The sequence below is a fragment of the Leptidea sinapis genome, chromosome 9 (genome assembly GCF_905404315.1).
Source record: "Leptidea sinapis chromosome 9, ilLepSina1.1, whole genome shotgun sequence".
NCBI classification, from domain to species: domain Eukaryota; kingdom Metazoa; phylum Arthropoda; class Insecta; order Lepidoptera; family Pieridae; genus Leptidea; species Leptidea sinapis.
In genome coordinates, this window is record NC_066273.1 from 5,859,280 (window position 1) to 5,931,368 (window position 72,089).

The following is a 72,089-nucleotide window of genomic DNA, read 5'->3' on the forward strand; positions in this document are numbered from 1 at the left end:
CTTTAATATCAGACAGTCCATCTTTAAGTCTCACATGTCACGGTAAGCTACGCATCACTTCGTTTTTTGTGATGCGTTTTAACTAAGATCATAATATTGTCAATGTTATGCATAGACGATTTTCAATGACGTTATATACATAAACACAATTCACGTCACACAAAAACAAATCCGAAATATGGCAAATAACATCATATTCAGCTTCGACTGGCATACCTATATATTTCTGCGTTCACTCCAGTTGTTTAAAATATTATTGGTCAATAGGCAGCAATGTAAACATTTTTTTCAGTTTAAGCTGTGTGTTTTGAATTTAAAACCCAATTTGGACAGTGACGTCAGTGGAGTAGCAGTTAAGTATTTTTTAAACCCTGACGAAAAAGAGGGTTGCTAATAAGTTTTTCGTTTGTCAGTCTGTCCCTATTTTCTGATCAAGTTCTGTTCAGTCAGGGGTTTTTACGTTTTTTATCAAAAATCACACTCATATTATAAAGGCGAAAGTTTTTATGTTTATTTATTAGTTTGTGTGCATATTTGTTACTCCTTAACGCTCTAACTAAATGGATTTGGATCTAATAAGTTAAGGTAACATATTTATCTACATAAAATATTTCAGTTAAGTGGTTTTTAAAATATTAAGTTTTCTGAAATTAATTTAATTTGCTAAAGTTTGTCTTTTAGACTTAGACATCTTTTCCTGGGTATCTTTTTAGCATATTATGTAGCGCACGCGGACATCAACATATCTTTGTATGACAGCTTTTGTCAAATTATAAATGTGGCTAGCTTGGACTTTTGTGATTTCAATAGTTTTAATGTTAAAAAAGTTTCATCATAACTTTTGAGCGTGAATTTTTAAACGCTTAAATCCTTTAGTGGTGATATATAATTAACCTCGCGGAAATGATTCAATCAAATGACACTCGACTTATTTGGTTTGTAAAATTCTTCACTACTCTCTCTTGCTACCAACTGGCACTAATTCTCTTTGATTATCTCGTGTATGGAAAAGCTGAAAAATATTAGCTTTTACAGATTTGCAATGTAAATAGTTAACAAAATATGACTAGGTAACGTTTGTGATATCATGTGAATAGCACTACTTTGTAATTCTTCACGTTCTACAAAGCTGTTCACATTCACCAGCAATAACTTTCTGTACACAAAATACAATATTGCTAATCATTGTTCACTGGGCCCTTATAAAAAGAGCGACTCTATCGGCAATGACTTTCCGTACATAAAATACAATATTGCTAATTATTATCCACTGGGCCTTTAAGTAAAAGAGCGACTCTATAGGTAATGACTTTCCGTACACAAAATACAATAAAAAAAGAGCGTCTCTATAGTTTTCGTTTCTGACTGTGTGCTGCTCGCGTCCTTTCATCTGTCACATTCTGACAGGAGAGAAAGGGATGTCAATACATGTCAATAATTGTACCATATTTAAGGAAAAAATATTTATTTTAGTAAATTATTTACGCTTTTTGCGAGCCCATCTTATATAAATAAAAAAAAAATTAGCCGATGATAAGTGACACCATATTTTTTTGCGTCGTTAACGTAAAAAAGGAGGAGGTTCTCAATTCGTCGGTATGTTTTTTTTTATGCTTGTTACCTCAAAACTTTCGACTGGTTGAACAGATTTTGATGATTATTTTTTTTATTTGAAAGCTGGTGCTTCCTGTGTCCCATTGTAATTTCGTCCAGATCTGACAATAGCATCTATGAGAAAGGATATACTTCAAAGATAGTTTGGTGAGAGTTTGGTTAGGTTCTGATGACAGGATCCATGACAAAGAAACGGAACTCTTCAATTCTTAGGAGCAAATTATAGATACTCGGCTGAAACTTTTTTTTATGCTATCCGGATATTTAAGTCATATACTAACACACAGTTATGGTCTAGTAATTGTCATAGTCGAATATGATGATAAATGCGACTTCTTAACGACGTAAGGGTGCGATTTGTGACAGAATTTCTAGTTGTCTGTAATCAAATTGTAAAGTACTTACGTTCATTGCTGCTGAAAAATTTAGTATATCTACACTTTTTTAGGCAAATTGTTAGTAAGTGTACTTCAAATTCAATAAGAAACATAAAAAAAAATTAACAAAAAAACAACCGACTTCAAAAACACTATTTCAAAACAATAGATATAATGTGCACTAAAAAGTATAAAAATAATAGATTTTTTTTATACAATCTATTTAATTAATATAATTCTAGTTACGATTATTGTAATTTTTGGAGTCAGTGTCATCCAAGATAGGTTTGTTACTACATACATAGTTAAAGGTGAGATGTGCTTGAGTCGTGAGGAGGCGAGAGGCGAGAGCGGGTTGCGGCGGAAGGACACTGATTCCAAAAATAACAATAATCGTAACTAGAATTAGATTAATTAATTAGATTGTATAAAAAATACTCAATTATTTTTATACTTTTTACTGCACATTATATCTATTGTTTTAATATAGTGTTTTTGAAGTCGATTGGTTTTTTGTTAAAAATTTTTTTTATAGCACACTTAGACTAGGCGAATGACACACAGTTGACGCACGCCTAAGGAGAAAAGTATGCTTACATTGTCTTTAAGCACACTTTTGCCGTTCCGCTTTCAGACTGCGAAAGATATGTCCGTAACTATAACGTCATTGATGATACAGATTCAACATTTATTTGCTTTTTTCATTACTTAATGTCATAATTTAACGTTAATTAAACCTCTTGTATAAGCAGACATGCTTTAGTTAATATAATCATCAATAGATCATTTATACGCCTAGATAGACTTTGACAGCTGTGAAAACGTCGAAAGAAGACTTTAAAACTAACCTCTATTTTGAGCAATTCAAGCACACAAACACAAAGTATTATATAAATCGTGAGTGTAAGGCGTAGCTTGTCACTCACAATAAACTAAAATTCCTGGCCTGTTTTTATCGGTTGTCTAAAACAAGAGACTCTAACTAGACGTATGAAATATCAAATACTATAATATTTTAAATACAAGAGGAGGACAGACGAGAGAACGGGTCACCTAATGTTAAGTGATCACCGCCGCCCACATTCTCCTGCAACAATAGATAACACTCAGGAAGGACAAGCCGGTCTATTAAGAAAGTTGACACGTATTTCTTAAGGTCCCATCCATATCGCATCGTCCTATAAACACCATGCAGGAAGCCCATTCCATAGCTTGTATATATAAGTAAATAACTTTCTTTATCATCATCATCAGGTCGTTATGGGAAAGATTCCATTTAAGCAAATTTCTGGTTAGTAAATCTATTATATCACAGTGAAAATATTTATATATTCTTAAGTTTTTAAGTGTCTGTGACTGGATATCATTCAAAATATAATCCATTCTTTAACTAACTCCGCATGACGTAATCATCCCAAATTGTATAAATTTTATTATTCTCATTATTGCCTTCATCTCTGTCTACCATTCCGCATTGAAAACCTATTGTAAGATTTATTGATTTGTTCACCTTGATTTTACATTGAACGGATATGTAGCTTAAATTTTGACAGACGTTTTTGCCCCTACAATCAGTTGATTCAAATCAAAAACTACATGCATTCATTAACTCTATACAGAAGTAATAAACATCAAGGGGGGCTAATTATGAATAAGTAACCTCAACATAATACGATTAAAAACACGAGTAATAAGAACTCAACGCAACATAATTTACCGATTTACATGCTCATTTGTGATTAGCTGGCGCGAAAGGGCAAATCCTGTATTAAGATAGGTAATGAGGTTAAATTTCATTCTCAATTTACATTGGTATTAAGTCCATCTTACATGCGTTGTAAATTATATTCTATCAATAAGATGTATGGTGTTTATTGGTGATAAGATGTCTAAAGTTGCTGACGAAAGTGCGGTAGAAAATTAAATACAAAAAGGTACGATATTTAACGATATTTATATCAATTTAAACTTTATCTGTATTAATGGTAAGGTTTATATTGAAGATGAAGAACATAATGAAACTAAGAAAGAAGTTAACGATGGATTGTGTGGTAAGTCGGCACCCTGCTGCCGCGGACTCCAACCGAGCCTATCGCGGGCAAGACATCGATTAGTGATTGACTGAATTCAATTGCTTGGTGAGACATGAGTCGATACGGTCGAATCGAGACGAGCCGATCGACATGAGTATTGTTCGATTTTTCGAAAATTTGCATTTTAAGAACGTCACGTCAGCGACAATGCTGACTCACCTGACAAATGAAACGGATCGATCGTGTCAGATATAGAATGCGTTGACCGTAAGCCTCGGTTTGTTATTGTTGTGAAATGATTACTGTCAACTGTAATATCGTTTCTGATCCTACCTCTGTCAGTCACCGTTTCAACTTAAACTTCTTGTAATTTCCTACTTCGTTATCTTTTATCTGGATCAATTGATTCAGTTTTGTTGGTTTGTCATACGGGAATAGCAAATATAGTGTACGTTATTTTAAATTCACAGTTTATGTAAGAGGAGCCTATGAATGCATAAATTATCTTCGTCTCTAGTTTGTTTTTTTCTGTTTATTACCAGACGATACTAATGTTTATCTCTGGTAATTGCAGCTCAATAGACCCACGTCTAGCTTGCAATATAGCTTGGAGTACGATATTCATTGGTGGTCAAAAATTTACACGATAATATCTACGGATATTAGATTATCTTTATTATTTATATTTGCGCAATTACATGTTCTTGCTATAAATTTTACGGTACTAACTTGATCATTGGTGGTTAGTTAATACTTTTTTAGAACACTGATAGAATTAATTAGCAATCTTAAATAAAGGCATAAAAGTTACTCAAAATTGATTACTATAGAATTCTTATTGATGTCTTTTCTAGTATGGGTACTTGACACTACTACCACTTCGAAAACAATAACGCTCTGAGAGAGGATAAGAGATGCAAGAAACTTTCCGAGCATTTTTTTATAATAATAGGCATATTAGCGAATTTTCAAGAAACTGATAATCATAATGTAAACCAGGTAGAAATAGAAACTTCTTATGCCTACTAATCGTAACTAGAATTAGATTAATTAATTAGATTGTATAAAAATACGCGATTATTTTTATACTTTTAAGTGCACCTTATATCTATTGTTTTGGACTGGTGTTTTTGTTTTTTTTTTGTTAAAAAAAAAAACTTTTTTTATTGTATATATAAAGGTAGTCTGTAGGCGCGGTGCATCTGCAGATAATTAATTTCATGGTTCAGGGGTGCTTGAGGCTTGAAAGCTTGTATTGGCATCCAAATGTTTGCATGCTTTTTCCAGCGCCAATCTTCACGATTTCGATATCTTCCGAGCTACGACTGGACCTGGTGATATAATCGGATACTGTGATAACGAGCTGTATCTTGTGTTGGAGGCAGCGATGATAAATTAAATGATTATTTGGTCACTGTCTTGGCGAAGCACCGTCTAAGTTGGCGAATTCAAGCGGCTTGTCGTCGTGACAAAATAGGTTTCTTCAAAATATATGTACCGAAATACAAATCCATGGCGAAAAGCATGAAACCAAAGACCTTCACAAGAAGATTCGTGAAATTACAAAAAAGTTCAGTTCTAAAACATGGACCATCGAAAACTCGGAGGGAAAGGTTGTGACTGAACTGGAAAATACTCTGAAAGTCTGGAAGAATTACTGCCAGTCGCTCTTCTTTGACCCTGATTCGCGCAGCTATATCTCCACTGAACCGGAAGATCAGGACTTGGAACCTCTTATTCTTAGAGAAGAAGTTAAAGCTGCAATCAACCATCTAAAAGGAGGGAAGGCAGTTGGAAATGACTGTATTCCAATAGAGACAATCAGATGTTGCGGAGATTTCGGAGTAGATATGTTTCACACCATATGTAACAAAATTTGGGTGAGCGGAATGTGGCCGAAGGAATGGACGCACTCTGTTTTCATACCATTACACAAAAAGGGGTCTACAACGAAATGCAATAACTATAGTCTTATAGCGCTCATACCACATGCCAGCAAAATTTTACTCCATATAGTAAACGAAAGACTGAAGGCTTATATTCTGAAGGAAATAGCACCAGAGCAGGCCGGTTTCGTAAAGGGCAAAGGTACACGAGAACAGATCCTAATTGTGAGACAAATAATAGAGAAAGCAAAGGAATTCAACAGACCGACTTTCATATGCTTCGTTGATTTCCAAAAGGCATTTGATTCTGTTAAATGGCCACAACTATGGAAGATCCTCATAGAGATGGGAGTGCCCAAGCACTTGGTGCAAATCATCAGAGCCCTTTATGAACATGGTTCCGCTTCAGTCAAGGTGGATAATGTCACGTCCGACCCACTTCATCCCTCTGCAGGAGTCAGGCAGGGCTGCATTTTGTCGCCTCTTCTGTTCAATATTTATACGGAGCACATTATGAGGATAGCTCTAGAAGATTGGACAGATGGCATACCAATTGGCGGCAAAAACATATCCAATCTCCGATATGCCGACGACACCACGTTAATAGCGACAAGTAAGGAAAACATTGCTGAATTATTACATCGTATCGAGCATACCAGCCTCCAGTATGGCCTTAAAATAAACCGGCAGAAAACAAAAATGATGATTGTCGATCGTAGTCAAAACAAAGCACCAGATATAGTCGAGATTGCTAATTGCGAGGTTGTACAGTCATACATATACTTAGGATCACTGGTCGCTAATACTGGTGGCTCGGAAGACGAAATTAGAAGGCGAATGGCTATTACCAGATCTGCAATGCAGAAGTTGACGAGGATATGGCGGGACAGGAATATCACCAAAGCTACTAAAGTTCAGTTAGTAAGATCTCTAGTGTTTCCCATACTACTATATGGTGCCGAAACATGGACAGTCAAAGAACGAGAGAGACAAAGGATTGACGCACTAGAAATGTGGTGTTGGAGACGAATGCTACGAGTATCTTGGACACAACGCCGCACAAACGTCTCGATACTTGAAGAGCTCAAGGTGAAAGAAAGGCTTTCATCTATAGTCAGAGCCCGTATCCTCAGATACTTCGGACATATCACGCGACGTGGAGAGCATGCCATAGAGAGACTTGTTGTTCAGGGAAGGGTCAACGGCAGTAGGTCAAGAGGACGCTCCCCTATGCGCTGGACAGACCAGATCAAAGCCTTAACCAATACTCCCCTCAACACATGTGCCAGAGAAGCAATAGCCAGGGATAACTGGCGTAGAATCAATCCGACGAAGAAGAAGAAGTCTTGGCGAATCGTTTGTATCGCAAGCCGTCTAGTGAGTCGTCTTTATTACCGCCGTATACTTCACTATTTTTTAAGATTTTTTGTAAGACGCAAAGTTTCCGAGATATTGCTAAAAAGTGTTTTTACAGCTTTTTCCAAGATGGCGGCCGGGAGACAAGGGTGGCGACCTCACAAACTTGAGGTTAAGCTTCTATTGACCCCCCACACATGTCCCAAAAATAAAACTGTGTCCTCTAAAAATGCAGTATTCGGTCCTTAAATTGTATTATTTCAATAGACTATTTATAATGACATAATATCCCAGCAGAACTGTCAAAAAGATTCTCTTATAATTATTTATACAGAAATTATATTCGAATTTGAAAATATTAAGGGTCACGGAATGAAATAAAAACTCTCAAGTTTTATCAAACACAGTGTGCAAAATTTGTTTAATATCGGTTCAGTAGGAGTCGTCGCGGGCAAACAATGTGACATGAAATATGTATATATAATGATAGAATATGATATAGCTTATTACTGATATAGGTATTGAAAAGAATAGATCAATTAAAATGAAAATGGACAGATCATATTATGATGTCACCTAGGTAAGTAGTGTGGAGCAAAAAACAGGCCTGGTTAATTACTTTAGTATGCGTGACAGGCTATGTCTTACACTCGTGATTTGTATGTTACTTTGTGTTAGTGTGCGTGCATTGCTCAAAATAGAGGTTTGTTGACAGTTGTCAACCTCAACTTTTTTTGACGTTTTCAAAGCTGTCACAAATGAATATAAATAAATGTATTTTTACAAATATCTGTTTTTTTTTTTAGTAAAAAACGAAAATTTCATATTTTAACCTTTAACATATTTACATACTAATTTAACTCGTATAGATATCTCTAGTTATGAAAACATTTGCACTTGAAATTGATTCCACTCTTAGCTCTTAGTGTAAGAACGGTTCAATGTCGCAAAATGAAGGCATCATGAAAAACATTTAAACATAATATAATAGACTGTTAAATAAAAACGTCTGATTTCTAAATTACTTTTAAGATCAAAACATTTACTGCTTTATACATTTATATTGGTTTCCACTTGGTATCAAAATTTGTATTACAAGCAAATTGATTGCAATAAAATCAGCATTTGTAATTATTATTTGAGTGATGTAGATAACTGTCAGATAAAATACTAATGACTTACCTTTACTGAATCATCACTGATAATGCTCAGTACTCATAAATTGCAAAAACAATCTGCATCTGATTTTATTGACTATTTTCCCAGTGGACTGTAGTGATTTTCCCTCAATCGATAAAAAGCTCATCGTTAAAATAATAAATATATTGATATAAAATAAAGATTCATAGAGATAATCATAATTATTTCCCGTATCGAGGGAGTAAATTATAGCCTTTATTTTATAAATTAATACGTATTTGAAACAGAATTTATAATAATATGATTTTAATAGATTCTTATTATATAGAGGTAAGTTGTACGAGCTGTATGATATAATAATTATAGGACAAAAGCATAATACCAATATATATGTATAATAAGAAAGAAAACGTATTCATAAAGTCATCACTCCGAGTAGTAAAAACAATTTACAATACCACGCTGATTTTATGGTACCTATCCCTCAACGGCATTGTAAATTCATCGACATGCAACTAATTCATGCTACAACACTATTTCAAAATCGTGTGTGGTAAAAAACAAAGCGATCAAAAGTTTTATTTATCCAAATACGGTTGTATAACATAAGAAATCGTTCTACCAAAGTTTAATTGCAGGCAATGAAGTAATTAAATGTGACAGTCGTAAAACACTGCTCAACTATAAAATATTACCCGTATGGAAGGAACACACTCATGGTACGAGAAGGTAGAAGTAGTTTACTGAACACTGGCTTGTTCAAATACTATTTTTTTTATTCTAGACCAGTCGCATAGTATAAGAAGAAAGACCTACTTACTTTTAAAGCCACGTTTGAAATATAAACTCACTAATGAAAAATTATGGGATAAATTTAAAAGTGCTGTAGACCTTCGATCAAATTTACCCAATCTATCACATGGAGTTAATAATTGTGGCAATGCATTTACAAGTGCACTTCTATAAGCTGCAGATGAAACATTCCCTTTGAAAAAGTCATCTAGTGGCCATATCCCTTCTCCACCTTGGTGGGATAAAGAATGTACTGAAATAGTTACATTAGGAAAAGAAGCTGAGAAACTGTGCAGTAGAGACATGTCAGACGAGAACTTTAACGCCGTATCTGATGCTATATCAAGTGCACGAAAACTACTAAAAGAAAGAAAAATGTAGGGATGGATAAATATTTAAAAAAAAAATAAAAAACAGCTTAAATTTATTTATTGACTGTGTATCTACAAGTGAAGGAATTTTTTTAAATCAATTAAGTTTATTCAAATAAGTAAATATATTTTAGTTATTTTAAAAATGAAAACAAATTTAATATTTTATGATATTATGAAAAATATAAAATTTTCGATGTGCTTCTATGTTCTAATTAATTAGGTATGCGTGAGGAAAGAGCACTGCCGATCCTCGCTCTCTTTTACACCTTACCTTAGCTACGCCCGTATGATCGTTGCGTTTTAAGTGCAAAAATAAAGTGTTGAATAAACTTATGAACTATCGTAACACATCACTAAATGATCTGCAGCGTAGCGTACTGCTTTCCACGACTATATCGAACTGAATTATTCTCTATGAGACTTGCCTCATATCGCCGTAATTACACTAGAACTCTCATCCCTTATTTTTATTATTTATAATTAACAAATTACATATAAATATCAAATTTCTTGTACATACATAAACTTATTCGAGTTTTACTGTGTACAAAAGGTGGTCGGTACACATTATGTATATACAAACTTATATATTTAAAGTGTAATACTTAATATAAAAGAAAAAGGACACAACTTAAAACTACAAACAAATAATATTATTTAAATTATTATAAATATAATTACGAAAAAAAATTAAATTAACAACAAAACAATAGTAGTTTAATAATTCAACAGTTATTTTATTGTGGACCACAGAAAAAAAACTATTTATATCTGTGGGCCGTTCTTGTTAAAAATTGGAGTGTTTTGTTGAAAAAAAGTAATGTCTGGTATAGAATTGCTGCTGAACTGCTTTTATAATAGTCAAAATACATGATCGGATTTGGTACGGCCTTTTTTAATCAGAAAAAGGGACGAGACGAGCAGGACGTTCAGGTGATGGTAATTGATACGCCGAGCTCATAAGAATGCAGTGCTGCTCGGGATTCTTGAAACACCCAAAAATTCTGAGCAGCACTACTAATTTTGCGCATGAGACATAAGATGTTAGGTCTCATTTTACCAGTAATTTCACTAGCAACGGCGCCCTTCAGACCGAAGCACAGTAATGCTTACACATTACTGATTCACGGCATAAATACGCGCCGTTTACCCATAATCTAATCTAGTCCATGCAACGGAGCCTCCCACTGGTAATGAGTAAATAAAATGGATAGTATGCCGCAGTACGGAGTCCGCAGCCTAACCAATTGGTGCGAGGCGCTTAACGCACCATCCGATGGCCGCCCGTACCAAATCCGGCCATGTGTTTAGACTATAAATAAACTAAATAGCATACTTAATGCCCCTTGACCTATGACGTAATCTGAATGGTTTATTTTTAGCAGCTTCAAGTCGTATATGAACATGTTCACGAACTTTATTGGTGTAGAATATAGAGTATCTATTAGAATCGTGCAACTTAAGTAACAATCCTTACAGTTTGTTAATACTTAACCCACAGACGCAATAAACCATTGTTTTCATTTACTATTATTTAATAAGCTTATTTTTTAAATATCTAGTTTTCAATTTAGAATGATAATATGTACCTAAACAATTTGTTATGTTTTAAAGTGATGGGTTATCATATCACTTCTGGGATTAATTCCACAAATAAATGAGTGTTGAACAATGCAAACAAAATTTATGAACTTTACGTCACTCGAACGGTTGAGTTTGGAAAGCGCTCGCACGGAACGTGACAGGTCGCGGGTTCGAGTCCAGCATCCTTCATAAACTTTGTTTTCAAAATTTTATTTGTATAATAATAATATGATTATCTATGATTATTTCAGTATTGCTTAAGCATAGAAGAATTAAAGTATTGTATGATAGTTAAAAAAAAAATTATAAAAAAAAACTTCGCACACTGACATTCCCTACATTTGAAACAAGATATCTCAAGCTTAAATAATTTATACGTCTAGATAGAGTCTCTTGCTACTAGACTGCGGATGAAAACAGGGCAGTCTTATTACCTTAGTGTGCGTGACAACCTTATTCTCGAGATTTGTTTGTCACTTAGTGTTATTGTGCGTGCATTGCTGATAATAAAGGAAATTTGTCAACCTCAATTTTTTTCGACGTTTTCACATTCTATATAGACGTATAAATGTCTAAGATTAAACGTAAAAATAAATTAAATCTGCGATATTTTGGTGCTGGCTTCACGTAAAACATGAAAATTGTGAATTTTAAAATCTAGGTATATTAAATTGTTTAACACAAATATATATCTAGAGTACACCTAGTTTACTTTAGTTATTTTGATAGTATTGCAATATTATGTAGAATTTTTTATTGCTCTGTAAGAATAGAAATCTCTTGGGTACCAAAGGTATTGGTATGGCAAAAGAAAACGAGGAAGACAGCACACAAGGTGGGAATATGAAATAAAATTGACAGCAGGACTTAACTGGAGAATAGTTGCCCAAAACAGAAAAGAGTGGAAATCGTTGGAGGAGGCCTTTGCCAATCGGCACGCCGAACTAAGAGACATTTTATAGTTTGTACTATTTAGCTCAAGATTATTGGTTATTCAAATGTCAAATGTTTTTTAGTTCGGAATAAAATGGCTTTATTATTATTATAAGAATAGAAATGTATTTACATTTATACGGTAAATTTTAATTCTAACAGGCGTTTTAAGTTAATGCACACGCTCCAACCTACAGCATAAATGTATTATATTGATAAATAAGTCTTTGTTAGGTAACAAATGTCTTTCACACGTTGTTGTAAAATATTAGAGCAATTTTAAAGCACTCAAAATCAGAGTTAGCCACAAATCTTCAGAAATAATGTCGTATCATTAAATTTCACTCAACGTAGGTAACCTGAAACCGGCGATCAATTTCACTCCACACCATTATAGGCTGTATTATACTATCTATTTACAAGATACAAGAAATAGTTTTCTGTGTCATATTCATTTAAAACAATGTAACAACTAAGTTCTCTACTCGTTTCGGTTTATTGTATGCCAATATAGTAACTATATCTTTCAAATAACGCTTATTGTTCTCTGTACTCGTTCTGAGTAGATCGAAAAGATTTTCATGAGTGTTTGATGTAGTTTAAAATGAAACATTGTTAGCATTTTGTATTATCAAGCAGACACATATTTAAGAGAAATAGTGCATTTTAGAAGTACAGGTACTATATAAATATAAATTATCTATATAACATCAAAGAAATTTGTTAATTTTTTGTACTTGCCTATAATTTATGTATAAAATGCTTTTCTTTTTTGCCTCAAAGAAGTTAGATGTCATCAAATCCACTTATATAAATATACCACAGGTCCGTCCATACATGGACTCTCTGGTCTATACTTTTTTTTATGGAATAGGAGGACAAACGAGTATATATATATATATATATATATATATATATATATATATATATATATATATATCGAACGAACTGTACTAAACGGGTAGATAGCTTGGCATAATATATTTATAATTGTTATTAATTTATTACTTCCTTGTGAAAAACCGAACTAATATTGATGGTAATTTATTTTTAAAAGCGTAGATCATTTATACGTCTAGACTGTGACAACTGTGAAAACGTCGAAAAAATTGAGGTTGACTGTTAACCTCTAGTTTGAGCAATGCACGCAAGCCAACATAAAGTGACATACAAGCATAAGACGTAGCATATCACGCACTCTAAAGTAATAAACCTGGCCTATTTTCTTCTAAGTGGCTCTATCTAGACGTATAGCGGCCGTTTTCTTTCTATCCTTGGTTTAACTTACTGGAGGTAGATAAATCTATCCTTTTACGCCTACCTAGATTTCAATAACCTATCGACAGATCACATCGGACTATAATTACTAATAATGCAACTATATTGAACATTACTATGGATAGATAAGATCTTGTTATCAAAAGGTGATAGCAATATATCGGTAACTAGAGATACGTTATTGAAAACGGCCGTTAATGATCTAAGATCAAAAGCATTTAAACTTATAACTGAGACATCCAATATAACTTTAATAATATAGATTACAGTTTGACCGCTTGCAACCAACGCGCCCACAAGCATACACTATTCACGTTTCGTTACATAAGTCTATAATTCACACTTCTATAATTCATTGCCAGATGCTAAAAACAAGATGTTAAGTTAAGTTTAAGTTTTTGATGAAAATTGCGGAGTCACCTCTATGTGAGTCATGTGGAACAGTTGAGCACTTGTTAAAGGAATGTGTCCGATTTCAGTCTAGTAGAGACAAAATTGTAGGACTTATGGGTTTGAACAGATTTGATACATGTTTGTAAATATGTATACTTGCCCGTCCTGCATCTAAGGATGCCATAAGTCTGTTTAAATCCATAAGTCTTATTGTTTGAACACTATAGATATAACTTGCTTTTGGTTTAACTGTTTTTTTAGTTTGTTAAGTTAATAATTTTGTTTTTCTTTTGTCTTTTTAATGTACTTAGATTATAATGAGGGTGACATGTACATACGTATAAAAGCCCCTAAATCAAGAAATAAAAAAAAAAAGATGTTAAGTTTCATTAGACCTTAGCAATTTTACTTGCTATGGTGCACAATAATGTGAAAGTCAAAGTCAAATAAACTTTATTCAACTAGGCTTAAAGTAAGCGCTTTTGAATAGTCACCACAAATATTTCTTTTAAATTACTGAATTTACCATATTAAGTTCGTAAAAAGTTGAGATCGTGAGTACATCCAAGACACTCAATGGCCACTTTTATCAATCAAATAGAGTATTTTACAATGGCTAAAATATACATAACAAATTAATAAAAAGGCATAAAAGGCATTTATTTTCTCAAAATTGATTCCTTTAACTTTCTTTCTAATAACTACTAGATACTACTACCGCTTCGGAAACAAATGGCGCTCTGAGAGAGAAGAAGCAGCGCAAGAAACTCTCCCAGTATTCTTTTTTTGCGCTCTTTTCAATAAAAATATAAAATATTTTACAGTCATTTCTATCGCTATAAAATAATCACAATCTAGTCCCAGGCTGTCCGATCATTTAGATATTCAGCAGTGGAGTAATAGGATTTACGACAGAGCCATTTTTTTATAAATATAATTTGTAAGGTGCTACATCCAATATATGAGTCGCGTTTCAATAATATAAATTATTTCGTAAAAAGTAATAAATAATTAACTGTATAAATATAAATTATCGTCTAATAGATGCATCAAACTTTAGAGCTTGAAATCATTGTTTACGTAAGGATGCTTCGTGAACATGAAAAGGCGCCACTACATACTTATACATAAATACATATTAGGGTACGTTGTTAAGATAATTTACGTCCAAATTAATCATTAATCACGGAGAGTGTTCCGAAGAGCTGTTTAACCTGATTCCTGTCGCCAAATTCCACCTTTACGTAGCTCCACAAATTAGGATATCATCTCCACCATGTGATGTAGGCGTTCTCCCACAGTGCGATTTTCAAGGAACTTTCTTCCTTGTACTACAAACCTGTGAGCTTCCTTGTGCGATGTTTCCGCGACCTTCAAAAAAAGTGCGTACACATTATTTAAAGACCGGTAATACTCCTGTGATTCCTCTAGTGTTGCAATAGAATGTGGGCGGCGGTGATCACTTAACACCAGCTGACCCATACGCTCGTTTGTCCTCTTTTTCCATTAAAGAAAAGCATAGATTTGAACGTAGCTACAGATAAAAAAGATTTAAGCCAAAAGCCATAAATATATCTGAACGTAAATACTTGCTATGTATGAAATAAGTTGTAGATAAATTAATTTTATATCTCACAGTCGTGAGTGCGGCTTGCCCCCGGGCAACAGTTCCGTGAGAAAGCCTGTTGTATGCCTGCGCCGGCGCAACAAGCTCCGTCAACGCTCTGTCAACTTACATTTGATGTAAACGCCTATCGAACGACCAAAACGTTTTTGTTGATTTGTGATCGCGACGTACAAGTCAATTTACATAATGGATTGTCTCATGTGCTACGTTTTGGAACTCCATTGTAAAAGATAAGAATGTACACGTAAATTTATATATTTTTATAAAAAGGCATTAATTTTCTCAAAATTGAGTCCATTAGAATTCTTTTTGATGTCATTTCTAATATACTAGATACTACTACCGCTTCGGAAACAAATAGCGCTCTGAGAAAGAAGAATGGCGCAAGAAACTCTCCCAGCATTCTGTTTTTGCACTCTTTTTAAAAAAATATACAATATAGTACTGTCATTGTTATTGCTATAAAATAATCATAATCTAGACCCAGGCTGTCCGATCACTTAGATATTCAGAAGACTAACGATAGAGTCATTTTTAATAAAACATTTAAATTGATTTATAGATAATGCCTGAACAGTGGCTGGGACTTTTTTATAAAAGTGTATACATTTACCCTTAAAGCTATTATGTATCTTAAGAAGCCTACTAGAATTAGTTACAAGCGATGCCTAATTTCTAGTGTTATAATAATGAAAATCATTACATCTGCTAGATGAAGTAATTGTTTTTGTGATTGATGTAGAGACTTAGCAGCTGTGTATTATTGTTTTTAGTGAGATTGAAATACTAATGAGCGTAGAATTCACAAGAGTCAGCGGGATCACAGGAGCGTTTTGGACCTTTTAGAAGGAAGTGGATTTTTGAAGGCATTTTTAAAGGTACGATCGGCATATTTTTTACGGGGCTTAAGGAGACTCCTTTATATGTTTTTATTATAAAAATAAGGGATGAGACGAGCAGGACGTTCAGTTGATGGTAATTGATACGACATGCCCATTTCAATGCAGTGCCGCTCAGGATTATTGAAAAACCCAAAAACTCTGAGCGGCACTACAACTGCGCTCGTCACCTTGAGACATAAGATGTCAAGTCTCATTTGCCTAGTAATTTCACTAGCTACGGCGCCCTTCATACCGAAACACAGTAATGCTTTCATATTACTGATTCACGGCAGAACTAGGCGCCGTTATGGTACCCATAATCTAGCCGCCATCCGGTCCAAAGGAGCCTCCCACTGGTTGACACTTAGTATCTAGCCACTTGTTAGTGAACCCAAATTTTTGACACCGCACATGACAAAGCGGGGTCTATAGTCTTTAAAAGAAAGTGGACTTCAGTGAGAAGAACTAACTAATAAATTTCTTGTTGAAAAAAAATAAAAAAAAAATAATATATTGTGTTACTTTCTGGAGTTTGTAGCTTACGAAGGATACAATATGTCTGCTTTTAGATCAACGGGATTTTGATTCAACTTCCGTTGAGAACAAAAGTAAATCCATCTGCAGTACACTATATATGATATCATAAATGGAAGTGATCACCTCCTCTGGAGCAGTTTTCTGTGCCCTTAGTTTTTTTTTACATTAGAAGGGTAAGTTCACCTGATGGAGCGTATGCATACATATATGTTGATACAATTACTACTTATAACAGTTATCATGATCATCATGTTCACGAAGCATCCTTACAAAAACAATGAATTCAAGCTCTTGAGTTGAATGCATCCAATCTACGATAATTTATATTTAAACAGTTTATACTTTATAACTTTTGATGAAATAATTTATATTATTAGTTGACCCAGCAAACGTTTTAATGTTATACAGATTAGTAAAAAAAAATTGGGGTATAAAATATAGATGTTGGCTGATTCTCAGACCTACCCAATATGCACACAAAATTTCATACAAATTATTTAGCCGTTTCGGAGTAGTTGGTAACAAACACCGCGACATGAGAATTTTATATATTGGATTTCAATACATATTGGATCTTACAGCACCTTACAAACTAATTTGTCATGTATATTACAGCCATTGTAAAATAACCTATTTGATTGAAGAGCGGCCGTTGAGTTTCTTGTATGTTTATGTTTGCTCTACTTTTTCCGAACATATGGTCGATTCAGTAATTTAAAAGAAAGTTTTTTGTGGGGATTTTCAAAAGTGCTTAGTCTAAGCCTAATTTAATTAAGTTTTTTTGACTTTGATTATGATTATATATCCAACCCCCCCTGGACATCAGCAATACCAGTTGTCATAAGATGCATTACCGGCTTTTGGGAGTATGTTTTACATTTGAAGGTCTGTAAGTCGTATTGGATCGGTAATAGAGCACCCCACAGATGTTTTTTTTTTGCACCCAAACAAAGGGAAAGGGCTACCCTCCGGGAAAGCGACGGGAGGGAGGTGGTGAATGCTCATGCATACCAACGCAGCCTAAGTCTGCGTTGGTTATGTGGGACTCACGTAAAACCTGGGTGCTTACCCACTAAACACTACCTGAGGTTGGCTTTGGGCAGGTGCCCTCTAAGCCTTCATCGAAGGCGACCTTCTCTTGGGGAGAGAGAGGCGCAAGCGGGACTCCCTATGGAGTATCTGCTGAGATACCCCGCAGATGATAGCACAAAGTAGCTATTCCAGGTTAAAAGAGTGTTTTTTGTGAATGGTTATGGAATTCCAGACATCAACTTCTGTTTGAATTTCGCATTTTGAAGAGCTTGCTGTAACATACATGACATTCTTAATGGTAGCAAAGATTGAGAATGGAGCGCTCGCCCTTAGGCTATTAAATAATAAGTTAAATTGTAAGATATTACTTTGCAATCATATTTTTATGCAAAAAAGAATCCCGCTGAGTTTTAGTTAAACTTTTTCTTAGAATGGGTGGTAGTTTATGACTTTCAATAAGTGATATCACATCCTATTTTGAATAAAAATATTTGAATTTGAATTTGACGTAATTCAAAGTATATTATCAGAATTACCCAGAGGGCATTGAGGAGCACTCCATATGATATATGCGGGTGAATATGCAGACGCCACATCTCTACGTACAAAGATTACATTACATTATGTGTACGCCACAAGTTAGGATATCATCCCCACCATCTGGTTAAGTGGCGGTCCTCCACTGTGCGGTTTTCGAGGAGCTTTCTTCCACGTACTACAAAGCTGTGGAATGAGCTTCCTTGTGCGGTGATTCCGGGACGATACGACATTAAAAAGCGCGTACATCTTCCTTAAAGGCCGGCAACTCTCTTGTGATTCCTCTGGTGTTGCAAGAGAATGTGGGCGGCGGTGATCACTTAACACCAGGTACGCTCGTTTGTCCTCCTATTCCATAAATATAAAAAAAAAAAAAATGTGTCCGTCTCTTTTTACTGTCTCGCTTTTTCGTTTCATCGTCTTTTAAATCACAACTAAAGTAGTTTTCACTTCAAAAACATTTAACCTGCAAACTGAAGGTTTGATCAAGTAGGCCATCAGACAGCGTAATGTGCCCAGAGGGTGTCACACAATTGAAGTGGTACAGCAAGTCAAAGTAGGCTTTCACGCTAAGCTAATCACAAACAAAGGCAAGCACATGCTTCGATGGAGCGTAGCGGTAATTGCGTTTCAATTGACATGGGAAAAGTAACACAGATTACTAAACTGTTACGAGAGTTTTTGGTTTCACACTTTGATTTATTTATTAATATTCATCAGTATCCCGACAGTCCTAAAAGCCCGCCACGTACTCGTACCAATGTGTGTTCGGCTATCGAATATGTAGGGGGTACCTGTTGTACCTAGGACAGTTTTTTAGATATGTATTTTTTATTTTTATTTGACAAACTGTACTCAAACAATTTTTGCATATTTGGAAAGGTTAGTTATTTGAGTACTCACCACCAAAATATCATGAATGTATATTTCATACTTACAAGTGTTTTAATAATTAAAACGAAAAAAGGGATTGATTGATTGCCGGCAACGCTCTTGTGATTCCCCTGGTGTTGCAAGAGAATGTGGGCGGCGGTGATCACTTAACACCAGGTGACCCGTACGCTCGTTTGTCCTCCTATTCCATAAAAAAAAAAAGGGATTTAACATATGTACTCTATGTACCTAGGCCAGTACTATGGTGTACCTAGGACACATTGAGGAATTGGGGGTAATTTATGGAATATATAACTATTTTAACTACAACCGTTTTATTCGTTTAAATAACATATTTAACAAAAATTAACCCATGAATTCTGAACAGAATCAAAATGATATTCATAGTTTTTTTTTTTCTAATGAGACAAAGCTTTTATATTTTATTAGGAATATTATATTACGTGGATTTGAAATAATTTAAAATAATAAAATTTTAATGAAGAAAGACAATAAAATTTAACATTGCGGGATTTTTTGACCAGCCTTATGGCCTAGGTCAGGGGTGCTCAAGCTTGAACTGCTGGCGATCTACCTCAAAATTTTTAGACTACGATCGATCGGCTCTGAGAGGCTTCAAGTATGTGTGATGAAGGATTGCCGTCTAGGTAGAGTGTCATGATGACATAGGTTTGCGCAAAATATACATTTTTTTAGTCAAGGTAAGTGTAGGTCTGCTCTTAAATGTCAATGAAATCTCATAATTATTATTTAAAATTGCGAGTTTATTGGTTCTTACAAAACAAACGCGTTCTAAAGTTCTAAGCTTAACTAAAGAGTGACTTTTGAGCATACTTTTCATAAGATGGTACGTAATTACCGATTTTAGTTTATTATACCGGATTTTTTTCTCGAGATCGACTCAAAAAGCACTCGCGATCGACGCGAGATCGTTTGAGCACCCCTGGCCTAGGTACAAATAGTGCCAAGGTACAACAGGTTCCCCTACGTTTAATTCGATACTTTATAAGGTCGGCGTGATTGTGTTTTTTTTATTTATGTAAGAGGAGAATAAGTTAGTGTTCGGGTCACCTGATGCTAAGTGATCACCCACACCCACCACACACATTCTCTTGTAGCACCAGAGAAATCACAGGCCTTTTATAAAGATATATGCACGTTGCGGAAATTAGACCGTTTATACCATATCATGCAATTAAATTTTTTTTTGAAGATACACATGTCCTGTCATCCTGGAACGGTGTTTCCACAAGGAAGCTTATTCCACAGCTGGGTTGTAAGTGGAAGAAATTTCCTTGAAAACCGCACTGTGGTATGCGTGTCTTGCGAAAGTGGAATTCGGCGGCAGGCATCAGGTCAAACAGTTCTTTGGAACACTCTCAGTATTAATGCAAGACACACAATGAAGCGATATCTCTACACATCACCGGATGATCTAGTCATTCATAGAGCACTGGATCCCCGACAACTCGGGCAGCTCTGCGTTGCACGCGGTCAAATAGTTGGAACTCATACTTGGGTGTGCCAGACCAGAGATGACAGCAATACTCCATATTTAACCGGACCTGCGCTTTGTAGAGCGCTAGATAATACACAGTATTGACAAATCTTCTCTGTATTTGCCAGGCACTTAGTTTTTTTGACTAGTGGGAGGCTACCTTGCACAGAATGCCGGCTAGATTATGGGTACCACAACGGCGCCCATTTCTGCCGTGAAGCAGTAATATGTAAGCATTATGTGGTTCGGTCTGAATGGCGCCGTAGCTAGTGAAATTACTGGGCAAATGAGACTTAACATCTTACGTCTCAAGGCGACGAGCGCAATTGTAGTGTCGCCTTGAATTTTTGGGTTTTTCAATAATCCTGAGCGGCACTGCATATGGGCAGAGTGTATCAATTACCATGAGCTGAACGTCCTGCTCGTCTTGTCTCTTATTTTCATAAAAAAAACTTAATCATTAGCATTTAAGCTGCAAATAGACGCCTAGTACGTGCCTTGGGCATCGGATCTACAGAGTAACCACGTTTACAGGATCATTCTTGATGATATCATTATCGATGTAAGGCACACACGAATAGAATATATAATATTGGTAAGCAATACAAGTTTTACCTGTGGGTAAATAGAACACTATGAAGTGGCTCCTATTAGCATAATATGTCCAAGTGACCTTAATGTATTCAATGCACAAACTCAAACAAAAAACCCGAATCTTGTCAAAGTATTGCTCTGCCAAATATTCATTGGTTTTGGCATGCAAATGATATTTACTATGAGTGGTTTGACACGGCCAAAATTATTGTAAAACAAAGGGAAATAAAATTTAAATTATGTTTAATTATTGCATTACAAATACCATAAACATGTATGCACAGGATTTCTTGCCTTTTGTTTGCAGAGCCTTAAAGTAACAACCATGTTAAGTCAGTGTATTTGTTTTCGATTTACGCCTTTTTAAACTTACCTTACGAAAATATTGTTCAAGCGACATGAATTTAAATTCAAAAACCTTATGGATAATACATTTTAACTGGTTCATTATAATTAAATTATTTCTCAATGAATTTATATGTTAGATACTTTTTATCTTTTCTTTTTATCTCTTCTGCTATGAAAACATTTTTTTTAGACCACGGACTAGTAAAAAAAGAAGGACTCCGCGCCGTGATATTAGCAAGTGAAGCACCTTTGTGCTAGTGTGTGTGGGTTACGGGGTATACCAGTTACACAATTTTTTCTCCCTTAAATAATCATATATCCACAAATACTTTTATATTATTGTTTTTACACTTTTTCACAACGCACGACGGCATTTGGAAAATATTTTATTGCGACGCAAACTAATCTGTCACAGACTATGGCAAATGTCATAGTGGCGGCCGATCGGCTTGTATTAGTGTAAGTGTATGCGTGGGTCTATGTATTTACACGTTTACGGGCTTGTTTTGGTGCCTCACTGGTGCCTGACACGGAGTCTTACTTATTTTTTTACTCGTCCGTGGTCTTAAACACGTGTTTTATTAGACAGTGATCTAACTATAATAACGTCAGTGACCTAACAATAACGACGTCTAAAATGGAATTTATCTTTTTCTATTACAAAACAGTGTTTAGCTCGTGTTTAACTAAAACGTCATTAAGCACGACATAAACTGAAATGTACAGGAACAATTAAAGGAACGGAACGCAATTTTTGACGACTGTCATCTTTCTGTCATAATATAATCTATCCGTTTGTAATACAAACTTTTTTAAAATAAGTGTACAACACATGTTTAACTTCTTTGTAATAACACAGTATATAAGTATATACTTCTTTTTTGTCTTAAAACAGTAATGAATTGTACTTTTAATTAAAATACACCTATTTTAATTAAGCCTTCATAGGTGTCCCACTTTTTCAAGTTATTATATTACAAGGGTACCTAATTGGAATAAGCCTTTTCAAAAAAAAATCCATACACAGCGAATAAACCTAAACTCCTACATTTTAAATAAATCAATTAAAGAAGCATTAGTATGAAAAACTGACAGACGTTGTTTTCATGAATTTGTCAATAATATTTCAAAACATCAAGAATTATTTGGTAAAAAATGCTCCCTGTTGTTATGAAATTGTTTCACAGCAGAACTGTCAAACCGTGCGTCAATAAATTCTCTCATAGAAAATGTATCCATACAAAACAAATATTGAAAATAAAAATAATTATGGGTCCCAAATCGAAATAAAAACTATCCTATCTTTCCAGTTGGACTAAACTGCTCTCCATGAAGTAATCCCCATTTAAATCCGTTCATTAGTTTAGGAGTCCATCGCGGACAAACAACGTGACACGTAATTTTGATATATTATGATTTATGATATATATACTAGCTGACCCGGCAAACGTTGTTTTGCTATATAAATTATTTTTAGAGTTAGACCGTTTCTTATAAATTGCAACATTACTTTATTTCCTAAAATAAAAGAATTTTTCTGAAATAAACGTAGCCAAAGTTACTCCTTATTCAATCAGCTACCTGCCAATAAAAGTCCCGTCAAAATCGTTCCAGCCATTTCCGAAATTAGCCGGAACAAACAGACAGACAGACAGACAAAAGTTGTAAAAAATGTTATTTTAGTGTATTATTCATATATACATGTAGTAAAAAACGGTTATTTCAATATTACAAACAGACACTCCAATTTTATTTATATGTATAGATTAAGATAAACTTACACATTGTTATGGGTATGTTTTTAATGTATTCACATATGATTAAGGTAATGTCATAACGAAGTGAACTAATATATTATAGCGTAAAAAATATTAGGCGTTTTACAAAATATAGCATATCGTTATAACGCGATTTCAATATATAGCCGTTGCGAACACCTCTAGTAATCATCACTATATATAACTATCATTATAGGAACTATCAGCATTTCCGTTTTGGATAGCTAGGCTGATGCGTTGGCCGAAATAGCTGACAGAGTTTGGGTATCTTGACACCAAACGACACACAGAACTAAGACTCACTAATACCCACATATTGCTGTCTTCGGCAGTCGAAACAGTAGCCCCAGCACCAACCGAAGTTTGGACAATCTACTTCATACGCCTAAAGATATTTTAACTGCCGTTAAATTCCAACGAGATTTCACACATAATTAACTAAAAAAGGCGTAGGTACGTGCATTTTAAATGGCTGGGTCCATCTTCAAGTGTTTTTAAATCTGAATTGTATTGTAGGTAATATTTTGACTTAATGTCATTATAATAATTATTGGACGTAATTCCAGAAAAACGTACCGAACCACAATCATGTCGAAATTGAGTTAAGAACACAAAACCGGTCACGTGATTCATGTTAACAGATTGACAAAAAATTACATCCCTACTGTAACTCTTTAAATGACATCATGACTTTGTAGCCCAACCCACATGTATGGAATACACTAATATTTATTAAACTTCAAACATGCCGCCGAATTCCACCTTCGCACGACACGCCACAAGTTAGGATATCATCCCCACCATCTGGATGTGTGGCGGTCCTCCACAGTGCGGTTTTCAAGGAGCTTTCTCCCTCGTACTACAAAGCTGTGGAATGAGATTCCTTGTGCGGTGTTTCCGGGACGATACGACATGGGTACCTTCAAAAAAGCGCGTACACCTTCCTTAAAGGCCGGCAACGCTCTTGTGATTCCGTTGGTGTTGCAAGAGAATGTGGGCGGCGGTGATCACTTAACACCAGGTGACCCGTAAGCTCGATTGTCCTCCTATTCCATAAAAAAAAAACACAAATTCCTTCTTATGTGATGTTTGTGACTTGGAACGTTTTTCAGGAATTACATCCAAAGCAATCTAAATATAAACATCAGTTATATAATAACAATAAATCGACAAGTAGATTAAATAAGATACCCAATCATTCTCATAGCAAAACTTTAAAGTGATAAAAATAATAATATATCATAGAGGAATCGTGCTTGCCCATTATACTGGCCACTAATAGCATTAGAAGCAAACAGTTGAGTGTGACGTGACCTACTAACAAAACATATGGACCAATCATCTCAATTGTTTTCCCATAGCCCATTCAGAATCTCATTACTCGAGTAACAACAAATGTGGTGCAATGTTGTTCTCATGGCTGTGTTTGTCGTTACGGGCCACGGGCGCGTGAGCTGACCATTACCGTACAAAGAGTTGCCTAAAATAGAGAGCTTTTGTGAGGTGGGTTTGCGGGGAGGTGTGGGGGGTGAGGGGGGCGGGGCGTCTGCCTGCCCGCCGGCTCAGTCGCGCCGCGCTAAACCTTCGCCACGCACGCCGTATGCCGTATCGTGACTCACAGCGCACGCGCAATACACCTACCGCGACAACACGTGATGCTATCCCACTGACAGCCACCTGAAAATGCAAGAGCAAACATCCAGAACGAACAAGTCCACTCTCAACTCGCTGGAAAGTGCCATTATCAAGCTAAAAAACAATCTTCAGATACAGGACACGAAGACGCCTGAAATGAATGGAATTTTGAGCGCCGATTCTACTACGCAGCCTGAAGACAGTAAAACCACACCAAGTAAGCCTATTAGTAGTTGTAATAGTAATTTAAACTTAACGATCGCCTCAGCTGCATTGTTGCAAGAGAATATGTTACAAAGATCTCTGCAAGGCGTTGTGATATCGTTGCAAAATGCGATGATGAACTCGCTACAGCAAGCAGCACTTCTACCATCAAACTCTGCTGCAGCCGCTGCATTGAATTTGCAAGCATTAGAATCATATTTGACTCTTCAAAGATTAACATCTGTAAACGTGACAAATACTCAACCAGACACTACGTCATCGCCTTCATCAAAACAAGATATATTAAGAATAGCTACAGCCAGTGCTAAAATCAGTGATATAGATGCAGCAGATAGTTCCGTTAATGTTTCATCACCAAAAACCCCAGATGAATACCCTTTGTCCGACGCAATTACTGCAGACGATGTTGATTTATCAGAAGAAGTCGAAGAAGATTTAGCCTTATTGGAAAACGAAGATGAATTTACTTTAGAGCAGCACTTGGAAGCGACTAAGGCTTACAACTATAATTCATCACAAAATTTGGACAATGGATACCCAAGCTTACTAATGAATGCTATGTACCAACAACAATTGAATGGCCCGTCGCAATCGTCCTCTCCACCCCCGAATTCGACAAGTTCGAAGTCTGCAAATAGTTCCACTTCATCGAGCAGTAGTACAACAACAAAACAAAAAACAACAGGCACTGGACCACGAACAAAGAAACAGTTTATCTGCAAGTTTTGTAACCGACAATTTACAAAGTCTTATAACTTGTTAATTCACGAAAGAACGCACACCGATGAGCGCCCCTACTCTTGCGACATCTGCGGGAAGGCTTTCCGACGGCAAGATCATCTCAGAGATCACAGGTAACAAAATAATATAATTTCTAATTAATCAATTTCTTGAAAATATTTCACATACAATAATTCACATACACGACGTCACAGATATATCAACAAATTTACGTTTAATAAAATATAATAATATCGTAACACATAATACTTTTTGCTATGTAATCGTTCGTAAATAATATCAACAACTAAATAGGTAATCTTAATACATTTTGTAAGTTATCGCCTTGGAAGGTCTTCTCAAATTTTATGGTCTAAAATAAAAAAAGGTTATAAAGCCGTGTTGGATACATTTTGAAGGATCACGATACTCATTTTTCAATATCAATAAAATGCCTCAGAGTTTGAAAGCACGTTATAAACTTTTTGAATGCGGTGGATAAAATATTTACAACAAAAAGGGTTACTTTTAACAGATGGTATCGACGCTCAGCTCGTCACGCTCGTAAATTATTTTACTAAACCATCGCTAATCTGTGAGTCGATGTTTTAATTTTGCCGATTCATTTTATTTTAACATTTGAATTCCTTCAAGCTCCGTGTATAACTTTATCGCTGTGTTATCTCGAAAATTCTTAATCCTAATTCGAAGAAAACAATCTGAGTTTGGACCGTCGTTAGCTATAAATAATTCCATTACAAGCCTTGTATTTACGTTGATACAACAACTTTAAGTGTGTTTATCTATTTCTTTACTTATCTTTTCTTGTTCCCTACGTAAATGTGTAAAGGTGTTGAATTTTTAACACCTGTCTCTGGGCGATTCTTACCCAAATCACCGTATCGGTGTTGTAATATAATAAATTTCATGTGGCCTTAGGGTAAGGCGAGGGTCTGAACGACATGTCGATGGTTGTGTCCGATGAGTTCGTATGTTCGTTGACACGTTTCATTATAATGGAGGGTCTACAGATTACATGGTAAGCCTGACTTGAGGATTAAAATGGGTAACAAAAACCGAGATACTTATTTGAATACATAATTGAATAGTTTTTTGTCTTGTCATCTTAAACTAGTATTTTGTTAATCAATGAGATTACTGTGGTTAATTTTAATGTCTGAGAATAGAATTAAGTTGTCTGATTAAGTCGTAATGTACCTCTGTAAACACATTTAATTATTTTTCTATTTACTTTTATGTCAGTTGTTTCTCTTTAAGTTGGTATAACCGTATGTAATCTTTATTAATTATGCAGTTATGGTTTTTTCAATTTTGTGCCATGTACCATTTGATAAAAAAGTTAACAATGAATAACTTATATCATATCGAATTTAGCGATTATGTCCAAACTTTGATGCCCGTTAGGAATTGAAGATAACCTTCACTTGTGTTAACATAGATAATCTATACTCATATTATAAAGAGGAAAGATTACTTGTTTGTTTGTTTGTATTGAATAGGCTCCGCAACTACTGAACCGATTTGAATAATTCTTTCACTGTTGGGAAGCTACATTATCCCCGGTTGATATAGGGTACATTACATTTTCAAAAAAATTAGGGATCCCTACTAAAAGTCCAATAACCCAAGATGTAAAAATATGTACGCGAAGGACGTCGCGGGGTATCAGCTAGTATGTTATATAAGTAGTATTCGGTGATTCAAAATTATACTGAACTGTTTAGTTCACAATTTAATCGCGCATAGAGCTAAGCCATAAACCATGAAACTATTTAAGAAAAAAATAATTTCGAATAAATATCATTAAAGATAACCATAAACTATGGAATATGTCCAAGACTATTATTAATATTAAGGTACTACTTTTTCAAACCCGATATATTTAAGCGCAATCTATTTACGGAAATCAATGCACAACAAATCATTCCACTATTTAAATATTAAATTAAATTAGTAGTCAAAATTTCTGAATTATGCGGGACTCGAACCCGCGACCTCTCGGGTTCCACCAATTCGAACTCGCGACCTCTCGGGTTCCACCAACTCGAACGGTTGGATCATTGGAAGAACGCTTGGATGGAACTTACAAATAATAAATTGCTTAAGTATTATTCCTATTCTTTTTTTTAGTACTATCAACAGTTTATGTTTCTATCGCTTCACTAATTCCCTCATTTTTTCATTATTTTTATTGTTTTTATTTTGCTACTTAAATCAGTCATGTTATTTTTTATGTAATGTTTTCGACTTTAATTGGATATTTTTTAGAATAATAATTATTAAATATTAGAATATTTTAAGTTTAGCATAAATGAACTCGCCATTCCTCACATACACACTAAGTTAGGTACATGAGGATGCCTTAAATTATTTTGTAGTATGTTTCTTGTATATTTTGAACAATAAATATATTAAACGAAACTGTCTGTGTCGTAGAAGATGAAGAAGAATAAACTTTATCTTCTTTTTTTCGAGATGTTTCTGATACGTTATGAGATCAAGAAGAAGAGATGTTGACTTTTGCTTTTGAGGTTGTTTGAATGTAGAGAGGATGAGTAATTGCTTAAATTGAAAGACTCAATAAGTATGGAAGTCTTGGTGAAGCAAGCAAGCAAACTACAGACGTCAAAATAGTATGTAAGTCTGGTGAACAGGGGCGGACTGTAAAAAGGCATAAAAGGCATTTATTTTCTCAAAATTGATTCCATTAGAATTCTTTTCTAATAACTACTAGATACTACTACCGCTTCGGAAACAAATGGCGCTCTGAGAGAGAAGAAGCGGCGCAAGAAACTCTCCCAGCATTCTTTTTTTGCGCTCTTTTCAATAAAATATACAATATTGTACAGTCATTTCTATCACTATAAAATTATCACAATCTAGTCCCAGGCTGTCCGATCATTTATATATTCAGCAGTGGAGTAATAGGATTTACGACAGAGCCATTTTTTTATAAAACATTAAAATTTATTTATAGATAATGCCTGAACAGTGGCTGGGACTTTATTATAGAAGTGTATACATTTACCCTTGAAGCTATTATGTATCTTATGAAGCCTAATAGAATTAGTTACAAGCAATTCCTTATTTCTAGTGTTATAATAATGAAAATCACTATTAAGAGCAAAAAGGTGACGATTTTTGTGAAAATTATGTATTAAATTTTCATAAATGTATTGAGAATGAACAGTCATAATATTTATTTCTTACATTTTTCTTTGAGAGACTGTCTATAACCAAGCTGATATATAGCTGATGTATGCTTGTGAAGCCTTGGGCTAATAAATTGGGCCTGCCTAGTTATCAATCAAATAATAGCCGTTTTTTCTTATCTGTAATGTGTAATACGAAAAAAGGAGGACTGGTAAACATTTTATTAATTTTATACTCAAACACAGAAACTTTGTTAAAAGATTTATTTTATAGATTGACATAATTATACATAACATATTATAGTTGAGGTCCCGGGTTAGAATCCCGGTAGGTGCAATCATTTATATGATGAATATGAATGTTTGTTTTGGAGTCATGTATGTTTATACGTATATATGTATGTTTAAGTAAGTATATTGTTGTACGCATAGTACAAGCTATGCCTAGTTAGGGGCAAGATAATTTGTGTATAAGTGTGTCAATATTATTATATTATCTTGGAGAAAGAGCGATTCGTTTAACAGATTTTAAGAGACTGACTAATTTGTCATGGGAGTCGGGGGCTCTGGGCTTTAACCTGGAAAGCCTTATGAGAAACCTGCTCATGAGAAAAGGCCAGGTTAAACCTAGGTATCATAGATAATGAGCTTAAATGAAAGTATTGTTGCAGGTTTTGACGGTCAGGGATTTTATTTTTATTTTTTTTATTAGGAAAAGCAAACAACTACAACTAACTAAGTAGTTATATAAAGAAATAACTTAGAAGTCTAATAAATTTGTAGTCAGATACGATATCCATATTTTACTATATATAACTTTGAGGTATTCAATGCTAGGTAGGTACATAGAAAAAGTATTTAAGTATGCAATACTATTTGAAACTATAGAGAAATATATAATGTTCTAAATTATGGCTAGTTGGAGTAAATTAAATTTATAACAAATAAACAATTAATAAACACAAAAAAGAGATATCTCATTATCCCATCTAGGGTAAACAATTAGTTGAATTATTATATACATCTGAATATCATATAATTATCGATGTGTGTATGCTCTCTATGGATTACAAAATGGCTACATCGATTTTGATGACTTTCAGCAAATTGTATTTAATTTGTTAGGAATTTCTATCACTTTGATTTTACTTTAGCACCGGAAAAAGACCGGCAACACTCATGTAATCACTCTAGTGTTTCAGGCAAATTTGGGCGGCGGTAATCACTTAATATCAACCACACAACATATACTTTCAGAAAATAAACTTAAAGTAATCATAGGTTACACCGAAACGCATCCAAATTATCGCATTTCTAACTCGATATTAAAATTTAATTGGTAAATAAGCACTTGATACATTCATCGCTATATTAATTACATTCGGTTAAAAGTTAATAAGGTATCAAAGTTGTAATTTCACAGGCCATCAATATACATTGGGGTTTTAATTAATCAAATGTGTCGCTTTGCAGTTAGGCCTAAATGCTCGCGCGTCGATGTTAAACCACGCTCCAGTGAGCGACTTAATCATTCATCGTGTACTTTGTGATCAAACTTTTTCATTCATAATTGTAATTAGGATTTTAGAAGTGAAAACTTCTTTAGCGGCTTTGAGATGTGTATAAAATGTTATTATCGCGTCAGGGCACGTGGCCTGATCGAACATTCGTAAGACAATCGTTGAAATTATGGACGAAAATCGATTTTTCTGATTAACTTTTTACCCCTTATTCATAATAGTTTGCTAACTTAAAGCATTGCTAATTCCCACTCTGTCTTCTTCTATTCACCTAAGTCAGAATGAGAAAAAACACTCCTTAGCGGCTGTTTTAAGTTAGCGGACCATTATGAATATGGGGGTTAATGTAAAATAATTGTAATAGCTCTGAATTGTTAGATTTTTATGTAATATAAATTGTAATATTTGTGTACGATAGTTCAATAAATAATGTTGTATTTAACCACATAAATGCTAGTACTTTTATACTGATAAATAAAGCAATTCGTGCGAAATGGATTCCCTAACCATTCCAAAATATTCAAAAATGCACAACGTTTTCACTTCCGCTGGCTCTCCTGGAGTGTAACCCGTATTTTTTTAAAGTAATGCAAGCATCTCCGGACATATCCGGACTTTTAGACTCTAGTCCGTATTTTGTTTGGCTCTCTTAATTGTCCGGATTTTATCTTTAATTAGATGGAATATAGTATTGAACCAACATACACTATATTAACTAATATAAAAAAGTCTTTAGTCTTTGCGAAAACGAAAGCTAAACAAGATCGACTTAAAACTCTGTACTGTTATCAAAATGTCAGGCTTTTTGTTCGGACTTTTAAAATTACGAAAATGTTACCCTACTACCATAAAAGAAAACACTTTTTATGTTATAAAATCACGAATTTTATAATAAATTAGTTACTCTGACTCCTGTGTCAGTCGTACGTGAACACTTTGCTCTGTGAAGTCAACGAAACGACGGGATAATTAATGCGAAAATTCTGTGTCAAACAACAACTATTTCTGTATCAACTATATTTACCAGTCGGAGGCTCCTTTGCACAGGATGCCGACTAGAACATGGGTACCAATACGGCGCCGATTTCTGCCGTGAAGCAGTAATGTGTAAGCATTACTGTGTTGTGTTCTGAAGTGCACGTAGACCGTAGCTAGTGACATTATAGGGCAAATCAGACTTAACATCTTATGTCTCAAGGTGACGAGCGCAGTTATAGTGCCGGTCAAAATTATTGGGGTTTTTCAAGCATCAATTTCCATCAGCTGAAAGTCCTGCTCGTCTCGTCCTCTATTTTCATAAAAATAAACTAGGAAAATATATTTTCAGTCTTTCACACCCGAAGGTAACCCGAAGTAAACAACGGGAACCATATTATAAGTGCGTCCGTCATTCGTTCAAATGTCTGTCAGAACGCTATAGTTAAACCGCTAACTTTCAACCAAAATGGTGAATTGTTAAAGCGTCCTCTCTTGTTTATTTTACAAAACTATTACGAGATCCATGGTTTTTCATATAATAATTGTTATTATATATTTTTATGTAATATAAATTTAAAATTAAAAATACTTTATAATATTTTTTCGTTTTTAATTGCAATTCAGAAACTCTTGCTGCCTGCGGACTGTTGACTTACTATAACTGAACTTCAACACAAGATGCTTTATGCAAAGCTATGGATTTCGTAATAGTTTTGTAAAAGAATCAAGAGAGGGCGCTATAACGAAATGTTATTTTTCTTAAATTCGTTTAAATCATCTCAATATTTTTTTAGACTTGCCCATACATTATACGCGCTCCATATGCATACATTTTGCTTCAGTTTAATTCTTGTTTATTTGTCTAAGGCATTGACTTAGAATATGCTATCTTATATAGTATAGACTAACTGACAGCCCGTGAATGCATGACCAAAATGAATTTGTAGACGTGTGCGTTAGATGTTCAGTATTCAAAATACTAAAAAGCAAACTAACCCAAGAGTGGCTTACTGTTTGCGACTTCTCAATCAAAATCGGCTACAGAAACAAGAGATTCACGTTTCCTTTCTATTTTGCTGTATCTCAGTCAAGAATGTTCGTCAGTCAATGTACAAAAAAGTGCCGGTAAAATTATAAGAACATGAGATTTATCATTTTTAAGTGTCATAAAAATGCAGTTTGATATTCGGAGTTGTGTTGTGATTCACTATGCCTTTTCGTGATATGTTTTTGAAGTCAATTATTCTGTGTTGTGCGCTAAGCTATCACGCTCTAATATGTAACGCTCATTTAAGTAGCGTTGGCCTGAGCCGACTAAGGGAGTGATCAGTCAGAGTAAGTTATATGTGGTTTTCTCGAACAGATATGACTTAGGGACCTTCAAGAATAGTATACTCCCACCTTAAAGGCCGGCAACGCATTTCTTGACACACCTGTTGTTCCGGATGTCCATGGGCGGTTGCCTCACCTATCCCCATCCCGTGAGCCTCTAACCCATTTGCACCCGCTCGTATAATATAATATATACATTGTAATATTTTGACGAATAACAAATTACTAAGCTCGTCTTAATAAAACTTTCACTTTTGTCACGTGTGTTCTATCTAGAGCGCGCTTTTTTTCAAAATTTAATTCAAATAATTTAAATCAAAATAGGATGTGACATCACTTATTGAAAGTCAAAAACTACCACCCATTCCAAAACGAATGCCTCAGACCTGAAAAGAAGTTGCACAACGAACTCAGCGGGCTTTTTTTTCATCTAAAAATATGTTTACAAAGTAATATTGTACAATTAAACTTATTATTTAATAGCCTGAGGGCGGTCGCTTCATTCCCAATCTGTGGTGTCATTCAGAAAGTCATGTATGTTACAGTAACCTTTACCACACAAACGTTTTTTAACAAATCTTTTGAATAACGTCATACTTTTGCTTTGAACATTTTCTGGGATCTTGTTCTAAAAGCATATACATCCCACAAAAGACTTACTAACTCGACTTAGCAGAGTAGTAGGCATTATAAGTTTTAAATGATAAGCATTGTATTTATCTTCTGAAGCGATAATACGTATCACCTGGTGTTAAGTGATAACCGCCGCCCACATAGTCTTGCAACACCAGAGGAATCATATGAGCGTTGCCGGTCGTTATGACTTCGATTCACGATAATTCACTTTGCTCGTTTACCATATAGCCTATAAAAATTATCAATTAAAATATTAGCATACATAAATTCGGAAGTTCTAATCATAATAACAGTCTTATTTAATAAATACTGTTATTAAACTAAAAAGAGAAGAACCGCCAATTTATTGCAAATAACCTAAGGGCCATTGTTTTCACCTTGCCTTCTACAAGGTATGTTTATTGCCTTAAGACATGATAATATATTTATTCGAAGCCTGTTAACTTGATTCAAGTTATGTTAAGCTACTTAAGTTTGTTTTTGTATTATTTCATATTTTTAACAAAATAATAAGGTTATTAAAATATTTTTTAACTAAGTTATCAAAAACGATCTTTTTCTAATGAATTTCAATTATAGTTGATAATGCCGTGTGAGCACTTAATATTGGCCTTATGAAAGAATCCTGGTTACTATTTTTTACAAATCTAGACTTTTCATTATCATTAAAATAATTTTAATGCGTCATAGATCAGACTAGACAAACAACATCAAAAAATATATTTTTATTAATAATTAAAATTAAATTTGTTTTTTATTATATGTAGTTAATAATTTATAGCCGCAAAACAATGTCTCAATAGTATAGTAAACACCTAGGGAGAAAAGTAGGTCATTCTCATTCAACCGCGGAACATTGACAATGATTATTGGGTGGAAAATGCTGCTTCCCTCCATAGAGAGGGAAAAACTCATACAAATTTCTTCTCACCTAAGAGTGAGTGTATTATGAAATAAATGTTTTGATGCGAAAACTTCTTTAGCGGCGAAGAGTACTTTTCTTGGGATAGGTATAAAATGTTAAACTCGCGTCATGACACCCTGATCGAAAATTCATAAGACAGTCGTTGAAATTATGGAAAATGAACTTTCGGTGAATGGTAATAGGATTGAAATTATATTGTCAAACTTTAACTTCAGTTGATATATTAACTATAAACAACATTGACTATAAACATGCAGAGACGGAGCTCTGTACCATTACTCGTTTTAGTAGTTTATTTTTTATGGTAAGAGTTCTGAAGTGTTAATTTTTTTACGTAATAGAAAGTTGTCTTTTATGTGTACGATAGCGTAATAAATAAATATTTTATTTAACCACATAAATTCTAGTACTTTTTTTCAGAAAAATTAAGCAATTCGTGCGAAAATATTCCCCAACCATTCCAAAATATTCTAATATGCACAAAGTTAATGTTCAAGTTTTCACTTCTGCCGGCACTCCCGGAGTGCTACCCGTTATATTTTTCTTTCTTTCTTTCTTCGTAGTTGAAATAAAATATTCTGAGAAATAATTATAACTAACGATCCCACCGAACATAACTCAATATTTGAACTAATTATTATGTTTTAGTAACCTACGTTTAAACGTCTTTTTGTTTAAGAATATTTTTAAAACATTCTTATAAAAGTAAAGATGTTAGGGTGACGTTTAAGATAGTGTTGATTTATATGATGGAAATATAGTCTTAGGAAACATTCAAAGATTATATTAGAGATAACAGTTAATATGGATGCGGCAATCTGTTAAATCTCCGACATTAAGAGTGTACTCAAAATTATTTAAAAACATAATTAAAATCAATAACTGTTCTTAACATTTATTTTAAGCTTCATTAGTGTCTGTTTTAATAAACTTTATAATATATATATGAAAATCAAGGATGAGACGAGCAGGACGTTCAGCTGATGGTAATTGATACGCCATGCCATTACAATGCAGTGCCGCTCAGGATTATTGAAAAACCCAATAATTTTTAGAGGCAATAAACTGCGCTCGTCACCTTGAGACAAACGATGTCAAGTCTCATTTGCCCAGTAACTTCACTAGCTACGGTGCACTTCAGACTGAAACACAGTAATGCTTACACATAGTGCTTCACGGTAGAAATAGGAACTATTGTGGTACCCATAATCTAGCCGGTATCCGGCAAAAAGGGGCCTCCCACTGATAATTTTAAAATCAGACAAATATTGTTTGTTTTAGTTCTATTACATTCATTATTATCATTAAATTAAATTACATGGCAGACTGTAATAACTGGTTGGCTCTGCACAGGGTTTCCTAGTGGGCCATCCAGAGAAATTAATACATTAAAAGTGCCTCTTTGTCTCTGCTTTTGAGACTGACACTGTAAATTTATATCAGGCATCAAGAACAATGTATGTCATTATAATTACTAATAAATGAATGTAATTAAATGTAATAAAAATGTGTATTAGAAGACTTCCAAGGCCAGCAACGTAAAACTAAAAAGAAACAAAATTAAATTTATTTAACAATGGTAAAAAAAGCTCTCTTAATTTTCCATTGTGTGTGTCCATGTTCTTCTAAACTATTATGAAGAAACACATGAAATCTATTTATTTGAATATTGAAGGCTATTGATAATACTAATAAATGCTTAAAATGTTGACGAATAAATCTTGTACATATGTCAAAGTGTCACACACCACATAAAAAATATAGCAAACTTAAGCCTACTGCTGAACAGAAATGAGGTTGACTTTGAAAAACCCTAATATATAGAAAATAAATGAGATGATATAAACTGAATTTTGTCTACCACGCAAACCATTTTCAAAAAAAAACCTTAATAGCAGAGATACAAATATTATCACATAGTCAAACATAATAATTGCCGCTAAAGCTGATTGCAGAATCTAATCCAAAACTATTATATCGTTTCACTTAAAAATATTTTTCCTTGTTTCAGATACATTCATTCAAAAGAGAAGCCCTTCAAATGCCTTGAGTGTGGCAAGGGATTTTGTCAGTCGAGAACTTTGGCTGTACACAAGATCCTTCACATGGAAGAATCACCCCATAAGTGCCCAGTCTGCAGCAGAAGTTTCAATCAACGGTCGAATTTGAAGACCCATCTCCTAACCCACACAGACATAAAGCCATATAACTGTGCTTCCTGTGGCAAAGTTTTCAGGCGAAATTGTGACTTAAGACGCCACAGTTTGACTCATAACTTAGTTGGCATAGGAACGGTATCCGCCAGTGGAAGTAAGAATCTACTCAACCCTAACTATCCAATTGATAATTTAGACACAGAAGATGAAAATTGAATGGTATTGTTTAGGTTTTAAAGACTGATTTCCAATGTGCCTTGTAGAGAGTGTAAAGATTGTAAAGATTTCAATATTAATTGTTTATATTGTAGCTTCATATATTTGAACGCAGGAATATCTTTCGTCTCTCGGAATGAAAATTCTAAGGACCTTATTTCATAAATCCCTCGTCATTTTGCCATCGTCCGAACAGACCCTTTTGTTGCGCCCAGACAAAGAGAAAGGGCTAGCCTCCGGGATGACGACGGGAGGGAGGTGGTAAATGCATACCAACGCTGCCTAAGTCTGGTATGATTAAGTGGGACTCACGTAAATCCTAAGTGCCTACCCACTAAACACCACCAGATGTTGGCTTTGGGCAAGGGACCTGTAAGCCTTCATCGAGACAAACTTCTCTTGAGGAGAGAGAGGGCGTTTACTCTTTTTACATTATGCATACATCTTAGTTGTTTAAAAATCTTCTAAAGCCTGTTTTCCAGAACAACATAATCTTTAAGATTATTTCCCGTCCTCATTTTCTATAAAACAAAATAATTTTCGTTATTATAAATTCGTTCCTCAATATCTGGGTACCGCATTCTTAAAAAGAGACATTTTAGTTGATTTGAATTTTGTAATCATTTGTTAAATTACGTCAAAGATCTTTCTTATGAAACTAGATCGTAGTGAACTTACGAGTACTTTTAGAACTGGAGGTCTATTACCAAATCGAAAGCCGAAGTTTCGGTCCGAAACAAAAGAACGATGAACTTTGCATTAAATCTTATTACCAAAGTAACTACTTCGGATCCGAATAGTGCGGACGGATTTTGTTTCGGCACTATAGACATAACCATGATATGAAGTTATAGTTACGATCATGATAATCACGTAAATGTCAAGTTATTTTGGGAATAACGTAAACGAAAGACAAAATTTATAATCGCGAACTTTGTATCAATCTTCGGATCCGAAACACTTTCGTAGTAGGAAAATAAACTTCGTATTTCGATTTTGGTAATAGGCCTCCTGGTCCTGTTTCAAACAACTAATATTTCTTAAAAAAATATTCCAATCAATTTTGTTTTATTTTTTTCAAAAATATTTTAATGTGTGTAGGTAGTACCACTAAATTATTATAATCATGTGCCAATGATTATTAAATGTCTTTTCCTATCCTTAACGAAGGCTTTAGTTTAGTTATTAATTAAGAATGATTCACTAACGGACAATTGTTATTGTGTATTATTTTGTGCCTTAGAATCAATAGATTCTCGTAGTATTATTACATAAATGTCTCGTTCTTCTAAATTTTCTGATCTCATTTTGTTTGTAAATATTAATAATAAAATAGTTAGGGCCTTAGTTAACTCAGCCGTCCATATTTTTAAGTCAATGTGAATTTTCCGTAGTTTTAAGTTTCCTTTTATTTTTGATAAATAATTATGTGTAAATTATTGCAATATTCAAATTTAATGAAAACAAATAAATAAATACAGCAGATTTTTAATTTTATTTCTTCACTAACTCTTGATAGTTAAAATTCTACGACAGTGACATAATCATTAAGTTTCCTTTTTTTTATTCAGAAAACACATTTAACTGAAACAATTTGTTTTGTAATTTTTTTCAAAGTGATATCCTTCACTTTTGGCATTAATTAAATTAATTTTGAAACCAAAATTTATGAAAGACGCGGGACTCGAACCCGCGACCTCTTCCGTTCCATCCGAGCGCTGTTCCACTGTGCCTACCCATCGAGTGACAGATGGTTCGTTAATCTTGGTATGTCTTGTTCGTGTGCCGCATCGTTCATAAATTTTGGTTACAAATTTAATTTAATATAAATTAATTTATGAAATATATACCTACTCTTATACGTTTTATAAATATGAGTGATCACCGATTTTCATGCAGAACGAGAGGATTTAGTAGTTACTTCTTCTATTTTAGATTAGGACAATTAATGATCTTGACTGGCTTAATGGTGGTAAGTGAGTGTACGAGAAAATTTATAGTTGCCCTCTTCTTTTTTGGGACTAAAAAAACAGATGCTCTTAGAATGAATGAACAAAAATGATGTTTAGAGAGCACAGCATCCCATGCTGAATAAAAGAGTATGGTAGATGCCCTTTTCTTTTTAGGATCAAGAAAAATCTTATGTGCCCTAAAGTAGTAAAGTAACCATCGCCTCACATGTACAACGATACGAATTATAAGTGTCGGATCTGGAATTATCTCTACGGCTAAACAATTTTTAATTGCAAATCTTTTGGTTATAACCAGTTCTACTAAAAGGGGTTTACTTTACATGAAATAATTTATATCAGCCTCCCTTAAATAATCAACTCACTGCCGGTGATAGTAAGACGTTATCTGATAAGTCTATTGAGATGCTGGTGACGTCACTTACCTCGGACTATCTTCAATCTTCGATCACCGGCTGTAAACCTTCCTATGGTGGGCGAAATTACAAACAAGCTTTACTAACCATCCTTATACGAGTATTATAACGGTGATTATATTTTCATAATCCATAGTTATGGCTATTCTTGGAATTTTATACTTTGCTGACATTATATGATCAACATGGATTTCATCGTAAGCAGTTTCGGGCCACTGGCCTTGACAATTTCTATTAGCAGTGAGCAAAACATATGCATTTTTTGACAATTCATTGGATCTGTCCAATCCATCAATAAAATCACTACATAGTATAAAACGTAGTCCTCCGCCGCGTCTGTATGTCTGTATAAGTATTATTTGTTTAGTTTTTTGTTTGCATATTTGTAAAAACAAGCCATTTGAGAGCTTTCAACAAAAACGCGACACATATCCTATGGCTTTAGACTACATTATTCCCGAATACTTACATTTTCTTTTCTATTGAGGAATGAATATGGAATGATTTTTTTAATTGAGAGAAAGTGACGAGGCGTAGAAGAGGTTTACCTGATGGTAAGATATAAGCCCTGTCAATTATAAGACAGTAACAATCAGGGTTCTCGATCGAACCCAACTCGTCGCGTTGAGATATGAGATGGTAAGTCTCAGTAGCCCAGTAAGCTCACTAACTACGGCATCCTTCAACTCAAAACACAATATTGCTTCCACGTTACTCCTAAACGTCAGAAGAAGGTACCGATGAGGTCCCTACCCAGTCTAAACCTAGTCCTTAAGGCCCTGTTCTTTCAAAGTCAAATAAAATTTATTCATTTAGGCTAAAACTAAACACTTTTAAATCTTCACTATAAATATTTATTTTAAATTACTGAATCTACCATATAATCGGAAAAAGTAGAGCTCGTGAGAAGAACATACAAGAAACTCAACGGCCACTCTTTTCAATCAAATAGAGCAGTTTAAAATGGCTAACATACATAACAAATTAGTTTGTAAGGTGCTACATCCAATATATGAGTCGTGTTTAAACAATATAAATTATTTCATAAAAATAAATAAATAATTAACTGTATAAATATAAGTAATATATATTGGATGCATCAACCTTTAGAGCTTGAGCTTATTGTTTGTCTAAGGATGCTTCGTGAACATGATGGTCGTGATTACTGTCACAATTAGAACTTGCATCCAACATATAATATAATGATATATTAACTATAACAGGTCGACCTGGCACCACAAGCAGCACGAGTTGACGCATGGACCAGCCATTGTTCCCTTCACACATATTTGAGGGAAGGAGACGAACTGGCACACGACGACACCGCAAGCAATGCCATTCAGTGAGCATGACGAACCATGTTATAGCGTACTTACCCATGATAGCTAAAAATTACAATATTAATGCTCACAAAGTACGCCTACAAATGAGTCTATATAATGCAATATAAGCCAATAGAATATTATATTCATGTAACATTCGATTATACAATCTTAGTAGAATCAATCAATCTTGGAAGAATAATTAGGTGGACCAGGAGCATCTATTTTCCATATAAACTAAGCGCTTTTGAATCTTCACAATAAATATTTATTGTAAATTACTGAATCTACCAAACGTTCGGAAAAAGTAGAGCTCGTGAGAAGAACATACAAGTAACCCAACTACCACTCATCTCAATCAAATGTTAGTAATGCAGTTGAATTTAATCCTTTAGTAGTACCCAAAAAAAGCAATCTGTTTAAAAGCTCAAATTATGATTTCACTCTCCTAACACCCAGATATCTTGAACTTAAACCAACGTCATAAGCTATCTAGCGGGTCATTTGGAAAAATGATGTCTTCATTAAAACTAGTTTGATTTATGATATCAATAGTTATGATAAATGTTGATATTAACTTCGCTCTAACCGGTCTGTGAACTTCAAACGACCAGAAGTCTTTTTGATGTGGTATTTATATTGCTAATGTTTCAAGCATAATAGCTTCAAGTACAAAATAATGCTTTGAAATGAGAAAGGCATATACCTACTTATTCTAGCCGTTGCCGCCCGCTTCGCTAGGTAAATTTTAAAAAGAAGTAAATTTAATTTTATTGACCTTATTACAAAAACTAGGATAAATTTCGCATCGAATGGTGGTAGTTTCATGTCGATACGATTAGTGGTTTAGGCGTGAAAGAGCCTCAAACAAAGACCATTTTCATTATATGCATACATATAAAAGATAACTAGCCGTTTCCGCGCTCTTCGCTGGGCGAATTTTAAAAGGAAATAAATTAATGAAAGAACGTTGGAATTCACTAAATAAACCATCGTAGCCATAAACCATCTAGGATAAATTTCGCATCGACTGGTGGTAGTTTCATGTCGATACGATCAGTGATTTAGGCGTGATTGAGAATCTGATTTGCGCAAGTCAGATTTGAGACTTGAGCGATATAAGTCAAAGAAAAGTAGATTCTATAGATGAAACCACAACTGTCCAGTTTAACAACTATACAAAGATTTTCGACAATGCCGATAACGGACGATTGATTTGGAATACCCGTTGGGTTAAGAGCGTACATGCGTAAACTCCATTGGCAAAATGCCATATCGACTATACATTTTGGTACAATTAAAATTTTTATACTTTCTAATTACATTTTACGACCTGAATGTGTTATATATAACAGTTAATTCATGTATTTATTAAGTTATTTGACACAGAGGAGTATTCTTATCCCCTTATTATTGGAAGCACTAACGGGGTATCTCAAGGTATTTCAAGATATTTTATGTTGCCCAATTTCATTAGTAATTCATTGGCACTATACCTCTCTACCCATTATCACAGTCGTTTTGGCTACGAGAGTATGGGTGCAGATTTATAGCAAAACTTTAACAAAGAACACATCATCATCAACCGGAAGACGTTCACTGCTGGACAAAGATTTCCACGACGATCAATCCTGCGCTACCCTCATCCAACGTATTTCGGTGATCTTGACCAGATCGTCGGTCCATCTTGTGGGGGGCCTACCAACACTGCGTCTTCCGGTACGTGGTCGCCATTCGAGGACTTTACTGCCCCAATGGCCATCTGTCCGTCGAAGTATGTGCCCTGCCCACTGCCACTTCAGTTTCGCAATCATTTGGGCTTTGTCGGAACATATGAACAAACGACACACTTCACAATAATTTAATTATTTAGAACTTTTAGTTTACCTACCTACAAATAGCTATAATTTAAATCTAGAGCATTATTAAAAAGCAACACAACCTTAAACTAATGAACAAAAAAATAACACCAAAAAATGTTAAGCAATCACAAAAAATATTCCAATAAATGCATACAACAGGTGTGACGAAATAAATAAAGGTCGTGAAAATAGTAATTATAAATATCATTCTATTTCAACAATAGATGACTACTGAGGTTGAAAAATCGTTGCAATCGTGAACTAAAAAGACGGGACCGCATCAAACTGTTGTCAATAAAAGATTTCTATACACAATGACTCACACAACTCCTCGAGAGTGTATCAAAATGACATAAAGAGTCTTTTCTTAGGATAATGGAGCCACATGTCACATTTTTTCGGCTTTTAGAAATTGATGATGTGTTAAAAAGGCTACGAATCAACGGCAATTTGTTTGAGAGGTTGATAGTCCTTTTTCAAGCTTTTGTACACTGAATTCTAGTGTTATGTTTTATATTTTGATGTTGTTATATCTATGCTTGCAGCATGGTCTTTATGTTTAAATTAATTTATTATTGCTAGATCCTAAGTTATTAACTGTAATCAAGTTAAATTTACATTCTAGTGCGGGGAACTAAAACCAGTGCCTGTAGGGACTTTTGTTACTAGAATGTTTTTGGAATAATTGCAAGTTTATACTAATTTTTTTGTAATGTCAGCAAATTTTAATTTATGCCCACTTATTGCTACCGTTAATAGTTACAAAGTATTTTAGTGCTTTGTCTAATTTGACCCAATGGTATAATGGAGCAGGAAAATGATATACGCCTGGACATTATTTGATGTTAGATGACATTATCCTTTTGCTTTTTATATTTACATATTTTCTCTAATACTTATATCTTTTGGAAAATATCATTGGAATTTATATGTTTCTAAATTCCTTGTTGTTTAGACTTTATTTCAATTAATTGATATATAGTTAATAACAGTGCGTTAAATATTAATAGTTAAAACATCTATTTGCATATACATAGTAATGTCTATTATAGCTTCCTATTCTTCTTACAATTTTTAATTTTATATAGTGGATATTATATAATCATTACTACCATTCGGATAGCTTTTGGTATTTGACAGAAATTTCCTAAAATTCATCAGATTTTTGTAGTGAAAACTTATTTAGCGGCGTTGAGCACTTTTGTTGGGAAGACAATAAAAAGTTCAACTCGTGTCAGGACACGTGACCTGATCGAAAATTCGTAAGATAGTTGTTGAAAGTATGCATGAAAAATGATTTTTCTAAGTGAAAAATTAAATAAAATTAAAAAGAACTTAAAACAATATACTGGTCTCGCATACGTTTCATTAATTCAATTACAGTATGGCGATTGGCCACGAAGTATAATCCGGCTATGTATGAAAGCGAACAGTTGCTTAACGGCCGTTCCCAATATACTACTACTACTATCTACAGATAGAAATAAATTACTACTTACTACTGTCAGTTAATTAGCTGTCAATAATCTGAAGCTGTCCCAATATACCCGATAAGTCATTCTTATCGCCTTATATTGGGACGCGTGAATTGTAATTTCCATACAAACTTCTATCGCTGGTAAGCTATACGTCGTCCCATTGACAGACAGCGTGTACGGATAAGGTGAGTTACCGTCTATAAGTTTATTGGGACAGAAAAGTCAACGATAGTTACGATTTTTATCTCAAGTAAGAGATAGACTGAATATTGGGAACGGCCGCAAGACGTAGTAGATTTCAGCTATCTCCGTTTCTTACAAGATTAAAGTTGACGACTTTATTTTTTGACTTTATTTATTCTGTCAATCTGTCAATTACTGCACGTTACATACAATCGAATGTATCGCTTTTTTCTTAGAGAGTTTCGCTAGGCTGAGACGACAAAATGAATTCACGACCCACTTTGCTCATAATTCATTTTAAATCATAAAAACAGGTTTATATTTGCACGAAACAGATTCTCAGTTTCTAATAAATGAACAGTTACTTAGGAAATGTATGTTCAAGCCAATTTCTATTCTATTCTATTCCTCCTAATGTGGCTTCTGTGGGAGGTACATACCACAAGTTAGCCAATGTCACGTTAAAGTAGACCACCAAACTTAGAGTAGGGAAACCTGTTTTACCTTGGCACTATGTGTACCATCCCAGGCCAACAGGCTAGTTGTACAAAATCCCGCGATGTTAAATTCTATTGTCTAGTGTATTCTGTACGTCATTACAGACTATTCAATTTGAAAGTACCGCTATTAAGGAAAAAAGTAAGTATTTTTAATATGCTTTGAAGACTGATAGTTTTAAACGTTTTATAAAAGTCACTGAACTTTTATATGCCATTTCTTCTTTTATTTAACTAGTATTAAAACAATAATAAACTTACGAGATATGTGACCCCAAATTATTTTAAATCCACCGTTTTGTTGAAGTTGGAGTAGTGTTGCACCTTGGTCACTGTCAATCAATTGTGCCACAGTCAGTGGCCAGTATACATTTAGATGCTGTATTTTGCCTATTTTCTTAATTTTTTAACATTCACGTAATATGATATTCCTAATAAAACATAAAATATTTTGTCTCATTAGAAAAAAGAAACTAATTCATTTTGATTTTGTTCAGAATTTGTGAATTATTTTTTGTTAAATGTGTTTTTTAAACGATTAAACGATATAAGTTATGAATAGTTATATATTGCATAAATTATCCCCAATTCCTCAATGTGTCCTAGGTACACCATAGTAGGCACCTACTTGCCTAGGTATCTTGGCCATAAATCACTTTTTTCGTTTTATTTATTTGAACACATGTAAGTATGAAATGTAGATTTTTGATATTTTGGTGGTGAATACTCAAATAATTGATCTTTAAAAATATGCAAAAATGGTTTGAGTACGGTTTGTCAAATAAAAAAAAAATAGATATGTAAAAAACTATCCTAGGTACATCACGTTCCCCTATTTGTTTTCTAATTTTATTGGTAGTTATAAGTGAATCTTGGTGATCTTATGAATACTACAGATTCAGGAAATTGTTTGATAGATTCTTTTTTTTTTATGAAAATAAGAGACGACACGCCCATTACAATGCAGTGCCGCTCAGGATTCCTGAAAAACCCCAAAAATTCTGAGCGGCACTACAACTGCGCACGTCACCTTGAGACATAAGATGTTAAGTCTCATTTGCCCAGTAAATTCACTAGCTACGGCCCTTCAGACCACACAGTAATGCTTACACATTACTGCTTCACGGCAGATATAGGCGCCGTCGTGGTACCCATAATCTAGCCGGCATCCTTTGCAAAGGAGCCTCCCACTGGTAATTATCTACTTATATATTATTATAACTGCAAGTAAATATCTTCATTTTAGTAAATTAGATTAAACAGTTTAAACCTATTAATAAAATCAGAAAAAAAGGTATCACTTACAACAGTCATACTTTCTTTTGATTCTACGGCAGTTAAAAAGTTTTTAGAAAGCTTTTAAGGCGCGGTCGTACCTCAATATCAACAAAAATTGGTTTCTTAAGGAGTCGATTACAATATAACGTAATGAAAATATTCCGACGCAAAAAATACAGTGCACAAAGAAGGATTATATGATAATTTTTAACCGAACAGAATATTTATAAATAATTTGAAATATCCCATAAAAAATTTGGAAGTTGCTTCCCAAAAACAAAGTTTGGAGTCAAAAATCTCCGAATTTTAAGCGATAACAATATACTTTTTTTTAAAGAATTGAATAGAATTAGTACTTTTCTAAAACTTAAAACGAACAATTTTTCAATTTATTATGTAAATTTTGAATAAACAAAAGAAAACCAGTAAAATAAATGCCCATTTGCTTAGCTTAGCCACATGATCAACACAAATATTGTAGGGTTGGTTGTAGCGTTTAGAATCCTAGTCAGTCCGCGCCTTAAGCTCAGCATTATGTCCAAATTATATAGCAATCCCGACCGAAACTCCCGCTGAGTCGAACAATTCCAAGCCTACATGTCTCACATTGTCATCAACACCGAAATTACTGTCAATAGTTACAAAGGACTGTGTTTACTTTCGCCGATGTTTGAATAATATTTGCTTTTGGTTTCGAGTGTGGTATTCGCAATGACCACACGCAGGCTGGTTTTTTTTTGTGGCGAATCGTGTAAGGTGTTTTGACAATACGTCGGAACGTGATATTATGGTGCCACGATTGTTAAGAGTTTCAAGTTGTTTTGTTTTTAAACGCACCGTATTTAATATAGTATGAGATTCAAACATATTAAAAACTAGCTGACCCGGCAAACGTTGTTTTGCCATATAAATTATTTTCAGAGTTAGACCATTTTTTAGACATTACAACATTACATTATTTTTCTAAAATAAAAGATTTTTTCTAATATAAACGTACGCCTTACTTACTCCGTATTACATCAGCTACCTGCCAGTTAAAGTCGCGTCAAAATCGGTCCAGCCATTTCAGAGATTAGCCGGAGTAATCAGACAGACAAAAATTGTAAAAAATGTTATTTTGGTGTACGTAATGTATTTTCATATACATGTAGTAAAAAATGGTTATTTCAATATTACAAATAGACACTCCAATTTTATTTATATGTATAGGTGAAATTATAAGGTAGGTTCTTATGATTTTTATTCTTAGTCGAGTTGTTATAGGAATATATGAAGTTCACTGAATGCTTTCATTTGACGACCCGGCATTTGGCGACGAAGTGGTTAGTGACCCTACCTTCTGAGCTTGAGGTCCCGAGTTCGAATCCCAGTAGGTGCAATCATGTATATGATGAATATGAGTGTTTATTTCCGAGTCATGGATGTTTATTAATTGTATTTATGTATGTTTAAGTAAATATATCGTTGTCGTGCAAACCATAGTACAGGCTATGCCTAATTTCCATGGAAAAATCCATGGTTCACGCGGGATTTGTGAAAAACAGAAATCTTGAGCTATAAATATTCCAATAGTATGTTTGGTAATGCCATAGCAATAAAATAAAAAATAAAATAAAAATAATAAGCAAATAAAATTCATAATTTAAAAAATCAAAATTTAATTATGCAATCACTTCAATTAACGCCACAAATTAGGATATTATCCTTACCATCTTGATATCAGGCGATCCTCTACAGTGACGTTTCAAGGAACTGCCTTCCACGTACAACCAAGCTGTGGAATGAGCTTCCTTGTGCTGTGGTTGCAAGAGGACATGACATGGGTAACTTAAAAAAAAAGCACACTAACTTTTCTAAAAGGCCGAGAACGCTCCTGTAATTCCTCTTGTGACAGTACATATCACTAAACAGATAATTTTCTTAAATCGCTATTATTTCACTATCTAAAAGGTACCATAAAAATTATCTTGGAAAATATACCCAAAATTTGCAATTCAAATTCCCAACGTCAATACAATATAACGCATAAAATACCTACTTAAAAGAGAAGCCATAAATCCCAAAGAATAAAACAATTATATCAGCAATGTAGATACGTTATTGCACAACAGTTATATAATGTAGTCATATTATTTGTATTGAAATGTTGATAAAACGGAGATATGTGTAAGCCTTCGTGTGGGGCCGATATCAAAACTATTATCGCCGCGACGACGCAGTTACTGTCAGCTGAGACACGCGCGTGGGCAAGCGTCAAAGAACAAGGCACAGAAGTGTTCACGATTTAAACACTACAATTTGACACTAGCTATGCGTATAGTTTAAAAATTAACGCTGTAACGATTGTTGAAAACAGAATAAATCTTTGCAAAATTTATTGAAGTAGGCGTTACTTTGCGGAAATCCATAATTAGACATATGATTTGAGTTTTCATAGTGTTAATTCCGCCAATATTTGTCTTTAAACAATTTGACACGTGTTTCACCTCTACACGAGGCATCCTCAGGACGTGTTGTCTCGCCAAAATCTGGCACGAGACTTGATTTTAACTCTAATTTGAAGAAAACTCAAATCATTTATATAAATCTTTGCGTAAATTTAGAAAGACCGTCCATAAACAATTCTCTTGTTTGGAGATTAATTGAGTTAAGCAAATTCCACTGAATCTATTGAAATCAATAATACATTATTTGAAATTAATAGTATTGTAAACATCTCAATAGCCTAAGATCAAGCAAATAGGTACTAAGAAAAAATAGTAATTTCACATGAGTATTTTAGTTGCACGCTGGCACGAGACTCATGCCAGATTTTGGCGAGACAACACGTCCTGAGGATGCCTCGTGTAGAGGCGAAACACGTGTCGAATTGTTTTAAAAACAAATAATGACGGAAGAAACACTATAGAAAACTTAAATCATTTGTATAATTATGGATTTCCGCAAAGTAACGCCTAATTCAATAATTTTTTTTAACTTATATTTACTTATTTATTTCAGCTAATAGGTAAATGCAGTAATACTTGATTTGATAAATATGACAAGGGAAAATAATAGCAAGTGTTAGAATAGAACTTATATTAAAATTGTATTAGGCAAGACTTTGTTTAATTTATATTTAATTAGCCTTGGTTAAATAAGTGATTAATTAGCTCTTATTTATTTCAACAAGAGCTCTAATAGCATTAACGAGTAATGTTACAACATTATGAAAGTTATAGGCATAAAGTCAATATTTGTAGAAAAACGCATCTGTTTTCTTAATCACTGGCGCACGCGCAGTAAACATATGCAAAAAGCACTTGCAATCACAATTGTCACCGTTAATTCACACACAGCTGATATGATAATAACAGATGCTCTCGGGAATGTCGTGGAATGAGTATTTAGAGGTACAATTTACATTTCATTGGCGAATAAAGGTTGTTGGAACATCTGCATAATGTAATCTTTGTAATTATTTAAGTGGTGGGTAATTTATGAGTGCATTTAACTGGATTGTCGTTATTCAAATAGGTTCGCACTTATCACAATACCTATATATCTATACTAATATCAGAGCTTGTGTTAAAAAGAGGAACACCTATTTCTTATGTCCATCATCCCTACTAATATTATAAATGTGAATGTAAGTATGTTACGCTTTTACGCCGGAGCTACTGAACTGATTTTGATGAAATTTGGTACGGCGATAGACTAGAGCTTGGGAAAGGACATAGGCTATATTTTATCCCGCAAAAATCGATGGTTCCCGCGGGATTTGTCAAAAACTAAAATTCACGGCGATGAACTTACGAGCACGGGGCCCATATGCCGGGTGTAAACACCCCCTACTGACTATAAACCTCCTCTGTGCTGATAGCTCGAAAGGCTTTTGAAGCCCTGGAGGCTGAAAATATAGCTCACAGGCGCGGGGTGTCTCGGAAGGAGACTCGAATCTCGGACCTGCATCTAACGATCAGATATCTGTTAGTCCAATGGACTCTACGTTTGAAGAGAAAAGAGTTCACCGTCGAGTGCGGTGATATATGTAATGTGTGTTTATGATTATGTATGAATGTATGTATGTGTATAAATGTGTGTGAGTATTTGTGTCTAGTGTTATTGTAGGTGTGTGTGTGTGTGATGTGAGTGTGAGTGGTGTTATAAGAGTACAGGACGAGAAATATCTCGTCGGGCTTCTAACAAAGTAACTTGTATAATTATTGTAAGCCATCGTCAAAGTGACGAGTGCCAGCGGTTTGTTGTAGATCTCAGCGCCTATGTCTCCGAGGGCGAGGTAGGTAAGTATTATTTTGGTTTTCTTAGAAATATTTAAGGCATTATCTTTCATTACAAGATATTTATTCAACTCTATAATATATTATATTTTTATATATAGCACTGTATTACTTTAAAGAATGATTGTTAATCTTATTACTATACAAGCAAACTATCAACTTTATAAAGTTTTAAAATCTAATGGATTAACATGCATGCAATGCATATGCAATGGACTTATGCAACGCATAAGTACAACAATAATTATATAATTGATTCTTATAGTTAGTATAATAATATAATTTAAGAGAGTATCTATATAGAGCTGTTATTAACATATATTTCATACAAAACATTTTTCGTGTTATCCGCTCTATAGATATAACATAGGCACACCTCTAGATTGTACTTCAATCTCTTGTTTGTGGCTGTAACTCGAGTTCTTGTCTATTTCCCCCCACTAAAGGTGCCCAATGTAAAATAAGAGATGTTTTAACTTTAAAAATACTTTAGGCACATCACTGCCAAATGACATCGTACCTACCTATAAACCGACGTGCAACAAATGAAACATTCCCAGCGGAGATCGAACCTGCAACCAGTTCTTTGAAAGAGACACACCGCGCGAAACACGGACGGACATTTTGAACAAAATCCATTTTCGTGTTCAGATCACCACTCCAGGTCTATTTAAACAAACCTATTTACAGGCACATACCTAAGTCATTCAGTCCTCAAGTCTCAGGATCTCACAAAAATATGATCGGATCCGTATCGCGGTACGCTACGCCATAGGTTATTTCGTGGTGCTTTTGACGCCTTAAATCATGTTGTTACTACTATTGAGTAAGTTGCTTGAGTCGTCACTAATTTAATATAAATATGTATATATAATAAATACAATGAGATAGAATATCCCAAAAGGCTTACGGAATGTTTGTGGCATGTGTCCTATAAGGCGATGACATCAATAGCTATCCGATACACAGCCTAAAAATCATGTTGAAAGGCGGTGGTCGTGCTTCACAGTGGCCCCGCCCACGTCCGTTACGACGCTGTGATTGGGCGGTGCTATCAATGCGCGTGCGCATGTTTCGAAGCGAATTGATCAGTCTCGGACGCATACTTATATTGGGCACTTCATTTAATTTTTAATTCTGTTATTCTTTATTGTAAACAGCTTTTTCTTTAGACAGCGTGTATGACCTTAGTGTAGTTTTTATTAGTATAAGCTTAAAAAACATAATATTTTAGTTATAGAGCCTAATTATCAATTACATCCCTAATAATTGTGAATTTGCTTAACTTCAGCGCTTTTGAATCGCCACTATAAATATATCTTTTAAATTACTGAATCTTCAATATATTCTGAACAGGGGCGTACATAGATACCATTTAGCAATTAAACAGTGCCTACCTCGTTAAGAACCTAAATAAATATGGCACTAGTGTGTTAAAGATGGTTTAGGATCTGTTATTCTATAACTAAGGTTCTATTGAACACCCGCTCATTAGTAGTTTGGTGCCTACTTTGCTTAAAAAACCGATGCACGCCTCTGGTTCTGAAAAAGTTGAGCTCGTGAGAAGAACTTACAAGAAACTCAACGGCTAGTCTTTTCAGTCATTAGAGTTTTTTACAATGGCTGTAATATACATAACAAATTAGTTTATAAGGTACCTACTGCATCCAATATATGATATTATGTGTTAGGTAGTAAAAAGCGTTTTAAATACCCAATATATTTTAGTAAAAAGTACCTAATAAAGAATAAACTGTGTAAATATAAATTATTATCCGTTTTTATTTGCACCAACCTTTAGACACATGATGGTCGTGATTACTGTCATAATTAGTAATCGGATTCAACAAATACACTGATTTTTAACTATAGCACTTCAGCCTACCACCACAAGCAGAACCCGTTCACGAGTTGACGCATGGACCGATCATTTCACACACATTACGGGAAGGAGACGACCCGGCACATGACACCGCCGCAAGCAATGCCATTTTAGTAAGCATGACGAACCATGTTAAAGCATACACATATATATTAAATGTAGTTTCATTTCTATAGTAATACAACTTATACTTAAATATGGATTTAATATAGACATTTACTACGTAGGTATTTCCAAGTAGTTATACCATGATATAGGTTAGTACAGTAGTTACCTACACAAGTTAAAGGCATAAAAGCATAAAATGCATTTATTTTCTCAAAATTGATTCCTTTAGAATTCTTTTTGATGTCATTTCGAATACTACTTCCGCTTCGAAACAAATGGCGCTCTGACAGAGTTGAAGTGGTGCAAGAAACTCTCCCAGCATTCTGTTTTTGCGCTCTTTTTAATAAATTATACAATATTGTATTACTATTGCTATACAATAATCATAATTTAGTCCCAGACTGTCGGATCACTTAGATATTTAGCTGTCGAGTAGTAGGATTAACGATAGAACCGTTTTTTAATAAAACATTTAAATTTATTTATAGATTACTAGTGGACCCAACAGACGTCCTGTACACACGTCTTAAATTTGCAAAATCTGTCCAGCCGTTAAGAGGAGTTCTTATTTATATGGACGGAGAGAATTATATTATATCGACGGAATTGAGAATCTAAACCAATCTCAAATTCACTGAAACAAACAAAAAAATCATCAAAATCGGTCCAGCCGTATAGGAGGTAGTTTAATTGTGAATCTAAACCATTCTCGAAACCACCTGAAGACACACACCAATCTCTAATTCACTGGAACACACAAAAATATCATCAAAATCGGTCCAGCCGTTTAGGAGGTAGTTCAGTGACATACACACTCACAGAAGAATTATATATATAAAAATAAAAGTGTACAACATTTCCCCTTTAAGCTATTATGTACTCTATTCGATCTGTAGTAACAAGTATCATCTAAGAAGCCTTATGATAACGCAATGTAACAATATCATATAGACATAAAAAATTAACAATTTCTACAACCATTCTTATTTAAGGCGTGGACTGACTAGGATTGTAAACGCTACAACCAACCCAATATCTGTGTTGATCATGTGGCTAAGCTGCAAATGGGCATTTATTTTACTGATTTTCTTTTGTTTACTCAAAATTTGCATATTAAATTGAAAAATTGTTAGTTTTAAGTCTTAGAAAAGTAATAATTCTATGAAATTCTTAAAAAAAAGAATGTTCTTTTAGCTGAAATTTCAAAGATTTTTGACTGCAAAGTTTTTTTTTGGGAAGCAACTTCTAAATTTTTTATTGGATACTTCAAATTAGATATAAATATTCTTTACGGTTCAAAATTTTCATTAAGTTCTTCTTTCTGTACTGTATTTTTTGCGTCGGAATATTTTTATTGCGTTATGTTGTAATCGACTCTCTAAGAAACGAATTTTTGTTGATATTGAAGTATGATCGCGCCTTAAGAGAAAAATTTACGAGACGGACTAGTGTCTTAATAGTAATTCATACGTCCTTCGCATATTTAAAATACCAGACAGTATACTAGGACTCGCGGAGCAAAAATTCAAGAAATATATGAAAGCTTTATTGACAAAGAAGACTTACTATAGTATAGTAGATTATATAGAGGATAATGATGCATCTATAAATGCATATGTCGCATTAAGTAGGTTAACCAATTTTGTTATTATGGTTAAAAGTGGGCTGGGAGTTTCTTTTTTTATGCCAATAAGGGAGAAGACGAGCAGGACGTTCTATTGATGATGATTGATACGCCATGCCCATTAAAAATAATCAATCCCAAAACTTCTAAACAGCACTGTAATTATTGCGCTCGTCACCTTGAAATTTCGTCATAATTTTAAATTCATATTTTATTTGTGTATCAATAATTCTATTTGACACACAGTTTGACAGTTCTGCTGTGACAGTTGTGTGTGTTTGTACATTATATACTAGCAGCTAGTAAATCCCTACTTATATTATAAATTTGAATGTAAGTTTGTTTGTTACGCTTTTACGCCGGCGCTTCTGAACCGATTTTGATGAAATTTAGTACAGCCAGATACTAGGACTTGGTTAGCTAGGCTACATTTTGTCTCGGAAAATCCATGGTTCTGAACATGGTTCATAACTGAAATTCACATTGATGAGCTGTAACTATACCTATAGCAGGTTTAGTTTGCCATAGCAATCTACCTCGAAATAAGATTTATATAATATGTTTGAAACAAAAACGGGAACCGGAACTGGAATAGGACATTAGATAATCTTCAGTTCCAAACTTGCCAATTATTTAAAACCTTTATCTACGTGGACTAAGTCGCGGATAAAAGCTAGTATTATATAAAACCCACTCAAAATCCATAACATACATTCTTAACACAAACTAGTCATTACTTACTTGACACAAATTATTCGACGATAATGCTAATTCTTGCAACTTACACTTTATCTAGACTATTTAGTGATAAATTCTTACGCAGCCATTGAGAAATACTCAAGCTAAACTAGTACAAATTACTTGAATATCTACTAATGGATCGCTTACGGTCGTTTTGAGCAATTCTTGTTTATGTAGAGGCAATGTAGCGATAACAAAATACAAGGCATTATTTCATTAAGGATCTGTTATTGGAGGGTGGTCTGTTTCATACAAATTCTAGTCGAATATTGTAAATATATGAAATGGAGCAGTATTCCCGATATTGCGCGCTCCCTCTCACACGGGGTACTTCTGTAACTTAAAATTGAGATTTTTAAACAATTTTTTTTTTTTTTTAAGTGATAACCGTCATATCATAGCTTAATTACATTAATTTTTTTAGTGGGAGGCTCTTTGCACAGGATGCCGGCTAGATTATGGTACCACAACGGCGCCTATATCAGCCGTGAAGCAGTAATGTGTAAGCATTACTGTGTTTCGGTCTGAAGGGCGCCGTAGGTAGTGAAATTACTGGGCAAATGAGACTTAACATCTTATGTCTCAAGGTGACGAGAGAAGTAATTGTAGTACCGCTCAGAATTTTTGGGGTTTTTCAAGAATCCTGAGCGGCACTGAATTGTAATGGGCAGGGTGTATCAATTACCATCAGCTGAACGTCCTGCTCGTCTCGTCCCTTATTTTCATAAAAAAAATGATTATTTCTTATTAATATTTTAATAACAAATTGTTTAGATTTGAAAGAGCGATATCTAAAATCAATATAACGAACGAACAAGTTCCTAATATGTAAATATTGGGGTTGAGCAGGTTATCAACTGTAAAGTAGATACTATAGATGAATCCACAACCTGAGAGTTGAACAAGACATACAAGATTTATGAACGTTACGTTACTCGAACGGTTGGCTCAAATTTAATTTGTGTACCTAATTGAGATTTCTCTTTTACTTTGTACTCTGAATTGGTATTATGATAGTGAGTTAAACTGATAACAGATAGATTTGGATCAAATAACTTCAAGACACTTTCTTGTCATTTTTTGTGGAGGAGGACAAACCAGTGGGAGGCTCCTTTATACAGGATGTCGGCTAGATTATGGGTACCACAACGGCACCTATTTTTGCCGTGAAGCAGTAATGTCTAAACATAACTGTGTTTCGGTCTGAAGGGCGCCGTAGCTAGTGAAATTACTGGGCAAATGAGATTTAACATCTTATGTCTCAAGGTGACAATAAAACACTTGTAAAGGATTAAAACGCGTGAAATTAATTGTAACTGTTTTTACATCAGATTTTGGCGTAAATGTTACATTTTTATTTGAGTCAACACAACGTTTAAGACCTCGTTTCGAGATCTCGTTTTCTGTCTCCCTGAAAAGTGTTATATTAAATGTGTAACACTCGCGTAAATCAAGGAAAATACTATGGCTAAATGCTTATAATTTTTATAGTGTTAATGAATTCACGGATAAGTAATTCTGATATTAATTGTGCTAAATTAAATATTTGCATGCTAGGAATATTGCTAGTAAAACATTATTATAATTTGTTGAATTAAAATTTAAACATTGTAGGATATTATACTTATACAACACCATCAATGTATACTATGTTTTTGCAAATAAATATATTATTATACTCTTTATTATAATTTGTACATTGATATCAATGTATAATATATATATCTATATAACAAATTTATAAAAAAAACAATATTACAAATATAAATATAAAAAATAGATTCCCGCCGGCGCGGTTGGTTCACGACAATTCCGCCGGTGGTTAAGGTGACAGACTTTGTAACTTCCGCAGCTTTCACGAGGTTATCGTCACACGGGATGGTAATATCAACAATAAATTCCCGACGCTCTAACCGATCTACCAATAAATATCAGGCTTATTAGCAATGATAGTTCTGTCCGTGATGATAGATCGGTCCTAGTAGAGCTTGGCACGCCTGTTTTCCAGAACTGGCTCAGAAGTATACTTATAATGCGGGGACTTCAAAATGCACAAGATTGTATCGAAGAGCAAATTGCTGATGGATAATCCTGGCTACTTGGTTGTGTCTGTTCAAATACTCTCCATTGGCAAGACGAGAACAACCGGAAATAATATGTCTGATAGACTCACCAGGATAATGGAACGCCCGACATATGTCTACTGTGCTATCCTTCATGGTGTATTTCCGATAGTTATTCGTCTTGATAACTTGATCAACAATTTCACAGGCAAATCCTTCAATTTCCCCAAAGAGGTCACCAAATCGTGTCTACATCAGTCCGTAGAGAGCCCGGTAAAACCATCCATGAAGCTCTTAGTATTATTAATATTAGCGTAGACGGCGGTGATTACTTTTCATCAGGTGTCCCGTAAGCTCATTTGTCTCCAAAATCCCATAAAAAGTAATGAAGTTGTTGCACTTCAGTGTAAGAGTCCTCAAAGAGAGCACGCGCTATAGCCGACGAAAGGTATTCACGTAAACAAATATTTGTCATCCTCCAACGCCCATTGTGTCGGCGTCAACTAAAGGTTATCTTATCAAATATATATTTAAACAGCAAACACCTATGTTTGGAGACAGGCGCTCGCTTGTCTGTCCGTTTGTCTTCAATGTCAAATAAGCCCTTATCTAGGGAATCGAAGTGTGGCTTAGTATTTCAGAGAAGTTCCGTGTTTGTCGAAATTGTGGGTTAGAGGAATTATGAGTTATGTTATGAGATGAAATGACATAATGCGGGATTAAAGTAACATTTTTCCAAATATTACCAAAGTATGGAATTAGCTTCATTATGCGGCGTTTCTAGGATGATACAATATATTTCTACTTAGGTACTTTATCTTAACCGACTGCAACACTCCTGGCGTTGCAGGAAAATGAGGGTGGCGGTGATCCAGGGGGAAGCTCCTTCGCACAGGATGCCGGCTAGATTATGGGTACCACAACGGCGCCTATTTCTGTCGTGAAGCAGTAATGTAAACAGTAGTAAACGTTATTGTGTTTCGCTCCGAAGGGCGCCGTTGCTAGTGAAATTACTGGGCAAATGAGACTTAATATCTTAGTCTCAAGGTGACAAGCGTAATTGTAGTGCCGCTCAGAATTTTTGTGTTTTTCAAGAATACTGAGCAGCACTGCATTATAATGGGCAAGGCGTATCAATTACCATCAGCTGAACGTCCTGCTCGTCTCGTCCCTTGTTTAAAAACAATCAGGTCACCCGTATCCTCTTTGTACTCCTTTATAGAAATAAAAAAGTGATAAGATTTATAAGTCCTCAAAGTATTCCTAAGATTTTTTTAATTTTCTAATGGCAACCACGCACCAGAAGACATAGTGTTGGTAGGCGCCCCACAAGATAAACTGACGATCTAGTCAAGATAGCCGGAATACGTTGGATGAGGGCAGCGTAGGACCGATCGTCATGGCGATCTTTGGGGGAACTCTTTGTCCAGCAGTGGACGTCTTTCGGATGACGATGATGATGATAAAAATTTTTTGCGTCAGTCAAATCATTAGCACGAAAGAGTAGAAAAGTTATGCTATTATGCTTACAACATTTCTACTACGGCGGCTTGACCTGATCCTGCCGACAAATTACACCACTTTCCTCTCCTTTTGGACATATTGCGTATTTCCTCCACATTTCTACCGACGAAATAATCCATCATGTACCGCAATTGATTTTATTTAAGGAGGAATTTCTCAATTCGACTGTATTTTTATGTTTGTTACCTCAGAACTATCTACTGGGTGAACCGATATTGGTGATTCTGTTTTTAATTTGAAAGCTGGTGCTTCCCGTGTGAATACGCAAATATTGTCGAAGAATACGCAATTATTTTTTTACTTTTTAGTGCATTTTTTTGGAACAGTTTTTTTGGAGTCGGTTATTTTTTGTAGAAATACTATATGATGTTAATTGAATAAAAATACTTAAGAAACATTTTTTAACAATACACCCAGATGAAAAGATTACTGCCTTCGATAAAAATTCTAACAAATTATGCATTAAAAACAAACTTATTGACGGCCTTATATAATAAAAAAATCCTTAGAAAATCTCAACTATTATATCAAATCTATATATATAAAAATGAATTGCTGTTCGTTAGTCTCGCTAAAACTTGAGTACGGCTGGATTTATTTGGCTAATTTTGATCTTGAATTATTCGTGGAAGTCCAGAGAAGGTTTAAAAGGTGAATAAATATGAAAATACTCCGAATTAAATAATAATAACAATATTGTTTTTCCTTTGATGTGTCGCGTCGTTCAGAAATCAAATTGAAAGAATAGTAAAATGAAAAACTTACCAGAATTTATTTTTATTATCTTTCTAACTTTCTGAGGAGGTAAAAAATAAACTTTATTTTATATACAGAACAACGTCTGTCGGGTCAGATAGTTATTAATAAAAATATTTTGACAACTTAAGCATAAGATCATCTTTGTATCTATACATTGATAATTAATTCAAAATAAGTAATTTTTTTTAATTGTATTAATTACCTTTATGAAATTAACATTCAAATATAAGTAACATTCTTAGTAATTGAAATAAAAGTTACAATCATATCGACCAAAGAATTCGACAAGTTCATTAAATGCTTTGGTCATACATATAAGTTCCTCTGTACGGTCTGCTATAAGACTTATATTTGCTTGCACGCATTATTTTTGATTACCTTTTTCAGCAAACAATCGTTCAGTTATCGCCTCATTAAGTTGTAACGCAATAAACACAGCAAAAAGATAGTTAACGTCTTAATTGCAAACATATTCAGTGGATTTAATGCAGTGCGTTTTATTCCTTATAGCCAAGTAGGCAGTTTATCGTTTTATTGAGGCCATAGCATCCGATGAGCCCCTTAATAACCTAACAGCTTTATTTGAGCTATTCCCGTTAATTAACGTATGGCCTGACAAAATAGCGCTCGATAATTAAAATGTCCTAATTTTATTGGACTACCTTCGGTTTATAAGGCAATAATATAAGGGCCTTCGTGGGTTACAATGCTAAAAGTTAAGTTAAGTTAACGAGATTCTGATACGTGCATTAGTATTTATCTGTCTTTATCTATAATGAGTTATCTTTTTTATTTATACTAATATAATCATATTACATCTTTTGCTGTGAGTTTACGTATCTCAAATGGTTGAAGAGTTGGTCTTCCCAAAGAGTTACTACGTTTATGGAAGTTTGTAAGGTGCTACATCCAATATATTAATCGTGCTGAAAGTAAAAAGCGTTTAAAATAACAAATATTACATAAAAAATAATAATGAACAAACTATAGTATATACGAGTATATAAATTATTGTATATTGGATGCATCAACCTTTAGAGCTTGAATTCATTGTTTGTGTAAGGATGCTTCATGAACTTGATGGTCGTGATTACTGTCACAATTATAATCACATCCAACAAATACATTGATTAATTAACTATAACAGGTCACCCTGTCACCACAAGCATCACCCGTTCACGAGTTGACGCATGGACCATACAACAAGGATGCAAGGAATGCCATTTTAGTGAATGGTGGTGAAAACAGGCATAAGTCTCATTGGCACAGTCTCTCTAGCTATACGGCGCCCTCCATACCAAATCATAATAATGCTTGAACATTACTTCTTCACAGCAGAAAAAGATGCCACCCTGATCAAATTGCAAAAGACATAACCACATTGTAAGTATCTTCTCTTTTAACGAACATACTTAATATGAAACTAAAAAATTCTCCAATCGAACGAATGTCAAGAAATACAATGAATAAATAAATTTCCATTGGACTTGGACATTGGTGCAGATGGGCTTAAAACATTTATGAATAAATGTAGGTACTTAAATTCATTAAATGTAAATATTGTTGTTTTTTTGGGCTTAATTTTTAGTGTAACATATTTAAATATCTAACTACTTGCCGCTCTTAATATACCAGGTGTTTTAGAGCCAAATGGCCCGCCGCGATGGCAAGCGTCTTGATGGAATGACGCTGGTGGCTTGGGCACGGGGAAGGGCGCTGGTGTGGGACGCGACTTGCGTCGACACTCTGGCTCCTTCTCATGTCCAAGTTACGTCAATTTGTGCTGGCGCTGCTGCTTTGACTGCCGAAGACATCAAGTGTCGCAAATATGTCAGTCTCAGTGAGCGCGGAGAATGTACAAAGTACTACCTTCGCGCCTCAATAAGACTACGGGAAACCCAAGCGTTGGCAGCTATTTCGGTCAACGGATCAGCCAAGCTATCCAACGCGGATATGCTGCCAGTATTCTTGGTACGCTTCCACGTAATGATAGTTTTAATATTATGTAGTCATAGTATTTTAAATATAGTTATGAGTTTTGTTTTGTTTCAATAAATTCTTTATTACTAACTACTATAATCTAAGGTGTATAATATGGTAAGAAAGGTAACATTAAAGGTTCCTTGTTACCTATGCACTTAGTAATTGTATTTTTTAAATTTTTTGTATATAGCTTATGTTTTAGTGTGCGATTGTTAGGTTTCCGAATAAATTGAAAAAAGTGTGAGTGTCTAATGTATGCAAGCAAGAAGTTATACTTCCTTGGCCTAACAAAGCAAAAATCATTAAAATAATTTATTCCTCGTGATGGCTTTGAGAATTTATTATTAAATAACGAATACGGCTGTGCGGGCTTGAGCCCTTTGCCTGTCCTAATAATGGACGAAGAAACAAAAAAAAAATAACGAATGTCGCAAACGTCAGAATTTTAGGAACTAACTTCAACCTTTTACTATTGTGTTACAGTAATGCGCGCGCATCCTAAAATATCACTCTCATCATTTTTTCATAACGCGCTTAAGAAGTATAACTTCAATAAGTAAACATACAGAAACTTTTCGGGTCACAATTAGGTAAGTCGGATTGCCAAATAATACAGCCCCCCACCACGAAATGGTTCTTTATATTCGAATCATCCAGACCTTGTTATGAATTAATAAAAAGAATTCAAAATATAAAGTAATCAACGGATTGGTACAATCAACTCCTCAGGAGGAAGATCATAAAATCCGAACCCCACAAGCGATCCACATTTCTCATAATTAGTTTATACTGCATTTATTTACGGGCTACTCTAATAAAATAAATCAAATGTCTCTAATAGATCCTTAATTAGTGCATTTAGAAACAAATAAATAAATTATTGCTTTTAATGTGAATGAACAAATAGCGGTATATCGTTATAAACATTACTCATTAGTTATATCAAATAGGGTAATCTCCTCAGTAAATGTTACGGAAGTATACGAACTATTACTATAATTGTCTTATGGCCGTTCCCAATATACTATCTACAGATAGAGATAAATTACTACCTTCTACTGTCAGTAATTAGCTGTCAATAATCTGAACCTGTCCCAATAAATAATAAGTCATTCTTACCGCCTTATATTGGGACGCGTGAATTGAAATTTCCATACAAACTTCTATCGCTGGTAAGCCATACGTCGTCCCATTGACAGACAGCGTGTACGGATAAGGTGAGTTACCGTCGATAAGTTATATCTGATATCAAGTAAGAGATAGACCGAATATTGGGAACGGCCGTAAATGTATGTTCCTATCTTGTATATTTTCCTTTGCAAATATATTTGAAGTGAATACTTTTTTAGCTGCGTTGGACACTTTCTGGTAGGGGAAAATCTTATGGATTCGCGTCACCGAAATGCTTTTATGGCTGGCGCGCGCGATAAATAAATAATAAAAAAGATTATTATATTATTATAATTACTAGGCAAATGAGACTTGACATCTTATGCCTCAAGGTGACGAGCGAAGTTATAGTGCGGCTCAGCTCGGGTCATTTTTGGGTTTTACAATAATCCTAACAATGCACCATCAGCTGGACGTCCTATTCCTCTAGTCCCTTATTTTCATAAAAAAAAATATATAGTTAGAAACTTTTTAGATGGGTGAAATCTCGTGAGTTCGCTTCACTTAAGGCGAAGAGTAAGCAAAAAACACGCAAACATGGTGATTTTAGACAAGTTTTGTGGTAAAAGTGTAGCATTTCGAGCTATGATCACTACTTAATCCTGTTACACATAACCTTAAGTATTATTTGTAGGTTGCTAATGCTTGCTGTTGGTTATAGTTAACACTGCCGAGCCTTTTTGTACTACCACTTTTCTTTGAAGTTAAACAAGTTTTTTGACATGGCGTGACGCATTTTTTTGGTACTTCTCTCAGAAAAGTTATTCTTATAGCTTGTACTTTTTTGTGTAGGTTAATTTATTAAGATTAGTAGTGAATAACGAGGATTGTAAGCATATAAACTGTTTTACACGCATGAATTTTGAAAATATTGGCTTTGTTACATAGATGGCGGGCCGGCAGCCGTGAACTCATATCGCTCAAGGTCGCTGGCATATAGTGTCGCCTTAGTAATAATAATATTTACCTTGTACAAAGGTATAAACAATTCAAATTCAACATTCAATTTCAACGTTTAATTCAACTTATAATAAATTATCAATGGATAGTATTTTTTATATTAACTACCATAATGATAAGTTTTATATTAAGCCTGACTCGATAAGTTCCAAGTTCAAATTCTGGTGCAAATATTTATATATTCATGAATGTTTATATGTTTTTATGTATGTATATTGTATTAAATATTATACCATTCCATTTTGGGGACAATATGCCTATTTTGGGGCTAGATAAATTGTGTAAATATTTGTCTATTAAAAAAACATATTTAATTTATATGTATATGTACTGTATTACCTATACAAGTATTCTAGTTATGTTTTTAAAATTGTATTTATATAATATCAGATTTAAAAAAAACACTTTTAGCCACTTCAAGAATTGTCTTATAATTTCTTTTCAGAACTTTCTAAATGTCTATTTTACATTGTATGTATGCAGCTTTGATATCAAAATATATTTTGTTAATTATGTTTCTAAATTATTACACTCTCTCGAATACTGTCAAATTCAGTAACCATGCCTTCTGTACAGTACGAGAATCACCTTATCTAATAAATAAACTATGTTTATTTTATTTACAACGTAGCATACCACGAGTATTAATCTTATTAAAAACAATATTCGCGGAAATAACAAAAAATTAAAGAACTTCAAGAGATTTTTTCAATAAACCGAAGATAATTATTTAGGTCCCTTTAAATTTGACAGAATCATTTAAATCTATCGCAGTCGTAAATATAACTCGTTGAAGTAAATTTAATACGATATTACAAAACAAGATTAGAATCAGTAATCAACATCGAAATATTTCAAAGGTAATGAAATAATTTGCAACACTTTATGAAAACAACTAATCGACAGCGGGTGGTCGCTTAATGAGAACTTAGTTACACAAAATTAATAGCATTTTGAGCCTTATTCCAACGCGATAAGGGAACTAGTTAAAATAATTGGTTGGTGTTTAAGAGTAATTTGCAAGTAATTGATGAACACTTTGATTTTGTCGGTTAGTTTTATTGGTGATTGCGTATCGAGGTAGTTTATGACTCAATCGATTCATACCATATTATGATTATTATACAGTTGCTTAAAATATTGTAATTAATATTCAGAAAGGTTCAAATTGCTATAGATATAAAGTTGATTATATTATGATTGGGCAGTCATGCACCCAAATAATATTCCTAAATTAGTACGGTGCGCAAAACAGTGAGTGGTCATTTTCATTTCGATTAAAGCCATATTTTAGGATAAATATTTTTGGATATTAAAAGCGTAAGGCAGCTCTTTGGTTATTTATGCAAGATTTTGTTATTTTCTTTAACATTCATTTAGATTGTTTATTAAGTACAGTAAAAGCTCTTTATTCGCGGGGTACATGTTCCGTAAATATGCCGCGAATACAGGAACCGTGAATACGGAATGGTAATTTATATGGGATTATAGGGGATACGTTCCTAGGTGACAGAATAAAAAACAAACATATAAAAAAACCATTTAATTGAAGCTTTTGACCAAGCTTATTAATCTTCAGGCTTTAGGCAACGGTTTAAAGAATTTTGTAAATTTTTCTTACTTGGCAGTTTTTAAAAGGTCCTTCGTTTCAAACTGATATTCAGCACTGGCATTAGCAATTTATCTTTGTTCTTCACTAAGATTTTTCAGAATTAAATGTCTCATTTCAAGTGCTTTTTGAAGCGTCCTCTTCAATGATCTGTGAATTTATCGTTTCCTCCAAGTCGATTTCAGTCAAATCTTCATCTTGCGATTCAAGCAACTCCTCAATGTCACTTGATTCTATCTGTTCGTACCCATCTCGACCTATTCCATTCGCAATTTTGGCTATGTTGGAATTCTTTTTATTAATATGCATGTACATATGATTACATCCGCGAATAAAGAAATCTTTAGCCGCGAATATAGGACTTAGATCACGATTTTTTAGTCTGCGAATAATGAAAAAGGCGAATGAAGGAAGTGTGAGGAGCTTTTACTGTAATTGAATTTAATAGAATGCCTTTTATGCCTTTTAATGACAAAATCATTAAAATATTCGCAGTAATCTCCAAAATTCTAAAACACTGATTTTTCGTATTGGTGACTATATTATTATAATCAAAACATGAGTATTGTATTATTAGCATTTTATATTATTATTCTATTTGGACATACTCTATCTCTTTTTTTTAAATGTATCTTTAAAGTTTCAGTCATTTTGTAAATTGTACTTTATATAATCTTAATATATGTAAATTACATGACACGTTGTATGTCCACGATGGACTCCTAAACTAATGAACGGATTTAAATGGGGATCACTTCGTGGAGTGCAGTTTGGTCCAACTTGAGAGACAGGTTAGATTTTCATTTTAAATATTTGTTTTGTATGGACATATTTTCTATGAGAGAATTTAGTGACGCACGGTTTGACAGTTCCGCTGTGAAACAATTTCATTATAACAACAGGGAGCATTTTTTACGTAATAATTCTTGATGTTTTGAAATATTATTGACGAATTCCTATATAATAGTATTTTTTTTATTATCTACAGAACAACGTCTGTCGGGTCAGCTAGTAATAATATAATATTGACACACTTTAACTCAAATTATCTTGCCCCATACTAGGCATAGCCTTTACTATGGGTACAAGACAGCGATATATTTAATACAATATACTTACTTAAAGATGCATAAATACATACAAACATCCATGACTCGGAAACAAACATCCATATTCATCACATAAATGTTTGCACCAACCGGGATTCGAACCCGGGACTTCTAGCGCTGTAGGCAGACTCACTAACCACTGGGCTATTAGGTAAATCAAATAATTCACCTAATATTATATTAACTTTAACAAACTTACAATATCCCATTACGATATTTATGTAAACATAAATATAACAATTCATAGCTTAACTTCCATTAATAAAACCTAACTTAATAACATACCAAAAATAACAAACAACAAAAATTGCTTCATCATACAGAATATAAAATACCGGACCAAATGCATTTATTGCGGGCACAAGTAAAAAATCCCCGTAACCACACGCTCATCAGACAATTAAAAGCCAAAGAAAGGGTATCGATGGTTCTCCATTATGACACCTATTGTTACCAAACCTCTCACAAAGCCGGGCTTATGACCCGTTTAGGATGTGGAAAAAGAAATGGCTAAACGGGACACACAGCTGACAAAAATGATGAACATTTTCAACTTAAACACCTATATTTGTTAATAAGGAATATTTTAAGATAATATCCTAAATTGTGTTTTAATAATCTAAAGAGAAATGATTCAGACTTCACATGAACGAACTATTTTTTTTTTAATATTCAATTTGTAGTCTGTACAAATAAGTCCTTCATGAAATAGCCTGGTGGCTGGTTAATTCTTAGTGCCAAGAGATTTTTACATTTTTAGGAAGGATTTATTATATATACGTAGTTTAAAATATGGGTAATATGGATTGTGAGGTAAGTAGAAAAAAACTGGTATTACGATAATAAAATATTGTTAATTGCTGTTTCAGCTTCCATTTTCATTGAATCAGGAGTGCAGCATATATATCTTCATCACTTGCAGAACTCATGTTTTATTTCCTAATTAGCACGTAATTATAAAAAAAATCCCAAAAACAAACAATATTTAATGCAAAAGTTTTCTATTCCCACCTTTTTTCATCTTTTTTTTTAAATTATTTATTAGTTTTACACATACGAAGACAAGGGTGAATAGCGAAGCGACCTCTTTTGTCATTGGGCTGAATGCATGATGTCTATTGCCAGTATGATTGTTAGATGTACGCGAACTTTTTGAAAGAGTGAAGAGTTTTTTTAATTACTTACAGCCCTAGGGCTTTTCTAGCTACATTATTACCCTAGAGCGCTAATTGGTCACCTGCAAGCCCCATTTGGGGGTAATAACGGCCTACTTACCGAATATGAGAGATGTAAAACAATTTTAATTTGCCTCATTATTATCTTTATTATTGTGTTTCATGTAAAAGATCTACAATCATAAATTCTATACTCAAATTATATGTATTTTTTTTTATTAAATTCGAAATTCGACTTTTTACTACTAAGTAAGATAAAGATAAGATTAAATGTAAATACAGTAAACATTCGATGAATAAAAAAAATCATACTTGAATTGTTGCAAGGTTGTACTTTGAGGCTGAATATTACCAAGGAGATGGGTAGGCCACTTTATGAGGGATGAAACACCAAAATGGACTAGATCAATAACTGAATGGTACCCCAGAGGAGATAAGAGGAATAGAAGAAGACAGTTCATACGATGGGAGAATGAACTGAAACAGATAGGAGGACCACTATGGAATAGAATAACAAGGAACCGGAAAGAATGGAAGACCTTGGAGGAGGCCTTTGTCGAAGGACAAACAGTTAACAGAAAGAGGACACAGACTGTTTAAAAGTTACTGCTAATAATTAGGTTAATAATATAGTTATGTAAGATAAATTAATTAATTAAAATGTTTTATGGTATGTCTATTAGCTAGTAAGTAAATTTTTGTTTTGTTAACTGTAATAAAGGCTTTATTATTATTATTATTATTACCAAATATTAAAAAATACATCTACATATACACAGATTCAATTCACTTGCACACATAAAAACCACTATTATGCATGCCACATACTTAAAACCGTTCATTATAATCTGTATATTTTACTTCTTTAGTACAATGTAAAATAATAATGTAATAATGTAAAGGAATAAAGTACATATTTGGACCTAGTTTAGGTCCAGCATGTCTAATTAGATAGTATGTATTAATTGTTTCACTGAAAAAAAAAACTTTATATTTGAGTCTAAGAGTTTTAATAGTTTTAGTACCTACAACTGCGAAGTTTACGAACGAAGCAAGAATTAAGTTCATTTATAATATCATATAGGACTTCTAACTGTGAATAAGAATTTAATATATTTTTATTTACCAGTGGGAGACTCCTTTGCACAGGATGCCGGCTAGATTATGGGTACCACAACGGCGCCTATTTCTGCCTTGAAGCAGTAATGTGTAAGCATTACTGTGTTTCCGTCTAAAGGGCGTCGTAGCTACTGAAATTACCGGGCAAATGAGACTTAACATCTTATGCCTCAAGGTGACGAGCGCAGTTGTAGTGCCGCTCAGAATTTTTGGGGATTTTCAAGAATCCTGCGCGTCACTGCATTGTAATGGGCAGGGCGTATCAATTACCATCAGCTGAACGTCCTGCTCGTCTCGTCCCTTATTTTCATAAAAAAATATTTTTGAATTATAATACATGTTTAATGTCATTGTCATAACATTGCAAATCAAAATCACTTTTTGCACGCATGTCACGGAAATAACACTTATATATGTTAAAAAAAACATTTTTTCATATTGAATTTACCGCTTCTTCGTAAAGGGTTGAGCTGATGAGAAGAAGTAGTAAGAAACTCATTGCCACTCTTTTAAGTCAAGATTTCAATTTTCATCGTCTTACAAATCATTCCAATCACAATATATGTAAAGTGATATGATCTAATAATCGTTAGATTTCTTGTCAGTGATTCTTAAGGCCAGTATGTATCATGTATTATTTCAGACCATAACAAATTCGGTAAAATCAACGCGGCGAGCTTGACGTTCTCTTACGAATTTATATATGTATGAAAATATTTCTCGTTAAGTTTTCTTATAAACGTCCTGCGATAATAGAAGCCATTGTGTAAGTCAATAAAGGCTGAAACAAATCACCGAACGTTATGTCAAATCACGTTCGTGAATTGCACGCTCATCAAGACAATATAACACGATCAACCATTATAATTATTTACTCCCATATTTGACACACTTTATAGATAAATAGAATATTATTTAGACACGGTTTTCAACTTAATGCTTACGTTTAGCGTTCCAGCTACTTAGAAGTGTCACTGTTCTACTTAATATTATCCTATTAATGCTAAAAATGAAATTATATAGTACGCAAGATATGTTCAAAATAGCTAAAGATAGAAAATAATGGTATTAGTTGGAAGACGTCTGTATCATTAGACAAACGGACAGTGTTAGATACTTGAATGAATGAATGAATGAAAGCCTTTATTTGCAAACGATACAGTACATTAACACGGCAATTGATATACTCTCTACTTTCTTAATTGTCCGCTCTTCTGTCGACATAGGCCTCCCTCAGATCCTTCCATGTCTGTATATCCATAGCAGTTCTTCTCCTGGTGGTTCCTGCCCCTTTTTTTAAATCATCTTTCCATCTGATTTTTGTCTTCGTCTATTTCTTTTCCCGTATCTAGTATACTATTCAATAACATCTTTTATCCATTTTCCTTTACTGTCCTTATTGAATGATCTGCCCAACGCAATTTAATTTCTTAACACAAATTTCAATATTTTCTAGTTTAGTTTTCTACCTTATTTTTAGTTAGATTTATCTTATCTCGTAATTTAATATAAAGCATACTACGTTCTATACCTTGGTGGCAATTTTTTATTTTGTGTAGATTAGGTATTCTTAGATATTTAGTTAAATATAGTTTATTAATAAATATACTTGTAAATTCTAATATATTTTGATTGAAGGCTAATATATTAATGTATGCAACCCACAAGAAAATATAGATTCTAAAATAAGTACAATATACAATGATACCACAGATTGGAATCGGAGTAACTGTTTTTAAATGATAAGTTTTATTCTGCAACATTACATTGTTACCAAATTTTTTAAGGAAAAAAGAGGCCCGCGGAGTTTTTTAAAGTAGTTTATTTTAATCATTGGTATGTTTGATGATGACGATGAGAAATCAATTTATTATTGGATAAATAAAAATTTTACACTTTAAGATTGTACTTCCTTCCAGTAGACTTTGTTTTCGATATTGTTTTGGCACTGCAAAGCTACAGCAGTAGTCATAACAATCAGTTTAAATTGAAACTATATTCCGAAAAAGTTAGGAAAAATGTTGCATTTGTGTAGTTTGGTTAGAAGGGTGTGAACGCTGGTGAAATTGACGGCACATGAAAGAGATCTTAAAGTTTTTGGATGATAGAGCAGTGCTATGGAAGGTTAAGTGCCGTTATTTTCAAATTACCAAAAGTGAACTGGTTTATCTATAACCATTTAAGAGCATGAACACATTAATTAGAAAAATAAAATAAATATAATTTAAACAGAATTTCCCAAGAAAATAGAATATCATTGACAAATTTCGTTCAATTCACAATTTTATTAATAAATCGTTATTTCTTCGCCCTGATTTACACCAGCAGGTTTTCTACATTGATACAGTTTCATTATGAGTGCGCTGCACATAAGCTTAGGAAGGCTTTCAACTTGTGCCTTAAACTTTGGTTTTGATTTGTTTATGTGTATGGCATTACCTACGGTCGTTCCCAATATACTACCTACAGATAGAGACAAATAACTACCTTCTTCTGTCAGTAATTAGCTGTCAATAATCTGAAGCTGTCCCAATATACCCGATAAGTCATTCTTATCGCCTTATATTGAGACGCGTGAGTTGCAATTTCCATACAAAGTTCTATCGCTGGTAAGCTATAAGTCGTCCCATTGACAGACAGCGTGTTCGGATAAGGTGAGTTACCGTCGATAAGTTTATTGGGCCAGAAAAGTCAACGATAGTTACGATTTTTATCTCAAGTAAGAGATACACTGAATATTGGGAACGGCCGTTAGTTGCCATCAGGTAAGCTAATGAAGTAGGAAGGTAACATTTGATTCCGCAAAATATTCCAATAAAAGTCGCGGTCGCTTATAACTTGCCGTCTGTTAACCGGACACCTCGCGTGTCCCTCATAAATAAAACTACGGTTATTTTGATTTTCGAATCAACGACTTCAGATCCTAAGTTAGAATTCTGCAGTTTGGAATCAATTGCATCGCGACCCGGCGACAACCATCGCATAAATTATCGATGCACAATCACATACATCCATAAAGCACTCGGAATGCGCGGACAATCGTTCATTGAGGCACTTATTTATTTTAAATACAATCATCACAGGCCCCCCTGGTGTGCCACTCCTGGGGCGCTGTCGCGGGACCCCTGCCTCGCCTGCTTTCGGCCCCTTTTAATCAACTGTCATGCTTTCCGTACGATACCATTACATTGCCCACTTGTTACACTAATTTATCCATAACTTTATCGTATTATCGACGTAATAAGGATCAGTTTGCTCTAGCTGGGGATAGAACAATTTGGAGCGCAATCCGATCGGTATGGAACGCCATTTTTATTTGATTGCGATGCATTAGATTCAGGCCGAATGACGTTCGAAATTCTTTCAATGACAACACTGTTTGGATTGTCTGTTTAATGTTGGTAAATAATGGCGCTCTCCAATTTCTATATCAATTGGTTCTGAATTTATAATTGAGGCATTGAGGAGAAGATAATAACAATATAGGTGTGGATATATAAGTCATGAACATACTATTTTGGGGAAATCCATAATTATCCAAATTTTTTAAACAAAGATTTCTCTTAAACCAATTCGACACGTGTTTCGCCTCTACACAAGGCAACCTCAGAGTATGCTGACTCACCGGATTCTGGAACTAACACTCTTAAACTGATAACATTTGGATTTTTGGAAGACGATAAAGATAATATAATCACAATTTGTATCTATCTCTCTTTCCACTCAAGAACGAAGCTCTCCACAACACATTTGATTTAGTATGTCCATCCTATGGGTGATATGGGCGATCAAGTGTCTTCCATGTTACCCTGAACTACAAGACGCTCTATGGACTGGTTGCCTTACCGCGATACAGGTTCGTTGAAAGCCAAATATATGCGGGAATGTAGGCAAACCCTACTTGATAACTAGTTCCTGCAGCATTGAGATCTTCGTACGAAACTCGGTCCAGGAGTATCCAAATATTCTTCTCCA

General features: G+C 34.2%; 1 protein-coding gene across 1 annotated transcript; it reads left to right on the forward strand.

Annotated features, from left to right (window-relative positions):
• The first annotated feature begins 25,141 nt into the window (after nt 1–25,141).
• On the forward strand, nt 25,142–38,478 carry LOC126965973 (protein sister of odd and bowel-like). The gene is made up of 2 exons (XM_050809823.1): nt 25,142–26,200; nt 36,642–38,478. The coding sequence occupies exons 1-2, from the start codon at nt 25,170–25,172 to the stop codon at nt 37,000–37,002; spliced, it is 1,392 nt and encodes a 463-aa protein (XP_050665780.1). The 5' UTR covers nt 25,142–25,169; the 3' UTR covers nt 37,003–38,478.
• The last annotated feature ends 33,611 nt before the right edge of the window (nt 38,479–72,089 follow it).

Coding starts and splice junctions, on each gene's coding strand:
- LOC126965973 (XM_050809823.1), top strand. CDS start 25,170: ATGCAAGAGCAAACATCCAGAACGAACAAGTCCACTCTCAACTCGCTG. Junction 26,201..36,641: donor GATCATCTCAGAGATCACAG/GTAACAAAATAA, acceptor TCCTTGTTTCAG/ATACATTCATTCAAAAGAGA.